The 66,359-nt window shown below is 28.7% G+C and overlaps 5 protein-coding genes across 6 annotated transcripts in view; 4 read left to right on the top strand and 1 right to left on the bottom strand.

The window, feature by feature from the left end:
- Nucleotides 1–2,360, top strand: part of LOC139425580 (uncharacterized) — an 8,888-nt gene extending 6,528 nt beyond the window's left edge. The window contains exons 3-4 of the mRNA XM_071180869.2: nt 419–577; nt 2,232–2,360. Coding sequence (XP_071036970.2) covers nt 419–577; nt 2,232–2,269 — 197 coding nt within the window. The 3' untranslated portion in view covers nt 2,270–2,360. The remainder of the gene's footprint in view (nt 1–418; nt 578–2,231) is intronic.
- Nucleotides 2,361–5,866: 3,506 nt separating this feature from the next.
- On the bottom strand, nt 5,867–28,288 carry LOC107456969 (kelch domain-containing protein 2). Its single transcript, XM_016074980.5, has 10 exons — nt 27,953–28,288; nt 26,798–26,874; nt 26,449–26,679; nt 21,939–22,011; nt 19,444–19,512; nt 17,626–17,765; nt 14,876–14,988; nt 11,555–11,715; nt 11,409–11,461; nt 5,867–7,250 (listed from the first exon to the last, which is right to left on the bottom strand). The coding sequence occupies exons 1-10, from the start codon at nt 28,076–28,078 to the stop codon at nt 7,121–7,123; spliced, it is 1,173 nt and encodes a 390-aa protein (XP_015930466.1). The 5' UTR covers nt 28,079–28,288; the 3' UTR covers nt 5,867–7,120.
- Nucleotides 28,289–28,367: 79 nt separating this feature from the next.
- On the top strand, nt 28,368–55,142 carry LOC107456970 (uncharacterized). Of its 2 annotated transcripts, XM_043044828.3 has the most exons (6): nt 28,740–28,875; nt 31,928–32,015; nt 44,298–44,400; nt 47,822–47,964; nt 50,755–52,194; nt 54,335–55,142. In XM_043044828.3, exons 4-6 carry the CDS (start codon nt 47,823–47,825, stop codon nt 54,511–54,513), a joined length of 1,761 nt encoding a protein of 586 aa, XP_042900762.1. In that variant the 5' UTR covers nt 28,740–28,875; nt 31,928–32,015; nt 44,298–44,400; nt 47,822; the 3' UTR covers nt 54,514–55,142. The 2 variants fall into 2 exon arrangements, with proteins under 2 accessions (XP_015930467.1, XP_042900762.1); XM_016074981.4 differs by lacking the exon at nt 31,928–32,015 and having other exon boundaries at nt 28,368–28,875.
- A 9,649-nt stretch (nt 55,143–64,791) lies between these two features.
- LOC107456943 (major facilitator superfamily domain-containing protein 6) overlaps nt 64,792–66,359 on the top strand; it is a 13,025-nt gene continuing 11,457 nt past the window's right edge. Inside the window, exon 1 of the mRNA XM_016074939.4 lies at nt 64,792–65,139. The gene's annotated coding sequence lies outside the window, so the exon portion shown is untranslated. The remainder of the gene's footprint in view (nt 65,140–66,359) is intronic.
- Nucleotides 65,808–66,359, top strand: part of LOC147806488 (uncharacterized) — a 744-nt gene continuing 192 nt past the window's right edge. Inside the window, exon 1 of the mRNA XM_087149649.1 lies at nt 65,808–66,359. This exon is cut by the window's right edge and continues 192 nt beyond it. Coding sequence (XP_087005775.1) covers nt 65,808–66,359 — 552 coding nt within the window.

The following is a 66,359-nucleotide window of genomic DNA, read 5'->3' as shown; positions in this document are numbered from 1 at the left end:
TCTTTCTTTTATAACTATGTTCAATGTTGTTTTCTGTTCCATGAAGTTTTTAATCTATATGAAAATCAAGACAGAGACTAACGTACTTCCTTAGTCTAAGACTCTCCACACTCTAATTGTGAAAGCGTGCGAAGTGCTGCCATAGGTAGAGTTCTGCTCGACGCCACCTGTAGCCCATTTCGATCGCCAATGCTTGACCACGATGGTTTTTTTGTTGTTGTTGAAGTTATATTGTCTAGTGCCATCGTGAATAGCGTTCTCTCTTGAAAATGGAGAGTTCATTGTTTTGTCATAAACTGCTCTAGCATGGCCGCCTTACGTTAAACGAACTTCTTAAAAGAGATTGTCTTAATATTATGATATAATGTTTGGTACCACTTAAGCTGATCTTTTATTAATGTTCACTCTGTTTGTTCAGCGGATGCTTATTCTACTCCTCCTGTGCCGAATTTGTTCGAAGAACCATGGAGGGCCATATATAGTGAACCCCGAAAATGTGAGGGAGCCCACATTCAAGACTATACTTGGAAGAATGACTATAGACCACATGGTCCATTTCCGGGATGGTGTTTGAAAGGTGAGATTTAGTATTTCACTTAGATAAACAAAAAAATACAGAGGCAGAAAGTGCCAATGAAAAGCATATACTGTTTTGACAATTAGTGATCTTTTCATTTTGTGACGTAGCAAAGCGAGCTTACAGCCAAAATGTAAATATTTGTCTCAACTTTGTTCGAAATCCGAGCAAATATTGCTTTTGAAGCAGACACGCTCCTCTACAAACATTTCTCGTTGCGTAGCAAAACTGGTTGAACTTCTTTCCAGGCTGGCTTCGAATAATAACAAAACTTTGAGGCAAATATTTACAGAGAAAACGAAATAGTTAAACTCGCTCAATTCTAGTGGCCCACCCACGATAGTGGAAGAATGTTCTACGGCACATTAAAAAAAATAATTCTCGGAGAAAGAACTTATTTAATGAATTTATTAATAATTTCAATAGCAAATCTCATTATAGAAGAAGATAAAAAATGTGTTTGGCAACAATCAGAGAGAAGAATAACTGTGGGGAGTGAGTAGTTATCGACAATGTCAACCTTCCTCTATGAAAAGGTACCCCTTCATAGAATCGAGTTAACATGTCTTATGTACTTGTGAATTGAAATTATATTTTTGTAGTGGTAGATACAGTACTCTCTCACCAGAATTATAGGTGTAGTAGAATTCGATGAACGGATACCACTAGTTGATTTACTGCTGTTTTTTTGTGAGAAGCCGGGAGAGCTGCATTAAGATTACCGTACTTTTTCTGATCGTGAGATCTGTAATAAGTTCAGGGTCGTGATTGTTCCTGTGTTGCCATTAGCAGTCGAGTGCAGGCCGACGATGTGTGTGATCGAGTCTGGGTAGCAACAGCGCGAGGAGGTGGATAATGTTGCAGACACAAGTAGCAAATCAACTGTTTAATGGGTGGATCATCCATCGAAGTAGGCTTGTTCAAATCATAGTGAGCGTTTCTGCCAAGGTAGGCGTGTTCACATCCCGTTCGGGTCACCAAGTGGGGAGTGAGTACAGAGATGCCAACTGCTCCGGACACGCCAAAATGATTTAAAAAACGGTAAATAACTACAAAGTAAATTGTGCAAATATTTGACTCATTTTACTTGCTTTTTAAAAGGTATAGCATAACATAGGTATACGAAGTGGGGAATTATATAAGCATACGAATTATTTAGAAATAGTGGAGGATGAAAATCTTACTAAATTGAATTTAATAAACCAAGAATCACAATTGATAAACTACCACTTTAAAATATATATTTGCTGTCCGGAGCAAGTTTGCATCTCTGCGAGTAGTTATCGATCATGTCAACCATCATCTATGAAAAGAACCATAAAATTAGAGTTAACATGTCTTATATATTAGTGAATTGGAATTATATTTATGTAGTGGTAGATACACGAAGAGTTTAAAAAAGAAATGAAAGCAAATAATGATCTTCATTTCCAAAAGTTAGCGCATAGACTTTAAAAATTAATTTACTCTAAAACGTCTTTTTACTAAGCTCCTCAATTATGTTCTCAAACAATGAAAAACGTTTTTTGATTAAGTGTCACGTTTTTCTCAATAAATTTATTTTTCGAATTGTAATAAAAATGCTTTATCAAGTATTTCAAGTCAGTTTTTAAAAACAGAATACGAAATCATTTATTAAATATTTCTTTTGTAGGGGAACCACCAGACTTCGCAAATTGTGACAGAGGCTAAAGAATATTATAATTTCAAGCTGAAATAGAGTTGAAAAATAAATGTTTACTCAAATAACTACTAATTCTGGTACTTGAGTTTTTTCTTTTCTTTTTAATTTTTTTTTCTGTATAAGGTCATTAAGCTACTTTGCAAAACGTTTTTACTAAATACAAAAGAGAAGGCGTTTTTGAATTTGGCTAAGAATTCGTCAGCATCATTTTTAAAGCTTATCAGAAAAAAAGGAAATAAAGTTATTACTCTGATAAATTTTGAACGGTTTGTCGGATTTTCATTCTGTAAAGTGTTAAGGTAAAACTTCTTACCTTATGTTTAATAGTTAACTGTGATCACGGGGAAATGTGGCTATTTTATAAAAAAAAACCACAAACATACAATATTATATTTTATTTTACTTAAAGCTTTAATGGAAGATGAAACGACTGTGCTAGAAGTGAAAGTTAAATTTTGAAACAGATGCTTAGTAAGATTTTAAGAAAAATTCAAATTTATTTACTGAATTTTTCCTTAATCATTTTTTTGAAAAAGAAAAATACGAACTTACTTCTTCGTAATCTGCATTAACAATGATCAAGACTTCTTGAATGAATAAATTTCCCAAGACTAAGTTAAACCTAGAACGACATTATGACGAGTAACCCTACTTTATGCATTAGGGCAGGTCACATAATTTCCGGTGTAGTTTGAAAGAAATAATTTTACAAGCGAGAACAAGGGCAGCAATATTGACTGAATCATTCTGAAATGCAGAGACAAAAAATGTGAATAAAGAAAAGACAATTAGCATCAACAATGTTTATTTACAAAGATTACATGACAACAGACATAAAATGTTAAATCTGAAACAAAACACACATAAAATATGAAAGAAATGTCAATAAATAAAAATGAGATGACAACAAACTCTGAAAAAACAAAAAACAAACCTACTTAAGGCATTCATTACGAGAAAAAGTGATTTTATAACATAGCTTATAAAAAAAAAGAATCACACTAACATAAAAATGTTAATAAGAGTTAAGAGCTGTATAAACTAATAGGGAAATCAAGAAAAATAAACATTCTAAAAAAAAAAAGTTCAAAATCTTTAAACATAAGAAATATATTATAATGCATTCACAAAAGTATATTTAGATAAGTATTCTTTGAAAATAAAAATGAATTAAAAGAAAAAATATAACAAGTTGTGTTTGATAACTTTATAACATTAATTTTATATATTATATTTTCCTATACCTTATAAACTTGTTCTAAAAGAACTGTACAGTGAGCAGAAGAAAAAAAAAAGAGTATCACTCTCATTAACCTCTGATCTAATGATTGGATTTTCACTTTACTATAATAAAATCTTAATGGTTCAAACATTAACCTTACATTTTAAACATGATTGTTAGTATGAATTTCATTACAAAAACAGACACAAAATGCAATTTCTCTGCTTTTCCATACACTTTTTCCTAAATGGATTTGAATCTTCGATCTTTAAACTAATGGGGCCCCTTAATGTCATTGTTACTTTTTGCTGTTCTGTTTGTCATATTTCTATAACTCGTAACACAAATAAAAAAAAAATTATGTAACCATTTATATAAAAACTTTATTCCAAAATAATTTCAAGGAAAAAACAAACATCTTTTAATTTAGAAATGACTGGAAAAAAAAATTGGAATCGGATAGTAAACAAATTTTAAAATAACTCTGAATAACAAAATATGAAATTTGCACGAAATTCAATTAAATAAGTAGGTATAAGAAAAATAAAAATGGAAAAAGTCGCATGTTTGATTTTGTATTTCTGAGGAACTATCAAAGTATGTAATCTGTCATTAGAAGCTAAATTACTTATTAAAATGTAAAAATTTTAATATCTCACAATTCTAAAAGTTTTCAATCATTACTAAGCTAAATAATAAATAGATAACTGAAAATAATTTTGAAATCACTTTTTGGGCAGATGAGTTTTATAAATGGATTTAAATTTTTTTTGATTTTCATAATTAGTTGAGATATGATAACAAAAAAAAAAGAGAAAAAAACAGTTAGTTGAGATATGAGTAAAAACAATATTAAAGAGACTAAACAAAATTTTAAAAGGATGTAAATAACTGGTCAATTTAATTTATTGAAGTATAATAATAGTATGGGCAGCATTTAGCTCAATAAATAAAAAATGTATACATTAAAAGGTAAAATAAAGTAATAAAGTGCAATAAAGTACAGTGAAACTTCCAGGAAAGACCACCTCTGATGAAGTGACCATTTTTGGGAGGTATTGAATTTTTTCCATGGACTTTGTATTAAAGAAAACCTTCAGGAAAGACCATTAAAACCTGTCCCAGCGACCAGGCAAACATCTGCACCAAATGCGGAAAAGGTCAAATAAGGAAACACAAAAAATACAAAAACAAAAAATTTAACAAAACAAATGAGTAGATTAAAATCTATTCAGAATATTTGTGTGAGACTCAAATTTAGAGAGCTCCTTTTGCCGATACAACCTCATGTTGCAATCAGAGTGCACTAAAGACGATGCTTTACTTTTAGAGTTAAAAGTCAAATAAGAAAAAAAGTTATTTTAGAAAAAACAAGCATCTCAAACAAACTTCTTCTCATCTCTTAAAGCAAACTAATTTTCATGATATAAAATTAAATGCAAACTTAAACAAAAAAAAAAAAAAAATTGTTTATTTATATAAAATACCTTTCTCATTAATTATTGGACATTAATATTTTTACCCATAATTATATTAGTTGATATCATTTTGATAGACGCTAAATTTCATTCATAGATTCGTCTTTTCATGATGACAACAGAAGTGGCATTTCCGCATCACTAAAATGATACTGAGTAGAAATAAAATCGTATGTGAAAAGTCATGAATCTTTGATAACAATTTTGAAGTCAATAGAGGCAAGCTCTAAGAATGACCAATATCCATCATAGACCATTTTACTGTGGAATGGAGAGTGGTCGCTCTCCAGAGGTTTCACTTTATCTCTCATGCACTTATTAGTTAAAAAAAACAAACAATTATTTTGATATAAATGCAACAAAATTTTTATCTTGTTGTAATATAAATTTATATAGCTCAATTTCAATACACTTATTATAATATATAAACTTTCTTTGTCGAAGGTAAATAAATTAAAGAAACATAATAACAGTAATATATTTACAATAGATATTTGGTATATTGCAAAAACAAACATTATTGCAAACTAAATTGAAAAACAAACATTGATTTTTCTCAGAATTAAATATTCGAAAATTTAGAGGAAAAAAAAGGGTATAAATGTATGATTTTCTGCTTAGGAAACTAGATATTTTATTTCAATGAGTTCTGAGTTTTTAGATTTGTTACTTAGTTTGTTAACAGATAAAGCTGCCAATAAAGAAAAGCTGTAAAAAAACAATTACAAATAACCACCATTACATTAGCACCAACTGAGTGCCATTATCTGAGAACAAAAGAAACACATGGCAGTTCAAGTTATTTTATGATGCAAAAAGCACTGTTTTATAGATTTTCCAGGCAGCAATGCCATCTTTTGTAAAGAATCATTAATTTTAAGATCTGAAAAAAGGAATTTTCTGGGTTTTATTTGATTTTGTAACTTGCACATTGCTATATCCTTTAATTTTTCTTTTATATTGACCATTTAAGGTATACGCCAGAATTTTTTTTTTTTACCTGACTTTTGAAGTTCGTGGCATGAATTTTATCATGAATTGTTATTAATTATGTCTTATTCATGCACTTAAATACATCATAAAACACCTTATTAACTACTAAAGGTGAAAATAAACTTCTGTGGGAAGCATTTGTTATGAGAGTCCCTCCCCAATTACTTATGAAATACTGAAAAAAAAAAGTTTTTATTTTAGTAGTATACTATTTTCTAATAAAATCTTAAGCAAACTTTAAAGCAAAAAAATAATTAAGATTAACAGATAAGATTTTTATATAAATGCAGTAACAAGGCACATCAGTAGATATCTATTTATCAATATAAATTTAACCAAAATTGAGCAATAGAAAGTATATTGCAGAATTCATACAAATTTTTTTTGGAAGGAAAAAACTTGTAGGTGCCACAAAATAATTGCTTTTTTGGAGATTTTTGGGTGTTTTAATTAAATTCTCTAATTCTTTCCTGTTCTGTTGTTACACTGTTTTTTAAATTAGTCACTTTTAGGCAAACCAATGTTAAACTAAATAATGAGAAATGCAGTAATAAAGTAACATAATTTGCTGAGCCACAGCATTTGGCTGCCATATATAAAAATCTATTTTAAAATTAAATCAAGAATAACTTAAACAATGAATACTATTATCACAGCTTTTACAGTTATAACTTTTGGCTTTTTGACACAATAAAATATTTTATTTTGAATTTAAATTTTGACTTTAATAACTGGCATAATGAAAAATAAAGAAATTATCACAGCAAGTACCACTTTGGCGTTTCGTTTTTCTAGTAAAACAACTTATTTTAAAAGCAAATTTAGACTAAATATGCCTGAAAACTACTTTACCAATCAATTTCGTTCTTGTAATTAGGCAAACTTAAATAATTAAATTTAAATTAAGTTTTTTTAGAAAAAAACTTAATTTAAATTAAATTTAGACTGAAATTTTTTCTTAAAAAAAATAATACTAAATTTTCTTTTTTATAATTACGTAATATTTTCAGGACTGAAGAGTACTTTTAACACTTCAAGTATTGCTTATTATTACCCCCAAGTACTTATTTCTTTCACAACAATTAATAAACTTGATAACAAAACTGTTATTTTCCATTTCAGTTATCAGAGAAAGAAAGCACTACACTTCCAAAAGATGAAAAGTTTCAGGAACCAATCATGTTTCCTGATGGCCTACTGCCTTGCTTCAAATTTAAAAGTAGTTGTATTTTATGAGGCAGAATAGTCCACAATGAATAACTTCTAGGTGTTGCTAAAATAGTATCTACACACAACCTGAGGGAAAATAAGAGAATTAGAAAACTGTCATCGTAATAAAAAGGTAATCATGTGGCAGGCAATCTATCAATCTAGTTTAGTTCTTAGATACCACCATTGTCAAACAATATTGAAACATTAAAACACAAAATACTCCATTTCTTAATATAATAATAAAAACAAAATTGAGTTTTTTTTTTTTTAATAAAGTCAATAGGACTTAACCCCCACCACACTAGAAATATGGAATTGATTTACATAAATTTTTAAAAGCAAAAAATCGGAGCAAGAAATCTTGTTACCTTATAAATAATATAATTGCAGTAAAATGTTATATCCCAGTATTAGGATTATATACTAACATGAAATTTTTTTCACTTGAAATTTTCTTTCTAAAATTTTAAATTGAATAAATTTTTCATTCCATTATTATTATTTTTCGGACATGTCAAAACAATGTTTTACAGTGGTGCCATCTAAGTACTAACTAATACTACATTAATAACAAGTAAAAACTATGGCCTAACTAGTAAATTTTTGTTGGGAAAGCTATGGTTCATCAGTCTGTCCCATATATATATATATATATATATATATATATATATATATATATATATATATAGAGAGAGAGAGAGAGAGAGAGAGTGTGTGTTCAGTAATGACTGCCGTTAACATATTCATCTTTAAAACCCCAATCAAAAATAAAAAAGTACTTTTTGTTTCGTGCTATATGTACCTGAGGAAAACATAAAATCAGGGTGTGTATCCAGATTTTTCATAAAAAAATAAGCACCTTTCAAGTACTTTTTAAGCACTCAAAAAATATTTTTAATCACTTTCCAAAAAAAAAAAAAAAAAAAAAAGTCATAACTAGGATCTGTGCAGTAACAAAAATAATTTTTTTTTCTATCCTTTTAAAGTTCTTATAATTTATAAACATAAAATCAATAAAATTTAAAAACATTTTCAAAAACTTTACATAATCATGATAAAATAACTAGTTCCTGATAAATATTGCAGAGAAAATTACAGAAATCATGAATTTTTTGTAATTTAGAATGACAACTGATAAATATAAAAAATTAAGCATTTTTTACGAACACCAAATAAAAAGAGCATCTTTAAGGGCTTTTAAATAACGTAACTCAAAAATAGGCACCTTTCAGCACTTTTTAAAAACGCTATGCACCCTGAAAATGCTACAGTTAGAAACCACAACTGAGGAAGGCAAAGGGCAAAATTTGTCTGATTACCTAAGAACATATAGCATAGTTTAAAGGCTACTATTAAAAACACATTTAAGGTTTCTTAAGGAGCCAAACTGTTTTTCTCAGTAAAGATTTGTAAGGTTTTAATAGCATTTAAGTTGATTCTGTACTTAAATATTAATTTGCAACTTATAATGTTCATGCTTTTTTATTTCATTAATGGTAAGGAATAGAAGATATACTTAGGGGGTTATTACAAAACACTCTGTAGATATATATAGGGAGATTTTTTCAATTATTCAAAAGAGAAACTGATGAAATAAATTGATACTAGGATTGTCAATAAAATTTTTAAGAGGAGTCAAACCCTTTTTATATCACGCATTTGAATTTGCCACTTAAAAGAGAAATATATATACAGTCAAACCCCGCTATAGTGAACCTTCAAGGGACCAAAATTTTGGTTCACTATAACCGGGAGTTCACTATATCCGTTCCAATTTTAATCAACAATTTTAATTAATTATAATTAATTATTAATTAATTTTAATTAACAATTTTAATTAATGGTTCCGAACTCCTTTTAATTATACATTACTTAAATAAATGAGCAATAAAATGAAATAAAAAAAATGACTGAAAAATAATACGTAATAACAAAATGTGTTAACTTGCTTTTATTTTTTTATTACTCATCATCTTGTGCACAAAAAAAAATTAGTTATCTTTAGCTGATGCAGGAAAGAATTGTCCATACATCTATAGTTCATAGGTATTTGATTAGGGATGGAAAAGTGTGATAAAAGAAGTAAACAAGAGAAAATGCTTATCGCTACATTTCACTCTATAGATGGTTTTAAAAATTAGTATAAGTATCTGTTTTGAAGTAGACATTTCAAAATTATATAAAAAAAAATCAGTCGAAGACAGAAAAAAGTTCATAATATCCAACTTCCTCACTTTTTCAGTTCACAATATCCACAAAAAATAACATTATACGTGGATAGCAAAGCACGGGACCGAACATTTCGTTCACTATAAACCGTGTATATATTCTTCAACAAAAATAACCATTTCTACAATTTCCAGAAAACTATAAAAATTGTGCATTTTGACATAGCACTCTCTTTTAAAAATAAATTTAACCTTGTTTACTGCAAGGCCTGATTTGACAAGTTCTCAGGTGTAAAACAAAATATTAAAAAAATTGTTGGCTTTTATGTTAAAAAAACTTAAAATCTATTAATACAAGCGTAGTTTGAATTTAACAATTTTTCTAATTCCATTTTCGAAAATTATCTTATTGAAAGTGAAAGAAAAAAGTATTTGACTGTTCATGGAAATTTCCTTCCTTTTGAAAGAATTAAAATTCTCCATCAATTCCAAATTCTATCTCCGTAAGCAACGCAACCAAGAGTAACAATGTGAGTTCCCTCATACATTGCGTTGATACATTGCATACAATTGTTGAGTCAAGGGGTTATGGATGCACAACCTGGTGCATAAGAAGTCATGGTCATTGCAATGACTAACAGGTGAGTAAACCACTAAATAAATTCTTTTTGTTGTGAATATACCAGCCGATAAATACTTGTTAAATTTTTTTTATTTGAAGTTCTATCATTCCTAGAGTTTTATTCATTTAATATTAACACATCTTTGATAATGAAAATTTTCCTTTTTGAACAATTACCTCAGAAAGCGAAAAAGTTAAACCACAAGCACAACTCAGTCTTATTCATTATCTGAGTACAATTACAAAAAAAGTAAAGGTAAGCAACTTCTAAAATTGTTTTTAGCTTTAATAAAATAACAGAAGATATTTAGCATGATAATAAATATAGTGGAAAGTCCCATATCTGGAATCGCCGCGACTTCGACAAGAAAATAGATTTTTCTGGATAATAGGTCTTAAAAAAGGTAAACTAACATCAAAAAATCCTTATTCAATAAAAAATAACTAACAATAATTAACGTCAATTTCAATGAATAACGAAAAGATCCATTCGGTTTGCGCTATTTTTGCAGTTTTTGTTACAGATTTCCACATGGTCTTTAAAATGCCAATGTTTAAATACCATATTATTTCGTCCAACAAACTTCAAATTGCACTAAATTGTTGATTAACCACCCAGAATTCCATGTAGATTTACGATTGCATTTTTGTCAGCTGTTGCACCTGACTTTCACAGTTTTTTAATACTATATTATACACGGAAAATTCCCAGTTGCGCATTTGTAGAATTACTTTCTGATGCACCCGATTTGCAACAACTTTATCGTTCACATTGTTTTGTCAATCACATTTTCAAAAATTTGGGATTTCCACATAGTCTTTAAAATTTCAATTTCATTTTTAATATAATATTATTACGATCCACGAATTTGGAATCACACTTTTGAATGATCACTTTAGTCGTGATAATTTCATCTCATATCTTCAATTTCTACACAATATGAAATTTTTATGCAGTGCACTTTGAAATTAAGTGAGATTCTCAGTAGTAATAATCCTTTTATGAGGAAAAAATGTGATTTTTTCAGCGCTGTTGTGAAATGCCAGATTTCGTCTAGGCGACAATAAATTTTTTCTCCTACTGTAGCGGAAATCGGATTAAATTCGAATAAAAATCCTAAGTCTGGTAAAAATCACGAAGAAGGGTAAAATTCTCATGTCAGCATACTTTTTCAGGTTGCAAAAGTGAAAAAAAAAATTTAAAAGGGAAAAAGTATTATTTATTTTGATTGCTAAAAAATGACCTGAAAAAAAGGCACTTTCGTTAAACGGACGTCTGAATATGGGTACTGTAATAATCAAACAGCAATAAATCCAAAAATAAACAATAACAAATTTGTACCACTGTTTAAAATTCTAACAATAACCAAGAGTAACAAGTTAGTATGTAAAACACACATAAAATTTAAAAATGGAATAAAAAAAAATTAAAAACTTTAAACGAACACTCACCTAAAGAGAGATTTTGGAATTATACTGATGACAATTAGGTCTTTTGCTTGTTCCTGCAAAAATAAAGAAATTAATTAAAACTTGCAATCTTAATTTATAGAAAAAAAATAATTATAATTAATGACTAGTTGAAAAAAAAATCTTACAGGTGTTCTGTCTACATCTAAAATATTTGATGAACACCCTCCATAAATTAATACTTCATTATATACACTGAGTACAGCACAATGCCATAAACGAGGCTTTTTAAATGGTAGATCTATTGGCTGCCAGATTTGTGCATGTGTGTCAAACATCCAGCAATCACCTAAATAAAAAATGAATAGGAAAAATAAAAGAGAACTAATTAAAAACAAACAAGAGTAAATTAAGGTACACAAAGAGGATGCTAGAATAATAAAAAAATTCTTTCTACAATTATTATCTAAATGAAACAGATGTTAAAAAAATGTTTCTTAATATAACATCGAAAATTTTAAAACTATTTATAATTCTTATTCAAGCTCAAAAACTTTTATCAATTAAATAAATCCGTTGCTAGAATTTAAAAATGAAAATTCATTATTTTTAATTAAATTAGGTAATGCAACAAATTTTTTTAAAATATGAATAACATTTGAAAATTGTTATTATTTAAGAATTATTTTTTTTTTATGTTTGAAACGTAAACTTTTTTCATTTAAATTATTATTTTTAAATTAATGCAAAAATTTGATGTGGAATTTTTTGATAACTTTTAGTATTACATGTAGGCTCTAAAGAAAGCCACAGCATTTTCATTCATTTTACATGCTTGAATATGCATACAAATGCAACAAAAAAAAATTATAATAATATTTATGTTCTTAAAAAACAATTTTGAAGCGTGCAACAAATTAATTACTTATTAATATAGCAAGTTTTATAGACTTTTAACCAGAATATATATTTATATATCACTAGCAGATCAGATAATATAACTTTCTGAAATATTTTTTAAAAAAATTATCTAGTTGCAATTGAATATTTGCAACAATATAACAATACAATATTAGTAATAACTAGTTAAAATTGAGATTATAACACAATTGACATATAAAACTATTAATCTAAATATGAAAGACGTTTACGTTTATTAAAATTAATAAGTGAATGATCCTCTGATCAGTTATATTGTAAAATCCAAATTGACAACACAAGGCTTTGTAGTGGGCCAATGAAATTAAAAAAAAAAAAAAACTCAGGATGAAAACAGGACATTTTTTAAAACAGCGTACATATAGCCTAGTTTAAAAAAAAGCTAACTAAAGAAAGTATAATTTCCTTATAATAATTAATAAAGCAAATTTTATAGCAAAAGTACAAAAAAGTATATTATTTTTAATTTTAAAATTATTAAAACAGAAAGTATTAAATAATTTTATCAATACTACCTTATAATAGTTTCAAATCAGTAAATGGGAAATTTTTATAGCACTGTAACATTATTAACCAGTATCAATTAGTTCATAATACTTCATACAAATATGTAATAAAATTTTACACAAATATGAAAAAGAATTGTAGAGCACACTAACAAAATTGCATGTATGAATGCAACAATGCTTACCACTAAACCCAGCTCAGTGTACAAGTTAACCCATTAGTAATTCATCTAACACCTAAAATTTTTGGCACTTTTAAACATACGATGCAGTTAAAGTTGTACTGAAATGAATTATGGTTGAAGGAATTGTGAAAACGTTGATCGGAATATTGTAAAAACTACGTTTTTTGTGTAATTCATGGTAACAATAGACATGATAAAGAAAAAAGCTCATTTTGGAAAAGAGAAATTGAAGTTTTTTTTGCAAACACACAATGAAAAAAGCATCTTTGAGGGTTTTTAAAAAATGAAAATAAAGCCTTTAAGAACTTTTTAAAAGCTCTGTGCACCCTGTTAAATCTTTCTCTTTTTTATCTATGCACTTGAGTGTAAAGAGTCATACTTTCCAGGACTCAGGCTTTATTTTTAATAAATTACATAACTGTGCTTTATTTAACAACCCTTATCTACAATTACAAATTTAATATGTAAAAGTATTATATTTATGCATATACACACAAATATTTAGATACATAAATTCAATAAATAAAATGAAAAAGGAAAAGAGACCAAAAGAAATTAAATAAAAAAGGAAAAGTGACAAAAGAAATTGTATATGAATTGTACTAACAACATATAAGTAAAAGAAAAAGTACAAAATTAAGTGTACAATTCAAACACAAAATAAAAATTTGGTATTTATTTATTAAACTTTTGTATTTGAATATTCCTTATTTTTTACTTACACAGAGAATAACAGAAAAGGAAAGTAATTAAAAAGTGGAAAATTGCAGACCAGAGGGTAAATAATTTGTTCACATATTATTATGTAGGCAGCAGTACTTAAATGTTGGTGTTAGAGGAATTTCATATTATGAGAACTTAAATTTGTTCTTAAAAAACTATAACTCAGTGGAATTCTTCCCAAAGTAAAATTTAGCTGACTAATTTGGACGAATGTGCATACCTGCCAACTTGTACAGTCACTTAAAAAGATTTTACAAAGTGGTGGAAAAACAACAATTAAAGTTAGAAATATTTTCTAAAAATTAAACTACTTAAACATTTAAAAGCTAAATAAGCTAACAAATAGATCATATCTACATATTTTTTAATTGCTGATTTGTCCCGGTAGGTTGAAATTATTTTTTTGAAACTTTTAAGTGAGGATTTAATACATCAAAACGCTATAATGTCGCGATCACTGAGGTTCTACTGTAATTTACATACGTGAGCTGCTTCCTTACAGTTAATCAACGTAATATGAAATAATTATGAAACTAGTTCATTAAAAAGATAAGAGTAACATATTATCTGTTACATATTTGTTACAATGAGTGAAGGCCCATTAAAAAGTCGTTAGCGAAGGGGACTGGTTACATCTTTCTTAAAGTATTGGAGGTCAAGGATCTATGATTTTCAGACCAACAGCATGGTTATGGGAATATGTAAAAAAATTGTGACTAGCCGTGTTTACTTCTTAGACAAGATCTAAATCCGGCTCTAGTTCAAGTTGTACCCAGGGGTTGTCCAAATATTACGCAAGCATAATTTTGGTGATTTTGGACTTTTACCCACAAATAAAATAACAAACTTTCTTATTGAATGCCATGTAAGATAATTCTAAACTAAATGTATTTTTTTGCAGCAATTTAATTACTTTTGCAATTTAATAGATATTTTTCCCCCTGAATAATTGACATTCAGTGTTTCATTTAATCATTGCTCGGATATTCCCTTCCTAGTGTGAGGAAACAACAATTCACCTCTCAGTTACATGTTAATGTAACATTTGAACAGCCTCTGATGGAATTTTTTTCTTCGAACAGAGATACATATAGTTTAACAAACTTAAGAAATTCATAATAAATAAAGTTGAAGCATTATTTAGATTGATACTTACTTAAAGCTACATTATTTTGACTAAAACCTCCATATAATATTAAATACCCATGAGCTAATGCAGTTAAACTGTGCCAAGACCTGCCTTGGGGAACAGGGCCTTTAATTGATAATCTAAAATGTTAATAAAATGTGTGAACGATAAACTATATATTTCCTAACATTCAAAATATATACATATATGTATAAGTAAATAAATTAAAAAAACAAGTTAAAAAAAAATTATTATTTTCTTTAAAATTCAAATTTTACATTAAATATGATTTATTTTAAACTTCATTTGTTAATAAACTTTTTCTCCATTTAAGATAAAATAAGAAAACAGAAACTATATCAAATAATGGCGTAGGTAGATTTTTTTAAAAGGAAATATTAGCGAAACAGTTTAAAATTTAGGTTAATATCATTTTCTTTTTACTAAAGAAACACAGCAAATTGTCTTAGTAATTAGGGATATAATGAATATTTGGACACTATTCAGTATTTGATCCCTTTGCTGAATATTTGGCCAAATATTCAGCAAGGAAAATTATTTTTCGACTTTTTTTTTTCCGGGGAAATTTTAATAGATTTAATAAAGATATGAATGATAAACTATATATTTATTAACATTCAAAATATACACATATATGTATAAATAAATAAAAAACAAACAAACAAGTTAAACAAAACATTATTTTCTTTTAAATTTAAATTTTACATTAAATAAGATTTGTTTTAAATTTCAATCCAATTTTCGTTGAATAAACTTTTTTCCATTTAGGATAAAATGAAAAAAATAGAAACTATATCAAATAATGGAGTAGGCAGATTTTCTTAAAAGAAAATATTAGCAAAATGGTTTAAAAATTAAGTTAATAACATTTTCTTTTTAGTGACGATACTGAAGATACACAGCAAGATGTCTTAAAAATTAGGGATATAACAAATATTGAGCACCTATTCAGTATTTTTCCCTTTAGCCAAATATTTATAAATATATTCGGCAAAGTATTATCTGGAAAATTATTTTTCAACTAAGTTTTTTTTTATATTAGAGTTAATTTCAATAGAAAGAATAATCTCAAATTGTATTTTTTACTATACACTATTAGAAATAGTTTTGACACATTTGTTATAAAAAAACTCTTAATTTATGTTCTGAAAGACGCATGAACAATAGAAATTTGAAGAATTTAAACTATATACAGAACTACAAGTTTTGTAATGCTGATTTTTTCGTCCTTTTCAATTATTTTAAAGCAAGACAATTTCATTGTTCTTTCACTATTTTAAGTTTAACTAAAGTGAAGCATGATAACAGAGATTTTTAATAGACTTCTTTTCCTTTTATTGTCACTTTTTTCTTGTAGGGTAGATAATTAAGTGAGATAATTAATACAAATAATAATAACATAGAAAACTGCGTTTCTCAATGTTTAAGTTATATTTCAGAACTAAGAACTATTCTTTTTCTGTTTCTCTTTATAAAATTGATCTCTTTTATTAACTTTTCTTTTTATTAGCGATTTTATCATTATGTTATCAAAGAGTGTTTCTAATGAACATTATTTTGTTATGGTCACTTTTTCTAAAAATACGACAAGGTGAAAAAGTTAAATGTTTCATTTAAAAATTTAAGATTTTTATACTGGTTTCTATCTAGCTTTTTCTTTTTCAAAAACTTATTTTCAATAGACAATTTCATTAGACTGTAATCTTAACTTTTTCTTGAAGATACAGCAATTGGAAAACTGAAATGTTTAGCTTAAAAATTTTCTTTCAAAAATTGGGATTGATTTTTATTTTTTCTGCTTTGCTTTTGTATACAATGTTTTTTTTTATCGGCATTCTAATGATAGTGCAGAATTTTAAAGAGTGTCTTTTTTTTCGAAAATATTATTTTAGCATAAAAGTTTTGTTTTTAGAATTAAGGGGATATTTTTTTTTCAACTTAAGTTTTTTTTTTAATAGCTGTTAGTAAGTTTTTTTTATTGTAAATTTTTCTATAATTATCTTAATTATAAACTATTATCTTAAATATTTATACAGTAGGGAACCGATTATCCGGAACAATCAGGACCATCGATATCCCGGATAACTGATTTTTCCGGTTTTCTGAATCGCTACAAAAAGCCGCTTTTTTTATTGTTAAACCCAACTAAAAAAAAAGAGGAAATAATCTTAAAAAGAAGAAAAAAAGAAGAAGTAATACACTAATGATTATTTCCAAAATGATGGTAAAGTAAACATCTTTCAAAAAAGAACAAAAAATCCTAAAATCTTATGAGGAAAAAATATTTTAAAAAAAAAAAAAAAAAAAAAAAAAAAAAAAATGGCGGGAAAATTCATCGAATTTTGTTTCGTTTTTTTTTTTTTTTTGGTTTTCTGATTTCCGTTTCTGTATTACAGTTTTTTCCCCTTTACCCCACATCATTAATATAGCTAAATTTTGAATATTTTTCAATAATGACTAAACTTATTTTCATATAAGCAATAATATTTATAAATGATTTTTTTATTTTTAAAAAATGTTGCCACTTAGTCGCCGAATGTTCGACGGATTTTTTTTAACCTGAATATCTGTTATTCAGCTATTCAGCAAATCGTTACTTGTTACATCCCTTTAAAAAATCAGGGTAATACATAATTATTTTCAGAGGAAACTAATAAAAAAAAGCCTTACATATGAAGTTAATAGAAACATTTACAGATTTTAGGAGCATGAGTTTTGAATTTTCACACTGTATAAAATTATATTTGAAGACTTACTCTCCACTCCAGCGCATTGTTGTCATATCTAAACAATGTAAGTCATTCAATCTATGTGCATCATGTCTACCACCAAACACATACACTTTATCTTTCATAACTGTAGCAGCATGAGCAGCACGTGCACATGGAAGTTCACCCTAATAATGCAGAAATTGTTTTAATTATGAAAGGAAAATATAGAATTTCATGTCAATAATAATAGTAAATTTCATAGCTTATTGTATATAATTAAATATCGGAATAAAAAAATGTTTATTATTTAGATGGTTAAAATTTTATGATTTTCAACATCTTAAATTTTTTAGTGCCTCCTTAATATTTAAACTGTCTGCATTTGCATATACATCAAGGTTGTTTTTGACAGGATAAGTGAGATTTACAATCTATAAACACCTTAAATGGACCAAATTCTGTAACCCTGAAATTAATTAAAATAATTTTATTTCCAAATGTAATCACAGGACTTATTGCAATTAAACTATATTGAAATAGAAGTATATTTTTTTATTGATACTTAATTTTAAATAGAAGTTTAAAATCAATCCTCTAATTCATTGCAATTTTAATACTATTACATTAATAAATCACAAAATATATAGTTATCTAGAAGATATAGTGTAGTTACTCTTCTAGTAACCATAAAACTTTGTATAGTAAGTTTGAATGGTTTCAAATGATTGAAATAAACATATCTAAATTTTTTTCTTAAAATATATTTTAAAATAAAAACTACATTTAAATTAGAAACTTTATTTTGTTAACTTTTAGTGTAGTTCACTTAAAATGAAACTACAAAATTTAATTTCAGAAAATTTAAGCAAATGAAACTGAATTATTTTTCACGAAATAAATTTTATGATGTATTAAATACCAATATTTAATAATATTTCTCAACAGCCTTTTGCTTTATTATTTATCAGATAGGTCACAATCACCCGAAAAAAAAATTCCTCAACTTTTTCACATTGATTTTATCAAATTTACCTGATATTTTCAGTGAATGGCATGAATTTTTTAAATTACTTTATCAGTTGGTTGCGTTTCATTTTCATACTTAAGATACATTTTAAAAACACTTATAATACTTTTTATTAGAGTTAGAAAAAAATAATTAAAAAATAAAATTATGATAAACCAATGTTATGTTTAAAAAATTACTGGATTTATAGTTATTTTTAACTCAAATTAATTCCCATAGCTTATGGCTATTTTATTTAAATTCCCTGATTTTTTCTGCAATCCTTCCTGGTAAAAGAAACTTTCCAGCATGGCAGCCTGTGCTGAAGATTAATTTAGCCCCTTGTAATAAATATTTTTTTATCTCAATATTATATGCAAGTTTATCCTTAATATAAATATTTCTTCACTATGATTTCTTTATTAGGCATAATATACACAGATGTATCTTCTCTTGATCAGAGATATTTATTCTCTAACAATACAAAATATAATTAGAGAAAAATAAAATAACAATACACACATTTTTTATATCAATAAAATTATGTCTACAATAATTGTAATTATATCTATATATCTGCATTTATTAAACTGCTTTTTTACAATAATAATTTCTGACTGCTTTGGAGTAACAGATAAATTTGTTTTTATGCTGTAGATCGAGACTGTTAATTCTGCTACCAGGAAGATCTATTTGTAGCCAATACTTAAATCATGGAGTATTAATTTAGTTTAAGGGAAACTTTAATACTTACATGGTTTTTAACATCGTATTTAAAACTTTACAAAACGTGCTTTCTGACTTTTAATAAAGATAAACTATTGTGTATGAATAATAGATTTTATTTAAATACTTACAGTACATTTTGGACTGGTCCATCTATTTGTTTTTGGATCATATTCAAAAAACTGGTTAGTCCATCCTCTCTATAAAAACAAATTTACAAATTAAAATAATATAACAAAAAATAATTAAGATTTAAGCTTTGCAAAAAAAAATATATTAAATACAAAGTTTAAAAGAAAAACATTACACATATACGTAAAATTGTGATGTATGTGAAAATATAACAGTGTAAAATATAATGTATCAAGAGAAACTGAATTTTAAGATCCTTTTAAATTATAGGATAGAATTCATATTCATTAATTAAAATAAAAATTTCTCATTCCTTGTTTGTTGATCTTAAATGAATACTAAAAACTGCTTACAATCATAACTTAAATATTTATACTAATTAGCATACTTTTACTTAGAGCTATGAATTTGGAACATTATGTTTGTGCTTTCTACTTGTGTTTGAAAAGGCTTACTTTTACAATAGCATAACCAAAAAGTTTGCCTGTTTTGAAGGAAAGAAAAAAATTGAATAAATATAATAGTAAAAAAATGTACAATTTTAATAAACATGTTTTGCTGTTTATTTTTATCATTTACAAAGTAACTTATTCCTTTTTGTAATCACAGTGTGTTAATCATCATGAATTGTTTAAACAAAATTTGATAGCTGACAATTATAGTTTATCAAACACAAGTAAAAATCACTGATCTCTATATGTAACTGGATTGCTGATTCAATGCTACATGTGTGTAGCCGCCATTGGCGAAGAATGGAGTAGAGTGGGAGCACAGGATACCCGTAATTTAAACACTATTGCTTTTTTCTTGGTCTCATGTTTCAGTACAGCAAAATTTTTGATTTAATACTAACTGTTTTTCATGTTTATGGTCAGGTATATCATTTTTCTTCACTTAAAATATGTGGCTTAATAATCAGTCCCTTTCAGTCTTCAAAAAAGAGAAACTTTTATTACGAAAAAAAGTTGAACATAATTTTGTACATAAAGTTTTAAAACTTATAATTAGAATTCAGTTTTCTTTTAAATCATTTAATGCAGTCAAATCTTAAGAAAATCTTATAAATTTAGAAAAAAATTTAATTCAACAACTAAAATATTAATTACTCCAAATTTTTTGCTTGTGAGCTGATAAATTTCAATCAATTATGCATAAAATATAAATATTGAGCTCTGCAGTGAATTAAATTATTTAATTACCTCGATAATTATATTTTTCAAAAGTTATTTGGTTTAATTAAATTATATTCTTCAAAAGAAATAAAAAAAAGAGAAGGTAATTTGTTTAAGGTTAAGAAGGTTTGCAAAACTGTGTTAATAATATCTTTTTTTACTAAATATAAATACGTATGTCATATCTAAGAAATTCAATATCTATATATATATTTTTGTCATTCAACTACACTATTTTAAAACAAAGCAGAAAATTTGTAACAGAATTTAACCACACAGCCTGAATATAAAATTAGTTTTCTTCTGTTCAATAACCTATAAAAGAGGGAGAAAGTCGATTGAAGTCAAACCCTTGAATGCACTTGGCGCGATAACGCCAGAAGAAAATAAGCCAAATTGTATTTCTTTTATTAAATAAAAACAAGCACATAAATATTTCCTTTAATAGTGTAAATATTTGGAAACCTAATAAAGAAATTAACTTAAAACCTTCTCTTTTTACATTTAGAGTAGTTTGGTTATTTTAAAATAATTTTTACAAGAATACAGTCAACACCATAGACTTTAATGCTAAAAGCATAAACTAAGCCTAAATGCGAGTTAACTGAGCAATGTTGCTGAGATTTACTTCACTCGTTCAGATTGCTCCCTACACACAATCCAGTTAGTATAGAGATTAGTGGCAAAAATAGAATTATAATTTGTTACACAATATTAATTTAAGAAGTTTTTTTTTAAGGCAAATACTTAAAATTTGGAAAAAAATAAAAATGGTTCAATAGTACTTGAAAAAGAACAATTTTTAAAAATTTAAGAACTGTATTTGAGGTTCTAGAGGATATTCGAGGCAGGAGAAATTACAGAATTTTTAATAAGTATGGTCAGGGCACATTATTTGTCCATGGAGATAAACATTCAAAAATTATATAGATACTTTGATTCTAACTATTTGTAGATCAGAATAAAAAGAGAAATGCTACTATTAAAATACTAAAAAAAGAAATCTCCAAGAAGATAATTAGTTTTAACTGCACAAAATATAGTGATAAAAAATTTATTTAACTTAATTATTAGGGTCAATAGAAGAACAAAATTAGAAGAAGAATAACAACATAATTAAAATATTACATACTTATAATAAATGAGGTTTAATTATTACATTAATAACAGATTATGTTCAGTAGATTTCTTAATATTCATAGATTTAAAAAACAGTATAAAATTAGAACAAAATGTGAATAACATAACATACATAAAATGTTCTGTGCATGTCTGAAAAAAAAAATAAATTCATTAGGTTATTTTTATTACACAATACTTACATATAATAAATGATAGAACACAAATTGGAATTCGTGTGATGCTGGATCCCCGAAACCTCCAAATATATAAAATCTGCAAAGCAAACAGGCCTATTACTATTATTCACAAGATAAGTTTTAAATGATAAACTTATCTATATTACTATCTCTGCACATCAAATTTATGTATTAAATACTAATAAGTTATTTTGTATTTGTATATAAGTTACTCAGTATATATATTTTTTATTCTGTATATATTTTGTATTTCCATAGATCTTCTACATGTTATTCTGTATATAAATTTATGTATTGCCTTGTATATGCTAGTAAATAAATTATAGCTGGTAGGAAATACCAGGGATCATACTCAGAAAGAAGAAATATTTTCCTGACTTCTCCAGGTCAATTTATATAATATTCCAGCTTAGAATAAATCACATTTTAAAGAAATAAATATTTTATAAATTGGATTAGTTTAAAAGGTTATAGACAATTTATTTAAAAAATAAATTCAACAATTTAAATAATTTCATTTTCTTAAATAATAAACTTAAAATCCATTAACAATAATGTCAAAAATATATTCTTTCTAAATAATAATAAAAAAATCTTAAACTTTCTTAAACTTACTAATATAATATTTTTTTTAAAGCACAGGAAATGTAGAGGCGAACATTTCAGACTCTGAAAAATCTCAGGTTTCTATATTACTTTACCACGCTTTAATAAATATAAAATTATCAGAATCAACACCTTTAAAATATTGCAGTAATAACGTAAGAAAAAACAATAATAGTTTACACTTAACCTTTTTTTAAAGATAAATAAATAAAAAACTGAAATTGCAATGAATAAAAAAAGTGTGGGACAATAATAATAGAATTTTCTTTTAATTAACTCTTAAATACTATCAGCTTCAAAATTTTTACCACAAAAGTCCATATCACTTAACTTTCCATATCACTTAACTTTTACTTACGATAAAGATTTGTTATGAATCAAGGAGGAAAGAAACACATTCCATACGTAAAAATGGACCCATGTTAAACTTACATTAAATATGGAATTTTTAATTCAATGAAAACATATATACTTAAATATGTCCTTCCCAATTTAAAAATCCAATAACTTATATAAGTTAGCATACAAGTGAGTTCAGTATTACCTTAATCAAATGAAAATTACAGTGTGGCACCTTATATACAAATATATATATACACACGTATGTATGGGGTTTATACATATGTGTATGTATAACACATGTGAATGTATAATTGTTGTCAAAAGTTCTACAAATGTCACTAAAATCATGGGCATGAAGAACAAACTTGTCGCCTTGAAATACATTTGGAATTTACAAAATTGTAAAGAAAAAGAGTTTTTTTTTGCAAAGAATTCTGCGCATTAAAAAATTTGCACTAGTTTTACGATTCTATGTGTAATTAATTCAAATGCGTGGTATTCAAACACACAAACAGAAAGTGCCTGATGTAAGAATTTTTAAATTTAAATGCTGAAATTTCAAATTTCCATGTTTTGTTTTACATTTATGTACTGACAGTTCATCAATAAAATAATATGTTTTGCTCATTTAGATTAGACTTTATTAAAAATGTTATAATTTTTAGATAATTAATTTTAAATATACTATAATAGAGAAAAAATTTTCAGGTTTTCTGGATCGACTGAAAAATTTCGTTTATCTATGTTTTATTAAATCCAAATTATAATGAAAAAGAGTAACACATTTTAAAGTAAGAAAAAAAAAGCTCTTAAATTTGTAAGAAAAATATATATTGTTACTTTTTATTTTTTCTGTATTCCTCATTTATTTATTCATTTGGTTTCAGTATTTAAATCTTAATGTTGAATTTATCTGCAAATATTATTTTAAATTTTTTACTTAATTTTAATAAATATAGTCGAACCTGCTTATCTTGAATCTCACAGGAAAGGCGAAAAATTTGAGAAAAAGAGGTTTCGAGTTATACAGGTATTTTAAATACATTAAATTTAATTAAGAAAATTTATTAAAAGTGCTTCAATTGTTTTTAGTAGCCTATGCCTATAGAAATGCCTACATTTTTATATATGCATTTCTGTAAATTAATTATACCACATACATCTATTTACATAGTATTTTTTTTAACATACATTTAACACTGAAAATAAATTTTCAAATATTTTTTATGTCTAACCTTCTTTGTTTCTTTAATTACCTTCTTTGTTACTTTAAGGTTAGAAAGAGCTGAAAATTCCTTTATAGCCAACATTTTCCTGAGATTCAAGAATAGTTTATAAGAGTTTTACAGCTTATTCTACTTCTTTTGCATCTACTTTTGATTCATCAATATGATAGTCAGCTTCTTCATCTGATATTCCTTTGATATTATCTATGATTTCCGCCGCATCTATCAATATTCCGCATATTGCCAGGCAGTTGCCCATTTGAAAAAGTCTAAAATTAATGTCAACATTAAATCCAGACTTTATTGCATTCCCAGGGGTGATTGTGAGCCCAAGTCAAAATTCCGGAAAATTTCGCCAGTTAAAAAAAAAAAAAAAAACTGTTTAAATTGAAAAATTTTAAACAATTTTTTTTTTCTTTTCTTTTTCTTAATATTTCTTTGTTTACTTAAAATATATTTAAAATTTTACACATACCTATGATGACCTGGAGAAGTAATTAAAATTTACAAATATGTCTTTCTTTCTTGAGTTTATGATCATAACAACTATTTACAGATTAAAAAAAATGAATATTAATCATGAATACAAGCTTATAAAGTATCTCTCTGGCTCTCCCTTACAAACAAATAAAATAAACTGTGTTTTTAAGTTCCACCTTTGAAAATTTGATTTCCGGAAACTTCTGTGATCAATGATTTTTTGAAACGTCTGTATCTTCTATCTCCGGAAACTTCCGGATCACTATTAGTGAAAAATCCGGATTTTTTCCGGAGCACAATCTGGCACTGCACTTCCAGCGTCACCAGTTTCTTCCTCTTTACTGATGCCATCAATCTCTTGTTTATGATCTTCACAGCTATTTAGCCTTTTTTAAACCATTTTGGATAGCTTTTAGAGACAGATTTCTCCAGGTAAAAAACAGTAATTCTGATAGCATCTAACATCTTTATTTTTGAAAGGGAACTTTTTTCATTGATGGCATCTACAAGTTTGCATACCAACTGTTTTCTATAGTTCACTTTAAAACCCCTAATTATCCTTTGATCGATTGGTTGCAATTTTGAGGTGAAAATGAATTTCTATTCCTAGCTCTCTTATTTATGCTGAAAAGCTAACCCCTGGTGGTCTCCCTTACAAACAAATAAAATAAACTGTGTTTTTAAGTTCCACCTTTGAAAATTTGATTTCCGGAAACTTCTGTGATCAATGATTTTTTGAAACGTCTGTATCTTCTATCTCCGGAAACTTCCGGATCACTATTAGTGAAAAATCCGGATTTTTTCCGGAGCACAATCTGGCACTGCACTTCCAGCGTCACCAGTTTCTTCCTCTTTACTGATGCCATCAATCTCTTGTTTATGATCTTCACAGCTATTTAGCCTTTTTTAAACCATTTTGGATAGCTTTTAGAGACAGATTTCTCCAGGTAAAAAACAGTAATTCTGATAGCATCTAACATCTTTATTTTTGAAAGGGAACTTTTTTCATTGATGGCATCTACAAGTTTGCATACCAACTGTTTTCTATAGTTCACTTTAAAACCCCTAATTATCCTTTGATCGATTGGTTGCAATTTTGAGGTGAAAATGAATTTCTATTCCTAGCTCTCTTATTTATGCTGAAAAGCTAACCCCTGGTGGTCACTTCGTCCTATTTATCAACCACTCACTTACTACCAGAATCATTGTATTCATTTCTAGTTAAGAAATTCCAGGGATAGCGATTGAAATTCCAAGAAACACCCCCAACCTTTTCATTTCTTCTTCCTGTGGGTTTAGGAAATTCATCTCTGTCTGCAAGTTCTACTGATAAAAAAAGTTTCGGCAGTTGTGCTCTATTATTAGAAATTCAAGAAACGGAGTTTTAGAAGAAAAAATTTCGACATAAACATGGAAAATACATTGATTTTAGACAGTAAATGTAGGGAGTTTTCGAAATTTTCAGATATAGAGGCTTTCAGGATAAAGAGGTTCGAGATAAACAGGTTCAACTGTACTAATCTTCAATCATTATAGGGTAATGAATCTCATTAGTTAAAGGGTTTTATATATGGCAATTAATAATTTTGATGTCTACTATAACATGAATTAGGTAATTCTGAACTTCAATTTTTTTCTTGATATTAAGTCTTTGGACAACTTAATTTTAATTGCTGGTGTGAACCTTACATATATATATGCCACGTAAAAGTACTGGGGTAATAAGTTTTTTAAGGTCCCATAGAAAGACAATCGTATAGATTTTAATACACATGCTTAAACATCAACTTCCGTTCTGTCTAATGAGTTATACATTTAGCTCAGAACTTTATACACAATATAGTTATTTACATGCTTACTTCCTATTATATTCCCAACCAGCCATTTTGTCAACAGGGGTAGGTAATGACCCCTCCGGCTTCAACTGCTCCCAAAAGAACGTTTCTAAATCTAGCCTATATAATTTATTTGTACATCCTTCTCCATCATAACCATAGCCTCCAAATATGTAAAGGCAATCATCAATAACAACAGCGGCAGAGCCAGACATGCCAGGTGGGTACTGGTATGAGAGACAAGGTTTTAGGTACCTGCAATTGCATGATTAAATTTATACATAAAAAATTAAACAAAGATTTAAGAGATTTAAAGAACAAGATTTAAAGAATAGAGATTTAAGAAACAAAAGAGATTTAAGATATAAAGTACCATTTTTCTGAAACACAACTGTATATCCATATCTCTGCACCACTAAAATAAGTATTTGTTAAAAGCTCTGGATTCTCCTAAAAAAAAAGAAAAAAAGTTTATTATGTTTTAGAAGAGAATGAAGGCAGGTCTCAGCATATCCCAATTGGGGCCCAGGGCAAATAATTCTTTGGGGGCCCCTCTCTGCTTCACTTATTTGAGTAATGAAGAGCTGAACTTAATGGAGGAATCTAAATTTTTCACCTCATTATGTATAACAAGAATATTGATAACCTATAATTACAAATTAGCTATAAAGTCCTTCACCAGCTCTAATGGTCAAACTAAATATCTTTCTGTCCATTTTATTGATTTTCTGATAATTCTACGTCTGTCATGCCGAATGCAGTTTTCTGATTGTTAACTTTCTCATCTACCGGCGAAAAATTCAGATCCTTGCTGATTATAGAGCGGAATTCAGCTAAATTTTCGTAATTACAATGCTTTAAGTAAACCAATTAGAAGCCCATATTTTTGTAAACATATCACATTTTGCCATACCTAAAAATACAGGCTTTTGATTGGCCAAATTTGTTCATTGTAATTGTGAAATTTAAGTTGAATTCAGCCCTTGAAAGCCATGGATTAACGAAATATGGATTAATGAAGAGGCTAACATAAAACTGACGGATTTTACATTGTACTGATACTTTGCTTAGAAAAAAAAAGAATCCCCCCCCCTCTGATGTAAGATCCTGAGGCAACAGCCCAGTATGCCCCTGCCTTAGTCAGGCTCTGAAAGAAGATAATAAAAAGAAAGAACAAAGATTATGTTTATATTTTAACGTGATATTAACGTCCAAGAAACAAAATAATAAATAAATAAGAACATGATCAGTCAGCGAGAAGAAGTATAAAAAGGACCCAAGAATCTTACAGTACTATTAAAGCACATTTAAAGCAGTTTTTTGAATTTAAAACATTTAAAGTACTCATGTGAAACTTGTGAATAAAGTGGGCCATTCTTATCTGCGATGTAAATGAGCCAATAAAACTTTTTAAATACAAAATTCTCTTTCCGCAATCTTTATTACAAGAATAAAAATAAATTTACTGCTTTGTGTACATTTTAAAAATGAACCGCAATGAAACATTAAAAAAAAAAAAAAAACTTACTGTATAACCTCCCCAAACTAACATGTATTTTTCAAATGATACAGCGACATGTCCAGTTCGAGCAGGAGGGACAGAAGGTTGAATTTGAAAAGGATACGGTTCATCATCAAACTGGTCGTCATCCATTGATTTTAATAACTCGTTTGATCTTTAATTTCACAAATCTATTGTCCTCAAGAGTCATACGCAATTCATTTTACAAGCTGTGCGAGTTGTTTACGTTTTGAGTGAGTCGCTCATGAACGAACATTTTACATCATAGTATGAACGAACAATGTCTATTTATACTAATTTATTTACTATGCTTTAGCTGCTGCTTTCATTTTGCCTATGAGCTTTTACAGCCAATCAAATTTCAGCATTTTTTGAGAAATTTAAAGATTACAAGTGAAAGTAAAAATCCTCCTTTTAATCTATTATTGCAAAATGAAAACTTTCTAATTCTGCTCACAGCGTTCTTTCAGTTTTACATTCATTAATATGAAAAATTTGCTGCGATACTACATTCCTTGAAAATTCTATGAGTCTATTAAATTTTATCCATTCAAAAGCTATGACAGCGAATACTTTTTTTGTTCAGTTTCGTTTTCGTGTTCCGAAAATGAATTTTTTTCTGATACTTATTTAGTTTTAGTAACTTAAACACGCTATCTTATTTGTAAAAATTTAATAGCTAGTTACTAAGTATTTCATACTATACATATAGTATTTTATACTATTTTTCCTGTTTGTAATCTCAAAAGAGATTTATCAAATGACGAAAGCTTATCAAGAGTATTTAAACGAAACTTATTTTAATGTGAACAGAATGGGAAAGTTGTGCTTTAATGACTTTTCTGTTATATTTTATGTTTGGCAGTTAATGAAGATCTTGAAATTCTATTGATATAGATATCCTCTACTCCGCTTCATGATAAATTCAGGTTTTTAGCTTTAGAATAATTATTTTGATAAACATATGTTTTTATTATTGCTTTAATTTTGTTAGTTTTGTTATTACTTTTGCTTAGCAGCTTACAGAATAAATAAATATTCTATTATAAAGAAAAAAAATATTTAGAAATGGACTTAATCTAATTTTTTTCCCTTCTGAATTTTGTAGCATTGTCACACTTATAAAACCTATTTTAATTGCCTGCTTCATGTTCTGTTTCTACCAGCAATTCAATGTATAGTCAATTATATAGTACAACAGATAGAAGATACATTTTTTTATCAGAGAATTGGAAGCTTTTATTCTTGTGGCATTATTTTGCTATTAATTAAAAAATAAATAAATTACATATTGGAAAGAAAACAGTTAAAGGTTATGTAATCATTTACATCAAATAGTAAAAGTTTTTCTAATCTATTTAAATAAGATTTTTTAATTTTACTTGGCATTAAAATATTTATCTAATAAATTAAAAATTTAAATTATTTTACTACTAATTTTTTATTTGTTTTGTTTCATGTTTTATAATTCAAACTCTGAAAAAATGAATAAACAAACTATAAAAACTTAAATAATAATTTTATACTGTTGTCTCAACTTGCCTTTTTTTTCTGTAAGAATCTCCAAAAGGTAGGAAGCAAAAAAAAAAAAAAAAAAAAAAAAAAATAGATTTCAGTAATTAAATAATTTAATAAATTCAAAGAAAGTGATCTACCATTGTCACAAGTATCACAAAACATTCTATAATGATTATGAGTTTTGTGCATCTTAAATATTTATCTGTTATGCCATTTATATGTTATATTTGTGAAACAATATTTTATGAAATAAGTGCTTTAGCTTTTCATATGTGTACCCTTCTAATTTTCAATTATATATATAAATATGGGAGAGTGGGGTGGGACTAGGTACTTCGATTGTGTAGAAATTAGTCTTTTTTTTTTTTTTTTTTTTTTTTTTTGTGTACAAACATCAAATTACATTTTACTAATCCAGAAGAAAATTTAGCATTTTGGTGTGTTGTTACTACTTAATTCATTGCTTCTGTGTTGATAAGTTTGTTTAACTATATCCATTCTCTAATGTTCTTTTGTTTTTAACCCGCTGACGGTTTAACAAATGGGCAAAATTGAGAGAATGTTTTCCCCCTCTACACTCTTTCCCTATTTAACTACATTGAAAAACCACTTTTGTTATGCAAAGACTGCAAGTTAAAATACAACTTTTTATCTGTAGAGTCATCGGTGGGTTAAACTAGCCTCATATATCGATCATTGCAGTCACAGAAATTATTTTTAGTTCAGCTCATTTAGTCTAGTTCATCCTACCTTAACAAGCAATAAGTATTTAGTACAATAATAGCACGGATCTGCTACGTTTTGATGACTTCAGTTCTCCTGTGAAGACCAGTTACTACCCGATTTCTCCCACAACCCCTTGATGTAAGTCTGTATTTGGCCCACAAAAAGCTGTAGTGCAGCAAAGGAAGAAAAAAAAACTACATCCGAGACTGAACACAGATTTTACAGGCCCCAGGACAAAATTTAGTGTTGGCTTTTAAGCACCAAAAGTATTATTTTCTTATTTTGTTTTGAAGACCCCTTATACAAAATTGTAGTTTTTATATAGAATATATTAAGAAATTCTCTGCGATTTAAAAAAAAAAAACTAATTAATAAACACTATATTTTTTGAAAGAAATTTTGGTGGGAGCTCAACAGTCCTGGCCCTTGTACAATTATTCCTCTCATTCCCCCCCTTCTGAGTATAGGCTTGACTACATCACATGTAAATTATATGCATAATTTTCTTAAATCATTACATAAATTTGAGATATCTGCTATTGAATTCGGTGAATATTTTTATCAAAGACATTTATGATAAAATTAATAATGAATGTTCCATTCTTTGTATAGGATTTTCATGATAAATGTCTTAAGTATGTAGTTTTAAAATGGTTGCAAAAATTGAAACTAAAAGAAGTATGGACATTAAGAGTCGTAAATTAATAAAACTGAGAACAGGGTGCATAGCCTTTTTAAAAAATACTTAAAGGTGCTTATTTTCGATTTTTAAAAGCCCTTAAAGGTGCTTTTTTTATTTGGTGTTTTTTAAAAGTGCTTAATTTTTCGAAAATGAGATTTTTTTCTTTACTGTTTCGATTTTCTCCTCGTATTATGCAAAAGCGTGCTTTTTACTGATTCTATTCAACGTTTTCACAATTCATTCAACCACAATCTATTTCGGTGTACCGTCGGTCCATAGCGTATGAAAGCACCAATCATTTTACATGTTTGATGAAATACTTGCAGGTCTGCATGTGCGTCTAGTGAGCTGGGTTCAATGAAACTATTGCACTCTCATGCGCAACTCTGCTGCATTTTGCAAGATATTCTCAATTTCAGGCTTCATTTTCTCCTCTCTGATATCGAACCAAAAAATCTAATTTTATAATGGCTAATAAAACCAAGAAAAGAGTTCTTTGTCAGAATATGTTTATGTAAAGTCTTTGAAAATTAATTGCATTTTGTTAATGTATATAGTGCTTAAAAATATTTTTTAAATGCTTAAAAAGTATTTTTTGTTGAAAGATTTGGTTATGCCCCCTGGGGAAGAAATACTTCTAAATCTAACACAGTCTTCTTTAACTAAATCTTTTTTTCTAACACATCACTGCCAGGTCTGGCATTATTAAAAACAACAAAATCTGTCAGATTGCAAAGTAGAACAAAAAAGAGTCAACAATAATTATTAGAAGAGTGCCCAAATTTCAGCAAGCAATTAAATTTGTTTTGGTGAATTTTACTCTACCTTCCTCGCTAGTGATTATGAGATTTTAATAGTGTTTTTGCTTCTTCATTACTTAGATATTAATTTGCAACCTCCAGTGTGCATGCTTTTTTAATTCTTTTTTCCAACAAGGACTCTAAAAATATATAACAACGATGTTTATTATGGAACACTATATATACTAAATTGCTTACTTATTTTATATTGATTCAATATAAGTTTCTTATTTTGAATTGGAATTTCTTTCCTAGTTATGTATCAAGGCCTATTACTAATAAGGACTTAATTAACAAAAAAGGAAACTTCAGCTGCAATTACACTGAGAAATACTTTATAAAAGTAATTTTTCTAGATTTTATTTGTGATGAATCATGTTTTTATTGGCTCTTTGTCTTCACAGATTTTTTTCTGTGTCTTAATTTTAAATTTCTTTCTCTTATTATTTATAAAAACTTGTTTTATATGTTTAAGATGAATTTTTTTAATTAATCTATATATTATTTTTTTTTAATTATATGCATGCTAACATTTGTAGTTTTCATTTTATTATTATAATAAAAATAAATTTTTTTCTACTTTTTAAATGATTGTGTTTTATTTCCTAGCTGCTGCTATATATACGCTCTGGCCCGAGATCAGCAGTAAACGTTTTAAATAGATTTAAGGATGGCATCTGAAATATGAACATATTCGAATTGATCAAATCTTGCTATGTCATAAAAACAAAATATCACCATTCGATGAAATCTCCATCGAACATTAACTTAAGTCTATCTTAGGCATTATCAAGAGTTGATAAAATCTCGAATGAACACTACCTAGATTCGATGAAACTTAGGGCTGAGTTACAGGCTGTTTCTCTGATCAGGTTTAAAAATAAAAGTCTTGTCAGAATGATTTGCACAGAATTGTTTTTAAAGAACTTTTCGATGTGTTTGCATTAATTGCAATAAAAATACATGCTTTATTTTATTTATTAATGAAATTTTTTAAAATTAATTAAATTTTTTGATTTAAATTTTTTTGATTAATAATTTTTATTTAATTTTTATTAATTTTTGATTAATAATTAATTTTTTTAAAATTAATTTTTGTTGTTGATAATTTTGATTAAATCGATTAATTAGATTAATTAATAGATTTTGATTAATTAAAAAATTGATACGGGCATTAAATAAAAACAATTATCCCATCAATATCAAGTGATGAATCTTTTTCCCCAATAGAGATGAAAATGATGTTGCAGTGTTTCGTTTTCCCTAACCTTGCTAGGTATTTTTTTTAAGTATTTGGCAAAAAAGTATGCCCAATGTAAATTTATATTCTAAAAAAGAAAATATATTAATACTGTCGAAATGTGTGAGGAAGATGACTGAAAACATCTACATTTGTTTTATCGTTTCATCAGCGATGATTACATAGAAGCACCCCAAGTTTCATCAGGAAATTAAACAAGTATTTTTGTTTTCCAGCAACATTTTTTTTATTAGTAATTTGATAAATTTAAAAAAATGAATTTATACAACCTTTTGATTTTTACGCTCAAGTGAATTTATTAAATAATTAAATTACAAATTTTTTGTCAGCCATATTAAATTAAAATTAAAAATTTTATGTTTCCTAAATTACTGATATTACACATGTTACTGCGTTAAAAGTCCACGTTGCATGGTTTATCATACCCATTTGATGAATTCAAGAAATTTAATTCTCAAAATATTTAGGACACTCACTAATTATTTGCTGCTTTTTAAATTATTAAGTACTGATAAATAAAAAACAATATAAGTTGCAAATGATAAAAATTATGTTTAACTACTTAATGCTTCAAATCCTAAATTTGAAATAAATAAGTTGAGGAGTTTCGGTGAAATAATAAGTTGTAAATTTTTTGTAAAAAATATATAAGGAAGAAAAAGCGTTAATTTCTATTCGCTGATATCTATAATAATAAAATGAAAAACAGTCCCGAAATTCGCACAAAAGATGTATGTAGCAATTTTATCCTGATTAAATTTTAGATCCTAAAAATCACCCTAAAAGTTCAATTAGATCATGCGGTAGAAACGTTTGGAAAATAAAATTTTATCAATGGTTCAGAACTAGGAATTGATAAAAGTAGAGATGATTCTGTTTTATCAAATATTCTAAAGAAAACATCAGTGATATTTGATAGCTTATAGTTTTCTTTCTGATTAAAAAAAGGAGTTTTGAATGTTCTTTATTTAATTATTTTTCATTCGTTATGTCAGATCAACTCAATGATCAGCATGAACGTTGTAGCATAGAAGGACTACGTCATCAAATTAGTTTTTTTTCTAAAACTATGTGTTTATTTTGTTGATTGTTTTTAAAACGTATGGATATAAAACCAAAAAATTTAAAACCAATGGTAACTGAAATAGAATTTTTTTTTTACTAAAAAGCAAAATAAATGGAAAAATAGTAATAAGTCTTTCAGGAGGAACGTAATTTTGGTAAAAAGTATTAATTGAGTAAAATTTAGCCTCATTTTATATTTCGTTTTAAACAAGCTAAGAAATATAAGATAAAAATAAATTTAAATAAATTAAAAATTAAAACTGCGTTTTTCAAATGAACTAAAACGGAGAAAGCAATGCTATTCTTGTCACGGCTAAAACGTAAAATGAAGGGCATACCATTTCCGTTAATTCCCTTACCTCGTCTTATGAAAGTGATACGCTTTTTGTTTTTAAGTTCACTTGAAAAACGTAGTTTTTAAAACTATCGACATATTCTATTATCAAATTTTTTTTTATTGAGTTTTTTAAAATTTCAACAGTTTTACATTTTTTAACGTTGATGTTTTCTAAGTAAATAAATGATTACATGGACAGTAAATTACTTTTTTCCCCGACCGTTCGTTTTTTGACCATCGAAGTATGTTGAAGGAGGTATAGCCGTTATCTAGAAAATATTGTCCCTATAGTTTGGTCAAGAGAGGGGCCAAACCTTTAGTTCTCTTAATTTCACACTTTGCTTATTTCGAATATTAACCTTTTAAGTAAATCAAAAAACTTATGTATTTGCAACATACATAAATTTTTTGATTACTTATGTGTTACACAAAGATAAATCCAGGTAAACAGAAATTTTTAATAAGTACTAATTATTAAATTCAATAACAGCCGAATAAGTTTTGAAATGTAAGGCATACATAATTTTACATCATTTTTAACATGCACTTTCAAATCGGTCGAATACTTTCTGAGCTATAAAACTGTATGAATTTCGAATTTTCGTTTTCAAGTCGTTCTTTTAAATCTCCATTTTTCAAAAATTTGTATTTTGTCACTTCAAATTACATAATTCAAAATGGTGAAAAAATTGAAGAACTTCACAACCTTGTAGCTGTAACACCCTGAAAAATATTAATATTTATCTTCAGAACGTGCAGTGACATGTATGTAATCAAATGTCGCTCTTTAAAGGTTCGCAATTTTGTATATGCAAAAATGTTCAATATTACAATTTAAGATAAAATTCTAGATGGCTTCATACTGTTGTCGATAAAATTAGCAACATAACATTGTGTTTCATTGAAATATACAAGTTAAAATTTAGAAGGAAAAAAAAACATACATTTGCAGTAACCGTTTTTGTTCATAGAAGCGAGTTTAGAACAATTCTTTTTATTTATTTTTCGTTTTTATTATTACCCATTGGCAAAATGAGTGTTGTTTTGGGTTTGATGGCGTGCTATTTTTTAGACCTCGTCACACTTTTCGACTGTGTTCAAGAGAAATAGTAAACAGTACGCCCGCGTCGTCATTTCATGCGTTGCTATGGCGACAGCTGCTGTTTGATAATTTTTTTAGAATTCTTTTTTTCACTACTTTAATTTTTTAAACATTGTCTGAAGTTAAAACTTTAAAAGGAACTGAACAACTTCGATCAACTTCAAAACCATAATCTCAAAAAAAGAATTGCCAAAAATAGAATAGTCATAAAAAATCAGGTTAACATAAGCATTAATAAAAATTATTTAAATATTCATTTTGTTATTTACTTATTTATAATTACTATCTTTGCTGTGATTTTATATGATATAAATATAAATACTGAAGGAAAAGAATTTTGTGACGTCTTAATAAATGTAGTAAATGTAGTATATTGACTGAAATTGAAAACAGAGGACAAATCAATTGATGTAGTTTTTGCAACTAATGACAATTTTTGTTTATGAAAGTCTATTAAGGAAGAAGAAGAAACATTTGACCAATCGGTAACCAGTGATTGCAATAATAAAATCACAATTTTCTTCCTTACGTAATTATTTTTTAATTTTGTATTTCGAGCTATGTCTACTTTTAGAAATACACATTTTGAGCTAGTTCTTTCTTTCTTCTTCTTTTTTTTTTTTTTACGAAGATAGTTATTTTTGAATTTTGTTCCAAAATATTTCGGATCCTATAAAGTTGGAAATCTGGCCGAAATTGTGTGCCATTCTCACAAATTTTCAGAATATCTATAAACGTTATTTCGCTTTAATGTAAATTTTGCAAAGATAAAAACGAGCCGCTAATGCATTTTTTCCCTCCAATTTAACTTCAATTTTCTCTTCAAGAATATATACATGGGTTTGAACAATACCTCCTAGATGGAAGAAAGCCGAAGGACGCAAAACGATGACTCAAACAGTTAGGCCCAGATTCGCTGATCACTTCTGACAATGACGGGGTTTTTTTTTTCCTTCTGTTTCTCGACACTTTTTCGTTACTCTTCTACTAATTTTTTACTTTCTACAAATTATTATTATTTTTTTTTGTCTAGATTAAATGTTCTTAAATTGTGTAAAAATGCTTAATATATTTATTTGTTTTCAGAAATGATTAACAATAAATCAATTCTAACAAAAATAACTGTTGTGTGAATGAAAAAAATATATTTTTAAGCATTAAATATCAGTTTTATTTTATAAATTGGAAAATTTTATCTAACTTTTTGTTATAAAATGTATGGATTAAAAACAAAGAAATATATTTTTAAAGGGATTTTACACATTTATTATTATTATAGTTTTGACATAAAATTAAGAAAGGGGTCTAATTTTTATAATATGATACTTACATTTTTAGTAGATGATTATTTTGGATTTTAATGATTATGTTTTGCATGTTATTAGAACTAGAGCATACGAAATAAAATAGAAATTGTTTATAAACAATGACATAAAATGAGCTTAAAAAAATTTAGAAAATCAAATGCAGTCTTCAAACAAGGTTTAGATAGAAAAAAAAACATATCAAAAGCATGATTATAATTTGTATTTTTTTCCTGTGGAAGTGTGATTGTTAGAAGTTATAAACTAAAATTAAAGTAAGCAACCTTAGATAACAAATATTTTATTAAATAGCAAATTCAAAAAACGATAAATAAAATGTAAATACAAATTTTACTGAAATATGTTAAAACTTTCAGTAACATTTAAAAAAGTATAATTTTTACCCATCACACTGATAAACTAAAATAAAGTAAGCAACCTTAGATAACAAATATTTTATTAAATAGCAAATTCAAAAAACGATAAATAAAATGTAAACACAAATTTTACTGAAATATGTTAAAACTTTCAGTAACATTTAAAAAAGTATAATTTTTACCCATCACACTGATAAACTAAAATAAAGTAAGCAACCTTAGATAACAAATATTTTATTAAGTAGCAAATTCACAAAATTATAAAAAAAATGTAAACACAAATTTTACTGAAATATGTTAAACATTCAATAACATTTAAAAAAGTATAATTTTGACCCATCACACTGATAAACTAAAATAAAGTAAGCAACCTTAGATAACAAATATTTTATTAAGTAGCAAATTCAAAAAATGATAAATAAAATGTATTTACTGAAATATGTTAAACTTTCAGTAACATTTAAAAAAGTATAATTTTTACCCGTCACACTGATAAATTAAAATAAAGTAAGCAACCTTAGATAACAAATATTTTATTAAGTAGCAAATTCAAAAAATGATAAATAAAATGTATTTACTGAAATGTCCCCTTGCAGATAGGCTAACCATGGGAGGTTTTTGTGGTTTTCCTTTCCATGCAATCCAAATGCGGGTTAGTTTCATCCACGACTCAAATTTTATTAGATCCAGGACTTCATTTGTATTTGGAATTGGGTTCAAAACTACAAAGCTACGGAGTTGAACATTGGTAGTTGTAAACTCAAAATTGGATCTGCTGTTCAACGAAGGTTATAAAATAAAATATAACGAGCACAAAGGGACCGAAATTATTGCCCGTTACAACAGAGTGCTTGTAAAAAAATAGGTTCGAGAAAAATCTTACAAATTCATATATACTTCTGTTGTTGTTGTTGTTGGACGCCAATAAGGTGAGGGGGGGGGGCGATCTTTGGCCAAGATTTCGACTTCTGCCACACCCGTTCACCATTCATGCATCCATTCATTCATCCACAGATCGTAAGTTTGACCTGAACAATCAATCTCCAATTCAGTATACCCAGAAGTATTGATTTGTTATGGGAACATGGAAGACTTTGTGACCCGACGGATTTAACATGTACCAGTCTCCATTAACTACACGGTGAGTCTTCGGTCGGCTGGATTCGAACTCCCGTTCTCACGAACGAGAGTCCAACTCACTGCCTACCAGACTGTATCGGTCATACACGCTTCTGAATTCGATATATAGTACTTACTTGGGCCGGGATAGTCTGATCCGTAGGGCGCTTGGCCCATATCCGAGAGTTCGTGGGTTCGATCCCCGCCGGCCGAAGACTCCCCGGTAAATGGTGACTGATGCAAGTTAAATCTGTCGAGTCACAAAGTCCTCCATGTTCCCACAACAAATCAATACCTCTGGGGGTACTGATCCAGGAGTTTCCTTGTCTTCTGGATTGGTTTAAAATTACAAGACTACGGAGTTGAACATGAACTCAAAATCGTAAACTCAAAATCGGGTTGGCTGTTCAACGACGGATATAATATAGTACTTACTTGGGTTTTTTTAAATTTCTGTACAGAATAAAATACGTCAGTCAATATGCTTTCAACAGTCTTATTGTCCCTTTTCTATATTTTAGTTTTTCAGTTCAGATTCAGAGCTCTAAAAACACCGTTGTCATCAAAGAGGAAGTCTTCAACCCGAAAAACATTATTAAAGAATTCGTAAACCCGAAAAACATTAAAAAAAAGAAGTTTTTCCGAGAAGGGAGTAAGTCGAAATTATATGAATCACTAAAATACTGCTCGCTGAAACCGCGAGTTATAAGCCATTAGATTTAATACTATACCATCCAGTATTTTCGGTTTTGTTGAATCTTGACTCTATATATATTTTTATTTTAAATTTCAAAACTTTGGATCCAAATATTGAAAACACGTAATATATATATATATATATATATATATATATATATATATATATATATATATATATATATATATATATATATATATATATACATAACACAAACTTCCTATTAAATTTAGAACACTCACTTGTGGGTTTATTACTTAATTGATTAAACCTAACACCATTTTTCTAACTATTTAAATTAAATTATTAACAATATTATTAAAGAAGATTTTTAATGAATTATCACTAATAATCAGCCTATTTTAGAATTTATTAAACAAAATAAAATTAATTTTTGATTTCAATTTTGCAACTTTTTATTTCTAAGATCTCTTCAATAGCAATCCCCTTTTTCAACTAAAAGATGTTCTTTTGAGTTATTAAGATTATAAAAATATCCTTAATTGCGATTTTGAATATTGGGCAATTCTAATTAATATTTGACTTTATAATAATTATATTTACGATAAAGAACATACTTTTGCTCAAATAGGTGGAATACCGCAAGGACCTTATTTTTCATCACTTTTAGCTAACTTATTTTTACATTAGTATGAAAAAAAAATTATACTATCTTAATACTATTAAATTTGTTTTGTCGTCAATAAATCTAATTTAATTATTTATTGTCTGTTGATTTAACTATCTTTTAATTTTCAACATTATACAATTTTATTAAATAATATTTACCACGTGGAATTAATCTTGCTTCGTAATCATGACGACAATATTAATTTCAATAAAAAAATATCTTCATTGTTGGCTTATACGATAAAAGAAATGTTTTTAAATGTAATATAAATAAACAAATTACATGGAATTCTAATGTTTCTAAAAATATTTATTTAAATACCATTTTTAATCAAATGAATAGAATGGAAAGAATTTGTAGTATTGTTTATATATCCAAAAAATAACTAGGCAAACTCATAAAAACTTTGATAAAAAACAATGGATATCCAACTAATGTAATTAAATTCGATATAAAATCATTGATTTAATTGTATGTTATAATTATTATGAAAATGTTTTTAACTAAATTTATATTTTTACCATGCTCAAATTACTGAGCAAAACCGTGGCTATAAATCGTCTAATATTTAATAAGGAATTTTTTTTTAAATTAAAAATGTTTTTCAAAAAATGTTAATACTTTCTCTAAAAATCATCAAAATTATCATTTTATAATTAAAATTTAACTTTATTCATTATAAATGTTGAATTATTTAGTATTTCATGTTTTATAACCGTCCTTGAAGAGCTGACCCAATTTCGAGTTTACGACTGCCAATGATCAATTCCAAAGCCTTGTAATTTTGAACCCTACTCAGAAGACAAGGGAACTCCTGAATTAAGTATAGGGAGAAATTTTGGCTTCGAGTAGGGCTTTTTGATGGAACTAACCCGCATTTGCGTTACATGGAGAGCATGAAAGTCTCCCATGGTTACCCTGACAGCAAGGGGACTCTAATTCATGATTCGTCTACCACTGAGGATGTTTTACGCCAACCCTGTGGTCAGTGCGAGCCGGGTGCGAAATTCATATTAACCAGCCATTGCATTGATTAGAACGAGGGATATCTCATTGGGAAGCGAGTGCTCTATCCACAGTGACTCCAATTATGCAACGTAATATTTATGCACCTTGCGCACATCCAGTATCGTGCCAATCAAAGGTAATTGACAATTCAAATGCGGTTCTGTACCGCAGTAAGAAAGTATCCTAAAATATTTGCCACTATCCTTTATTTGCGCTTTTATTTTCACACTAGTGGACTTAGCCCGCTGATCGCTAACGCTCGCCAACCCCCGAAAATTGCTACGCAATCTTATATGGTTTGCTTCGCAAACCAAGCTCGCTACTAACTTAGGTACATTGCAAATGCACAAAATTCTAAGAATTCAAAACAATCATTCAAATCCATATAACGCTTTAAAAAAAAACATCTTTTTAGTAAATGCAAAGTTATTAAAATAAATTTGAATTCAAATAAATGACATGTAATTTGTTAAACCTATTAGAAATGTGCTATAGTATGAAATCTTAAAGCGTAACAGCACGACTGAAACTTATTTTTCAATGAATAACTAATAATAATAAAACAAATAAATTCGTGATTTAAATCAAAAATCGTCAAATAAATTCGTAAATTCGTGAGCTTAATTCTATTAATATATAAATTCTCTCTAATTCTCTCTCTGGTTATTTCAGTTTTCATTTTTAAAAGAGCTATATGTTGAGCCACCTCAGCTAGATTTGGCATGTTACATTTTTAGCGGCAATCATTGGTCGATTTTCTAGCGTTGCCATTCGGGGAGTTGTAATGAGGTTTTTTTTGTCGCCGTGTTAGAGAAATATATATATAGATTTTGTAATCAGGCTAACTTATTACAAAAATATTTTAAATCATTTTTGAAAGATGCCGTAAGTGGAAGTATATTTGAATTCACTTCTCGCTACATTTTGTATTTTATTCTGTATTTTTTCTTGAATTTTTAATTTCTATTTTTTGTTTAATATGTTTTATTTTGTATTTTTTGCTTAATATGTTCGATTATGGTTTCAATTTTTTTGGGTGCTTTTCACACTATTGTATTGACATATTTTGCTTTGACTTTTTTAATACAATATTAGAAAGCAGTTTTTTGCGGATATAATCGTGTGAACTGACGATGAGATTATGATTTTTCCTTATTTCGTTTTTCGGCTCTTTAATTTTTTTAAAATCTTTAAATATTTTTTTGAAAATATTTTATTTATCAATAATTTTTCTTTTTTTTAAATATATATATATATATATATATATATATATATATATATATTTGTATTTTTGTTTTTGGGAAAACTGAAAAAAATCTTTTTCTTATGCTAGAAAATCAAGCAATAAGCTTGTAACTTGTATCGAATACTTAAGTTGTTATTTTTAATGACTGCATAAAATTTTGTAAACCTAGAATAAATATTTATGAAGATATGGGCATTTGTATATAAATATTCTTTATAAATATACAATGGAATTAGACAAAATTTTTGGAGCAATTTAAAATTAATTATAAAATTACTGATTTAAAGTTTTAAAAATGATCGTTAAAAACTACGTAAGATTTAAGTAAATGTAGTTCTTTTATACTGCTCATGAGCAGAAAAATTTAAAAAAGTTTTTTTTCCTAATTTTATAGTGAATCGTATTTGACAACTAATGAAAAATGTTTGACTTGAATATCTTAAAAATTTAGAAAGTTTCAAGCAATTTTCAAAGTAGTTTTTGTACTTTTTTAAAGAAAGTTCAAAACGATCAGGGGTTTTCCACAAATTTTATTCTGTGTCATAAGACAAAATTTAATAACAAATGATAATATTTTACAATAATCGTCCACAAACCAAAATTTGATGGTAAGAAAAGAAAATCAGAAAAAGAAAACCTATTTTTTTAGATTGCGTTTGCCTCAGCCCCCCCCCCCATATTAACTAAAGAATAAAAATCTGTCAAAAAAGACATGTTTATTTAGAGAGAGTATGTTTAGTAATTAGTACTCGTTAATTAAACAATTTATATAAAAAGTTAGCAAACATAAACAAGCAAAAACGAAATTCTGAAGTTGTATGTAAGCAAAAACAGCACTTCATCAGGGAACACACTGTTTGCTAACGACACTGACTGCTGATAGATACTGTCAGAAACCAAAATCAGGCAAAAACGAAATTCTAAAGGTAGGTATGATAGCAGAAACAGCGCTTCATGATTGTCTGCTAACAGACACTGTCAGAAAGCAAAAACGAAATTCTAAAGGTCGGTATGTTAGCAAAAACAGCACTTCATCAAGGGACACATTGTCTGCTAACAGACACTGTCAGAAACCAAAAACAAGCAAAAAAGAAAATCTAAAGACAGGCATGTTAGCAAAAACAGTACTTCATCAAAGTTTTTTTCTTAACATTTGCTTAAATCAATATCATACTTTGATTGGATACTCATGAATTAGTAACTTGAGATCAAACATTAAAATTAGCGCTTTGTTCATGAAGTCCGATAATTAGATCAAAAGTTATTTTGGCTGGTATTTCTTTTGCTCACTGTACGCTTTTGTTTATTTTTGCTAAATTCTTGTAGGATTATTGACTGATCCCTACTTCAAATCACTTATAGATCTTAGAGAATATGAGAAAGACAATAGATGTTAAAGAGTTGATACAGGAAAAAGGGGCGGACTATCTCCCGACAGGGGCGCCGAAGAAGACCCGGATTTAATGTTCTCTGAATTAGTTATTCCTTCCTTTTTTAAAGTATTATTTGCTTAAAAGATATATTTATAGGTTATTTTTCATAAATTATGTTTTCGTCGGTTACCTTTTTTAATGGTAAAAATTTCTCTAATAAAAGTTTTGCTAAAGATGGAAAGAAGAGTGCGTAGCAGAGAAACCACTCTCTTGACACTTGTTTACGACAGTCGACGACAAAAATTGTTTATTTTCAAAATAATTTTTAACAAAACAATGTATATCGAGAATGAAATCGCAAAAACAACTGATTTTGAAGAGCCTACAAAACTGTTTGCGACTACTGAAGCATGAAAAAAGAGTAGATTTTAATCTTCATGTTTATATATTTGTATGTCATAAAAGATTATGCTCATTAAAAGTGTTACCTAATTCTAAGATATTAATTAATTCTAAAATACTTGAGGTGATGTTCTGATTAATTAAACTAACGGTGTTCTTTTTTACCCTTGAGTGCATTAATTGTAATTTATTTTGTCCACATGTTTCCCGAATTAACAGTTAGGATTGATTTTGATTTTATAATTATCTGATAGAAATATTGCAATTTAAAATAAAAAAAAGCATTTCTCTACAGCGTTATGACTACACCTACGAGACAATTCAAAGATTTTTTTTCCAACACTGAGTAAATGAGTCTAAAATGTTCATTTAACTCTTTGTGTGAAATGACTCACAGAAGCAACTGAAGACAAGATATCCATTTAACCAATTAAAAGTGTTAACTTACACAGAAGCCTATAATTCACCTTAAATAATTGCTCTGAATACTCATAAATCCCTCTTCCTCTGACGCTCATCTCATCCAATTCTACGAAAAATAACAAATAACTGTAAAAGAAAAATGAATTGGACTCGGGGAGTTTTCTAATTCTCCATGTTAAATGCTCGCTACTAATTATAATTCCTTTTTCTTTGTAGCGAACGGAATTAACAGCAATAAAAAACTACACCAATCATTTCATTTATTTGACTTATTTTCTAGCCTTTGAAATGATAAACGCAAGTTTTATATCTGCTACTGAAGTTTCGTAAAAAATGTCCTCCAGCTGTGGATGATTTAAAAAAAAAGCTTTCATTGACGACAGGTATGTAAAATTTTTATGATCAGTTTAGTTCTATTTGTGTGTTTTGCATGATTTATTCTAACAGAATGCTTTATGAAATAACGTCATACTAAGTTTCTTTAGCGTTTTTAGGCCAGCTATCCATATAAATTTCGAATAACTATTAAAAGAGAAAGACGGTGAAACTACTAATTAAATTTCGTATGCAATTCTTTAGTTATTTCGTATTTATTTATTTGTTTGTTTAAATAAATAATTTAGGACTTTAAATGTATATATAAGCCCGCAGAGATTAAAAGTTGAAAAGGATGTTAAATATTGCAGCACATATTATGTCTAATACTACTGTTACTTTACTATTTTCTATAATAAATTTTTATGAAAGAGTAATTTTTAAAAGTTATGAATTTTGGATTTAGCTTATTTTTAAAAATTTTATGTGTGTCAACGCCAAGTTGAAAAAAAGAAAGGGCATTTTATTTGAAAGTAGAAAAGCAATTTTGAATTAGATAAACATTAATGTGTCTAATTTAAATTATTGAACAATAATTGAATCTAAATTCGTCAAGTTTTTTTAAAAATATGAATCGGATTTATAATAATTTAAATGATATTATTTCAGCAACAGTGTCACAACTTAGGGTGCAAATGACCACTAGCAATAATTGAATTTTAAAAGTTCCATATATTGGAAAGAAAAAAAATAGAATTCATTTTACCTAAGTTGTGGAATAACCAGGAATTTTGCATGAAAATGTATGTGATTAGGCTTTACAATAATAATCAAAATTCATCAAAATAAAAATTCACTAATTTTACTTTGTCGTAGCTTATTTTAATCAAAATGTATTTTTACCAATTAAGTGTAAAATTAAGTTGTTTTACCGATTATCTAGCTAAATGACAAATTAACTAGGGTGATTTGTTAAAGGGCCAAATTTTTTATTCATTTATTAAATAACAAAAATAATTAACCAACTAACTACGCTTAAATTAACGTATTGTTATTTATTTATTTTCGTTATCTAAGGCATCAAATTACCAAAATCAAATAACAAGCACATTAGCTGATAGATAAATCACTTTAAAAAATACCTTTAAAAGAAAAACACAGTTTCAACTATTTACAATCAATGAAATTTCCGTTATGTAATTTATTTGTTTTTCTGTGTCTAAAGAATCATTTGATACAATCAATCAACTAATTAGTTAATAGACTGAAAGATACTTTTGAAAGAGACAGAGACTGCTCTTATACGCACGTGAACTACAGTACCTGGCCAAATTATTAAACGTCCTACAAGATTCTAAGTTAAATCTTAATTATCAGGTGATACTATACAGTTTTATTGTTTTTATGCGACTGAAACTGGTTTGCACTTGTTTACGTTTGTGTTTCAATTGGTTAAAATAGACGATATATAATATAAATTCAGTGATTGGATAAATTAGACGATGTACTATATAAATTTAGATTATATATCAGATATTATATTAGTATACTAGTGGGCTGCGCCCCCTGCTCGCTAACGCTCGCCAACCCCCGAAAATTGCTACGCAATCTATATGGTTTGCTTCGCAAACCAAGCTCGCTACTAACTTAGGTACATTGCAAATGCACAAAATTCTAAGAATTCAAAACAATCATTCTAATCCATATAACAACTTTTTTTAAAAAAAAATTACATCTTTTTAGTAAATAAAGTCATTAAAATAAATTTGAATTCAAATAAATGTCATGTAATTCGTTAAACCTATTAGAAATGTGCTATAGTATAATTCGTGATATAAATCAAGAATCGTCAAATAAATTCGTAATATATAAATTCGTGAAAAAAAGCGCTTTCGACAAAATACTAAAATAGAGATCTATCGACAAAGACTACTCACTTCTGCCTAGGTTATGCTCTCTCTGGTTATTTCAGTTTCCGTTCTTAAAAGCGCTATATGTTGAGCCATCTCAGCTAGATTTGGCATGTGACATTTTTAGCGGCAATCATTGGTCGATTTTCTAGCGTTGCCATTCGGGGAGTTGTAATGAGGCTTTTTTTTGTCGCTGTGTAAGAGAAATATATATATAGATTATAATAATTAGACCAAATGATTAGATGCATTGTAGTGTTTTAATAATTTCATGTTTTGCACGAGTTTATATGCAACACTCTTATATTTAAACATACATGTAATGGGTTTTTATAGAGGAGATTTTTTATGTAGTTCCAATTTGTATTTATTTTTAACGTATTGCATTATAATGTTAACCAATTAATACACGAACGTAAACAAGTGTAAACAGGTTTCAGCCTCGTAAAAACAATAAAGCTGTAGAGTATCACTTGATAATTAAGGTTTAACATAAAATCTACAGTGAGCCTAATAATTTGTCCAGGCACTGTAGGTAGAGAGCGGTAAATTCTTGATTCCGCTCAGTAACGGATCACCCTAACTAAATCTGCTGCAATAACATTCATACTATTTTAAGTTAATGAAGTAAAATCATGGTGGTTTCGGCAGTCATGATAGCTAAGTGGAATGACAATGCATTTTGGTATTTAGTTTATATTTGATATTTACTTTGAAATGTATTGAGCTATGCACAAGTATTTTAGGACGTTTTCTCATAGTTGAGAATGAGCCGTAAGCTCTTGATTAAGCACAGTAACGGATCAACCTAATTAATCTGCAGATTAGCTAGGTAATATGCATATTTACGGATTTCGTGTTTTAGCCATAACATTAATACTATTTTAGTCAACGAAATGATGTTAAATCATGGTGATTTCAGAAGTCATGATAACCAAATAGAACTTTAATCCATTTTAAATAGAAAATTTCATATTAGGTATTTAGTTTAAAATGTATTAAGCTTACTACACAAGCATTTTAGGATGTTCTCTCAGATTATTTAAGAATGAGCAGTAAGCTCTTGATTTAGCACAGTAACGGATCTACCTAATTAATCTGCAGATTAACTTTAATATGCATATTAATGGTTTTCGTGTTTCTGCTGTAACATTTATACTATTTTGAGTGACGAAATTCAGTAAAATCATGATGATTTTGGCAGCCATCATAGCAAAATGGAATTTTAATATATTTCATATTTGGTATTTAGTTTACAATGTACTGAGTTTACTACACAAGCATTTTAGGATGCTCTCTCAGTTTATTTAAGAAGGAGCAGTAAGCTCTTGATTTAGCACAGTAACGGATCTATCTAACTAATCTGCAGATTAACTTTAATATGCATATAAATGGCTTTCGAGCTTCAGCGGTAACATTTATACTATTTTGAGCGACGAAATTAAGTAAAATTATGGTGATTTTGGTCGCTATGATAGCAAAATGGAATTTCAATATATTTCATGTTAGGTATTTAGTTTAAAATGTATTGAGTTTACTACATAAGCATTTTAAGATGTTCTTACATTTTTTTGTTAAGAATGGATGAAAAGCAGAATGGATTAGAAATTTCAGTGAACCACGAACCCCATGAAGAAAATAAAAATGAAGCGAGAAGGGATTTTTGTCATATCGATAAACAGATGGTTCGATTCAAAATCCATTTCTTCTTGTTTTTTGGTGGTAAGAATAATTTTTTTTCCTAGTTTATTTCTGTACAGTTTTAATGTCACAAATAACAGCATCGATATAAAATCACACTCTAAGTGGCTTCTTTATTTCGATCACCTTTCCACATCGCTAATGGTTGAGAATCTTCATGATGTATGGCTCTTTCAACATCATCCCACAAATGCTAAACCGGATTTAGATCTGGAGATTGTGGGGGCCAGAGTGAAGCGACATCACGTTCTTCTAATGCATTAATTTGTTGGAGTGGTATGTTTCTCCACTGAGCATATTCAGGTAGGTAGGTACTTTAGTTACGTCACACTAGAGCTGCACAATGGGCTTTTTGGCGACGGTCTAGGAAGCATCCCTGAGGATGATGAAAAGATATGCCATCGCAATTTTGATTCTCCGCAGAGGGGATGACTCCCCTACTTTGGTAGCCCGACGATCTGCGAGCGAAGTCGAGCACTTTACGGTAGAACAGTTTAACGAGGACCGATACGGTTCATCCTCGGTCCTTACGCAGGTTGATCAAAGTGGTCATCCACCCGCTTACTGAACGCAGCCAGTGATACTTGACTTCTGTGTTCTACTGGGAACCGTGTCTTTACAATCAGTCAACTGCGGGACCTGGGCATATTGAAGTAGCGGAATTAAGTTTCGGTCGCTTGATGGCAACAGGTATATTTTATTTTACGGATAACGTGAGTTATGTTATTGTGTGTGCATGTATTTTTTGGCAGAAGTTGTCACTTCACTATGTCGTTGTGTCCGGGTGATGCATAATGTTCTGAATTTAAGTTCTATTACGATTAATTATTTTTCAGTTGTTTGCTGTATCAAGATTGTACTGTATTTAATTAAAAAAAACTGTTTAAATCTTCGTGCTTTATCATATGACTAACCACATTCACTTAACATCCACTTCCCGCTAACGTAATCATTTCGTGTACTTGTAGATTAAATCATAAACGATTTTCGCACTAAAGAAATGCATTAAAAATATCAATTATGTTGAAATAAATAACTTCAATATTATCTTAAAATGTAATAGGTAAAAGAAATGCTTCAGAACATATGAATTAAGTTGAATTTATTGGCATCAATTTTATTCCGAAAATGTGACTACTGGAAGAAATGCATAGGAAATGTGATTTAGCTTGAATTAAGTCACTTGAATTATACCTTAAAGTGTTGCTGCTAAAAGAAACGCATATAAGCATGTCAATTAAATTGAATTAAATAACAAATTGTACTTACATGTGATAAGGACGTCTTTCTCTCAGAAAGAGCATTCATAATATGATTTAAAAGGTCAAATGCGAATTTTATAGATCATAAAAGACACAACGTGAAAAATTAGATCCAAATCTTTCTCCTCCAAATAAGGAAACCGTACAATTAAAGTCAGTAGTTTGTAGCGCACGCATTCATTGATTAGCAAAATGAATTTAGCTTTTGTTTTAGATGAACAAGCTTTTAAAATAATTTCTTATAAACCACGTTTTTCAATTTTAAATCGTTTTAAAATCAAATTTCGACGAAAATAAAACAATCTTCGAAATTATTTTGGATGTTGATCTAGGTAGAGTCCCTGTATCTAATATAGTTAGAGTGTTCGGTCATAAAGATTACAATCTGCGATTTATTAAGTGCTAAAATTTTACGAGGAGAAGGGAAACAAACATTTACAAAGGGAAAAAAAACATTTACAAAGAAGGGAAACAAATATTACAAACACATACAAAATAGCCGGGATAGCCTGGTTGATAGGGTACTGGCCCCATGTCTAAGAGTTCGTGGGTTCGATCCCCACCGGTCGAAGACTCCCCGTGTTGTAAATGGTGACTGATGCACGTTAAATCTGTCGAATCACTAAGTCCTCCATGTTCCCATAACAAATCAATACCTCTGGGGGTACTGATCCATGAGTTTCCTTGTCTTCTGGATTGGTTCAAAATTACAAGGTTACAGAGTTGAACATTATTAGTCGTAAATCTAAAATTGGGTCTTCTGTTCAGCGACGGATAAATATATCTATAAAAAAACACATACAAAATATCTTTCTTAGACGGATTGTCAAAATCATAGATAACTGACCTTTTCCTGCTTTTAAAATTTAACTTTTCAAAATATCTATTTCACGCGAAAGTATAATGATAAATATAATGTAATATTGTCATATTAATGTTATTTTTTTGAAAGAGCTTTTGAAAACTATGATAGATATACTTGGCATTTTTAAAAAACTATTTATACTCTTATATTTTAAATAAACAAATAATATTTTGATAAAATAGTAGTTTTTTTTTACTAAGTATTATTTCTAGTAGAAAATTTTGGAAACGATCTAAGTATAAAATTACATTTTTTTAGCTTTTATATATTTTTTGTATTTTTAGCTACATTTATAAAAAAGCTGGAGTCAACAATTTACGCAATTTTGGAGTAGTTAGGTTAGTAAAAAAAACGAAACTTATATCGAAAGAGTTGACACGCTCTGGTCACGGAGTACGAAAGCGAAGCTTTGCAGAGACTTCATTAAGTGTGGTAATTGACTCCGAGAGCTTTCACTTTCGGATAATTTTGAGGCTGTTTATTGTTAACTCTCTAGCTAAGTTAGATACAGGGACACTAGATCCAGGTTTATATAGTTAAAAATATTTTGTTCGTACCATATACTGGGAAGAGATTATAGAAAGTAATGGAAGTTATTTATGACTTAACATACTATGTATTAGCCTAGTTAAAAAAATGAGGAAAAAAATCAAATGTACTTATTTTTAATTATTTTTTTTACAGCAATGGGAACCATGTTGCCTTATGTGCCCCTTGTTGCAAAGGATAGAATTGGAATCTCGGCAACATCTCTTGCAACAGTCTTAACAGTTCTCCTTTTTAGTACTGTACTGACTAAAACAGTTCTAGGATACATAGCTGATTATTTCAAGCGAATCAAAGTTATGATGAGTGTGCTAATCATTTTACATTGTCTGTTTTTCTTAACTCTTCTTATCATCCCACCAGTCAAAAAATTCGACAGAAATGCACAAAATTTGACTCTTTCGAATTATTTCCAGGCATATGAAAATGAAACCGAATTCACTTTTGTTTCAATGAAAAGAACAGGCTGTGATGCATCAGATAATCTTCCAACAGATTTTAATGCACAATTCGAAGATAAAAGACACCAGGACGTTTTTTGTTTCAAACCAAGTAACGTAACTATAATGTTTATTTGTTTTCAATCAAGTAATGACTCACGTGAGGCAGAGATGGCGCTCCAAACACTGATGAACTTTTGTTGTTCGATATATACTTCAAAGTTAGAACAATTTTACACTGCATTGAAGACTGTAGAAAACAATTTTCATTTCGCATCTCTTGAACTTGGAATGGCAAATACTAATTCCAATATGAGTTCTCATTGCTCAGTGAAGTTTTTTGACAAATTTCCAGAATCTTCCGGGCAAGAGTCTGGAGTAAATGATTTCCAGACATATCAGTTTTGGCTCTATTCTGCTTTTATGATTTTGGCTGGTAATTGTGCTAGCTCTGCATTCACTTTTTCAGATACCATTTGTTGTGAGAGTGTAAAAAAGTACAAAAGAGATTTTGGTCGCCAAAGGATTTATTCTGCCATTAGCTGGGGTCTTCTAGCTCCTGCAGGAGGACTTATATGCGATCTTACTAATGATTTTTATGCAACATGGATATTCATGGCGTCTTTGCAATGTATTACTCTTTGGAATTTATTTAAAATGGACCTTGTGATTCCCCAGTTTTCTCAAAATCTAGCAAAAGATGTTGGAAAAGTTCTAAAATCGCCATCGTTTCTAGCATTCAATATTAGTGTTCTTATAAATGGAATATGGTCTGGTATAATATGGTATTATCTTGTGTGGTTTATTTCTTCATTGGGAGCTAGTACCTTCCTTTGCGGCTTAATCCCTTACGTACAATGCTTTGCCGGTGAATTGCCAATTATGTTCTTTTCTGGCTGGATTATAGAGAAAATTGGACATTTTAATTCTCTCACTTTATCTCTTTTGTCTTATGCTGTTCGATTTTTGTGGTACAGCTACCTGCAAAATCCGTGGCTTGTTCTTCCTATTGAAATCGTCCACGGTTTCACTTATGGATTATTTTATCCCACTGTGGCATCGTTTGGAAAACTTAGCGCCAGGACCGGAACAGAAGCAACAACCCAGTCAATTCTGTTCTCAACACATGAGGGATTAGGTAAGAAACAATTATGAGAGAGTGATGAGTTTTAATAATCTTTAGTGCTATTTTTTAAAACTGTTTCTTAAGCTTAGGGGGAAAAAAGTAACGACCAAAGGAAAGGTAATATTTAAGGTTTTTTCTTTTGGAAAAGAGTAAATCATGCTTATTTGTAAACATGGGGAAGTGAAATGAGCTTACGATTGACAAAATTTAAGCAGAAATTATTTAAAAAATAATGAATCTCAGTTATCTATATTTCTTTAATTAAAACTATTTTAAATTTTTGACACTGTATATCTAAACTGTGAAGTTTTATTCTTCAACACGCTTTCACAAAATTTTATTTTCTATTGAGTTTTCAAACATATTCATAAAAAACAAATAAGTACTTAATAATTGCCACAATTAACCGACCTGGTAACTGGCAGAGAAAATAGAATGCTTCCACATTTAAATTTTTAAAAAAATAAATAAATAAAAAAGCAATTTTTTTCAACAATAAATTTGAAGGAGTTATGCAATGGAACGTAGAGAAACTAAAGCTCGAAGTTGTTAACATTTTACTTGAAGAAAATTTTAACGAACAAATAAATTATAGGAGAGCAGTTAATCTAATTAAAACAAATAATTTACAAACTAATGGTAAAATTAACGTAGAAGAAAAGTGATTGGTATTTTTCAGAAGAAAAAAAAATCGAGTGTGAAACCATTTAAAAAAAAAAAAAAGAAGAAAAAATTGTGATTGTTTTATTACGATCACTGGTTTTCCATTGGTCGAATGCTTTTTTTTTTCTGGTTCTACTTCGATGAACGCCACAACATTTCAAATCATGGGTTGCAAAAACTATCTCAATTGATGTTTGTCTTCGGATTGGTTTTCAAATCCTGCCTATATACGTGTTTCAAGACGTCACAAAATACTTTTCCTTTTTCAGTATTCATATTTATATTAAAATCACCGTCAAGATAGTAATTTTAAGTTAAGAATAAAAAGATATAAAAATCTAATATATATAATTCTCTTACGTGGCTCCCAAATTTTGGCTGTATTTCTTTTCCGCTGGTGGCAACGTTTGCTTTGTTTTGTTCACGCTACTATTTCTCTTACACGGCGACAAAAAAAGCCTCATTACAACTCCCCGAATGGCAACGCTAGAAAATCGACCAATGATTGATGCTAAAAATGTCACATGCCAAATCTAGCTGAGGTGGCTCAACATATAGCGCTTTCAAAAACGAAAACTGAAATAACCAGAGAGCATCAGCTGCGACAATCTCATACTATTAAGCTAGGCAGAAGTGAGTAGTCTTTGTCGATAGATCTCTATTTTAGTATTTTGTCGAAAGCTCTTTTTTTCACGAATTTATATATTACGAATTTATTTGACGATTTTTGATTTATATCACGAATTATACTATAGCACATTTCTATTAGGTTTAACGAATTACATGTCATTTATTTGAAATCAAATTTATTTGAATGACTTAGTATTTACTGAAAAGTTTTTATATGGATTTGAATGATTGTTTTGAATTCTTAGAATTTTGTGCATTTGCAATGTACCTAAGTTAGTAGCGAGCGAAGCGAGCTTGGCTTGCGAAGCAAACCATATAAGATCGCGTAGCAATTTTCGGGGGTTGGCGAGCGTTAGCGAGCCGGGGGTCGCAGCCCACTAGTACTTTAAATTATTATGTAAAAACATTAAAAATGACTGCTGGTGAGAATAAAAAAAGAATTATAAAAAAAGTTATCAAACAGCAGCGATCGCCATAGCAACCCACGCAGGCGCACTGTTTACTATTACTCTTGAACATAGTTGAAAAGTGTGATGACGTCCAAATAAATTGCGCACGCTGTAAAACCCAAAACAAGACCCATTTTGCCAATTGGTAGTAATAAAAAAAAACTTCTCTGGTTACCTACCCAATCTGGTTACCTACCCAATATAAATTAAACGGTTTCACTCTCAAGAAATTTGTTTAAGTCTTCCTCTGTAAGTTTTTCTCGTGGCGGTAGTTCGAGAAAATAACATATTTTGAAAAAAAAAAAATCATTTATTCTATCCGACTTTCTAAACAGTCAGTCGTATAATTACTAAATATATCAGAGACTTTTTGTTTAACTCCAACTAAAAGGTAAAAATTTCTTTTGCAGGGGCTGGCATTGGATGTATCTTGGCTGGTATTGGCTTTGATACTTTTGGTGGACACTGGACTTTTTTCTACTTCAGTATACTTGCTTTTGGTGCTGCTTTACTCAATATTTGCAGTACTGTATTAGTTGCCAAAGGTTATCTTGTAATTCATCATGAATATTCACCGCCAAAAGGTTGATCCTTTGTCAATCCATTCTAGATAGAGCTCATTTTTTGTCCCTGATGATCCTTAATGTCCTCCACAGATCTGCTAAACTTTATGGGTTGTTGAGTATTAAATGATGTCTGTTATATATTAACAAAGATTTTGCGTGTAAAAATTTACTGACTTAAATTCCTATACATCGTGAAAGATTAACAGGCGCTTTATTTTTTCAAGACCATTTTGAACATATTTAACTGCTGGCAGTGCTATGGCCTGAGAAAATATTGCGCAGAAACATTTATTCACAGCCGAGCATTTAAATATGAGACATTATTCATTTTTCTTTTACTTAAGAAGGTTGATATATAATGGAATGTTAAGCAACATGCATAGTTAAATTATTATCGGTGTTTTAATTTGGGAAAAGCCAAAAACAGTAAGTGTTATTCCGTAACTGTATAAGAGATTTTTATTTTTCTAAATAAGTATTGTAACGCTATTGAGAGGAATTCGAACATGAGGGGCCATCAGAACATTATGTAAGCACTTAAAATGGGGATGGGGTTTGTGATTTATTTTTGCTGACAATGATATGAGGGGTATGAGCAATGGTCACGTAAAAGATATTAAAATCCCATTATTACCAAAAAAAAAAAAAAAAATAGCTGAAAAAAATTACACAATTATTTCTGGGAAAGAAAAAATTCGAATTCTTTTTTTTTTGCGGAGTTTAAGAGATCAACAGTTTTGAGTACGAAAGGAAAGCACAAAAGATTTTTAAAGAATATTCTACTCAAAATTTTGTAAAATGAATTAAAGCGTAAACTTTGTTTAATGCGAAGTTTTATCTTTTTAATTTATTTAAACCCCAAACGTGATTACTGCTGTCAAAGTTAAAGTAAAAACCAGTGAGTCATTGATTTGCTTATTTTTGTTCAGTAGGGCGCTGTCTAATCCTCTTCGAAAATGAGATTTTTTTTTTCTTCACCGTGTCAATTTTCGCACTTTATTATGCAAAAGCTTACTTTTCACAATTCATTCAAACACAATCTATTTCAGCGTTCCGTCGGTCCATAGCGCATAAAAGCGCCAATCATTTTACAGGTTTGATGAAATACTTGCGTGTTCGCATGTGAGCTGGGTTCGGTGAGATTATTGCTTTCTCATGAGCAACTCTGCTGCATTTTGCAAGATATTCTCAATTTCAAGCTTCATTTTCCACTATCTGAAATCGAACCGAAAAGTCTCTTGATCATATTTTAATGGCTAATATAATCAAGAAAAGAGTTCCTTTTCAAAAACTAGTTATTTTATCATGATCATTAAAAGTCTGAAAATTATTTTGCATTTTGTTAATGTATATGGTGCTTAGAAATATTTGAGTGCTTAAAAAGTACTTAAAAGGTGCTCATTTTTTATTGAAAGATTTGGCTACGCACCCTGTTTAACTATGAGTTTAACTAATCATAAATTTATGTTTTTATGAATAAAAATTCGTAAAATAAAGTATAGTGTGACTGTTTTCTTAAACGTTAGGTAGATTGGTTGGATGCAGTAGGGGCTTCATTGTTGGGCCTTCACCATTATTTTGTTGTTATTGACCACAGGCGCTACCTATTGACTTGGTATGCATTAAAAACTTAGTGATTTGCCATCTTTACCATGAATTAATTCACGCTTAATTTTCCTTAAATTCCTGTGCGAAAAACATACTAAATTTATGCTTCTAAGTTGGCAAATCATGGATATCAGTGAATTGTGTTTTAGTTGTTACTGACAGTATTTAAAACTTTGTTAAATTAGTAATATTTGGTCATAATAACAATGATTGTAAACATTGTTAAAACGGACTGGCGGTCATGGTCGACTGCGAGTCGCTCTCAATGAGCCAGTCAGAGTTGCTATGAATTGGCTGGTGGCTCCACCATGCAAATCGTATCGATGCTTGTATTTTTCAAAATTTTCGAGTTGAATAGTTAAAGGATGTTGTATCTGAATTATTGAAAATATACGGGGTAATAAAATCTTTAATTGGATAACGATCTGATTTGTTCCTTCTAGATAGACACCGAAAGCATATTTTTTGTAGTCTGTACTGGCTTTTAACCAGTATTTTGTACTTAAGAATCTTGTTAATGATTTAAGGTGGTACTGTATAACGAAAAATATCTACCGACATATGAAGGCAACTTTTCTTCAATGAAGGCAACGTTTCTTCAGCCAAAAGTACTTCTTTTTATTTTTTCCAACATTAACTTCACTCACTCTAGATTCTAGTTTATGTACTCTGCATTTGACATTTCATAAAGGCAACATCTGTGTTTTAATGTGCTTAGCATTGAAAACAATATTTAAATAACCAGTACAAAGTTGCCTAATTTGATTGTATTAAGAATCACTTTGTGTAAGTGCCAACGTTTTTCATGGTAAGATTTACAATACTGTTTAAATTGTATCGAAGCATCAGTGAAGAAAAAAAAAATACAGAACAGATTTCATTTGTTTTTGTTACACAAAAGTTGAATTGTCATATCATAACTAGAGTTTTGTTATTGTAATTCATTTATGTATTACTGTCACTTGTACAGTGTTAATAGTATTTTTCTGTTTAGTACTATAACAATAAATTTATTAAAAAAGAGTTTTGATTGAATTGAAATTCAATCGTAATTCATGAGTTATTATTTAATTTATCATAGATGTATTTTAAAAATTTTTATTCGTAATAAAAAGTATTTATGTAAATAATTATGTGACTCTTTGACTTAAAAAGAACATGTTTTTAAGGCAATTTGTTTATGTGAAGGTGCATCTTTGTCACAATATCGACAAAATTTGCATCAACCTTTAAGAAATTAACCATTTGGCGTAGGATTTTCATTGAACATATTTTTCATACGTTTTTCATTGTTTTGTATTAATTTAGATCAAAATAAGTGAAAATATTATCATTTTAGTAATTTATGGTTATGAAATACAGCATACGACACAGGTGTCTCTTTTTGCTTAGAAGGTAAAATCTTCCAAACATTAATTTTTCCAATTTGTACCTATTTGCAGTTATTTAGATTGAGGAAAAAATTAAATCATCATTGAAATTTCTTCAATTCACAAAATCAGTTTTTGATAAATTTTGAATATGAAAGAAAATTTTTTTCTTCAAAATACTTGTTTTATATTTTAGTACAAATATAATTCCAAAAATCTGACAAATTTTTTTAATTACTATTAGATTGTTTTTTATGGTTGAAAATAAGGGTAAATCTGTCGTACAAACGATTACACGATGTATCCTCCTCATATTCAGCGTCGAATATCGGTTAACAATTATCGATTATAAACAATTATATATATAACAATTATATCTATATCTATATATATAATTTATTATAGCTAATTATAGCTATTATAGCTAATTATATCTATAACAATTATATCGATTATAACAATTATAATATATATCGGTTAACAATTGATAAATTTTATCACTTTAAAAACAATTTTTCTGTTTGTATACGTTTACAAAGCTATTGACTATATAAAAATATAATTGACCTTTCCCTCGTTAGTCTGAGTTCTTAATTATAATTCAAAATTACAAGAAGGGTAAGAAATTCCGTTCAAGTAATTTTTTGGCCAGTTTAATGGCACATAAATATCTTATAATTTGAGACAAATGGATTTTGTTTCATTACCGAAATGTGGAGAAGTACACAATAAAAATATCCTACAATATGCAAAAATGCTAAAAAGTAGTTAAAAAAAATTAAAAATTTAAGACCAGTTAATAGGTTTTTATTTTTTTAATCGTATTTATGAGTTTGATTTGTTCTAAGCTACATATTGTACTGCGCACAAGGATTTGTTTCGATTGGAGTTGACTAAAACAGTCCTTAAGACTCCAAAAAATTTAGTAGCAAAATATTTCAGAAAATACAGCTATTTCTAGCACTCAATTGCAGCTCAAATAATAATCTAGTACACAACAAATCACAGGCTTTGAAACCTCAGACACTTCAATGAACTTGCTCGCAAATCAGAACACTATTGCAGTCTCAAGCAGATTAATACTCTCTACTCTGCGAGGCACACTCTATATAGGCTTGGCGACAAATCCGTGGAACTTTCGTTAAGATTATAGACGATTCTCATAAAGCTCCGTAAATATTGGTCTTTTCCAGAACTATCCTTTTGTTGCCAAAATGCCATTTTTTGCCAAGTCGGCAAAAATTTCGCCAGACCAAGTCTTCCATAAGAAATACATTAGGCATTATTCTCTCGCTAAATTATGTTAGAATAACGCGGCTTTTATACAAATTTTAATCTCATGAATTAAAATCTCACGAATCATCGATAACTCTCATCTGATATCCATTTCATCATGAGATTATAGACAATCAAATTCCCTACAATGTAGCATAAGGTTTATTATACGTCCCTACTACTAAATTTCATTATAATTTTCAAAATTTTGCTTTTTTACTCAAAATAAAGAATATTAACCTTTCAATTTTTTTATTTCCAATGGCAAGTGTTACAGAAAGACCTGCGTACCACAAAAGAGGAGGAACAAATTAGAACATAAAAAGAAATATATAACAGGCTTGGCGCGAAAAGTCTATGAACTCAAGCTTTTTCTAACCAAATCTTCATTGTAGAGACTTCAATTATTTAATATCTCATAAATCAACGATACCTCTCATATTATGTGCATTTTAATGAGATTATAGACAATTAAATTCTCAACAATGTAGCGCAAGATTTGTTTTACATACCTAATAGAGAATTTTATTATAATTTTCAAAGTAACGCAAAATGAAATATTCAAACTTAAAAGGAAGAAAGAAAAAACTCAAAATGAGAAACAGAGCAAAAAACCCAGTCTTTATTGTAGAGAACTCATTTATTCACAGATAAATCATCGATAATAATCATATGACATTCATTTTATTCAGAGATTGCAGACGATCAAATTCTCTACAATGTAGCATAAGGCTTAGTTTACATGTCTGATTGTGAATTTTATTCGAAATTTCGCTTCGACTTTCGAAATATCGCTTTCTTAACGCGAAACAAAAAAAGAAAAAGACAACGTATTAAACATACTCATTTGTTTTACTTACCTAATAAGAAAAAAACTAGTCATTACTGAAGATAATTCAATTCGATAATCTTATAGAAGGAAAATGATAGTTGCATGAATAACTTCTGGGGTATTATTTATGAGGCGAGGTGGAAAAATATGTTTTCTCTAAAAAAGAAGATTAAAGTTTATAGATTTGTAACTGCAGCTTGTTATATTTTCAGAAAAATCGGTTTAAAACTTAATATCAGAACCTTGAAACATTATACTGGGCAAATTTCTGGTTTTAAAAACTTAAACAAGGAATTAGATAAAACAATGTTTCTCTTCACGTTTAACTATAGCATAGTGTTACTAGTTTTAAGAAGTATATAAACATGGTTCAACTAAAAATAATATTAAGGTCATAAAAATCATATTATGTCTGTTAATTTGAGGAACTGCTAAAAGAAATCCTGTCAACTTCTTTTTTAATTGAAAAAAATGGAATAATTATTCAAATGTTAGAAACTTATTCAAACTATCGAAATCCTAAATTATGTAATGATCCTGGGGAAAAGAAATTCTTACTACTGTATTTGCTATATTAGCTGAATACAACTAAATTAATTTATCAATAATTAAATAAACGAAATTTTTCTTATCTTGAATTTATGGAAAATTACTTTAGAGTGAGATTTAAAATTGAAAAAAAAAACAACTTAAATTACTATTCATTCTACCTTCCCCAATGGAGAGACATCCCACTGCGAGCCTTGGCCTTCCTCAGAATTCTATTTATGCTATATCTTTAGCCTTGCTTTACCATTTAGTTACTTTGAGGATGGTCAAGCCTTTTTCCAGACTGTCTGCTCATCTGAGTCTTGGATGACCTCTTTTTAGAGTGACCGTTGGTATGGCTGAGAAAACTTTTTTCGTTGCGCTGGCATCAGGCATTCTGATTATGTGACCAGCCCATTTCAATTTGTAGATGTTGAAATTTCTAACTATCGATTATCTTCTTTATACTAAACTAAACTTAATTGCATAATAGCCTATGAAGGTTCGGCCGTCTGTGCCGATCCCTGATTTTTTTACCTTGGGTTCTGGGGTGCAGGAGCAGATTACCAGGATGGGTTGTCAACCAAACACAGTACTCCCGTCCTCAGTGTTTAGTCTCCATTTCTCTTGATGCTCATTTTATTGACCCACTGAAGGGTTGAAAGACTGAGTCAACCGTACCTGGTCCGAGGACTCTCTAACTTTAATATCTATTCATTTTATCGATTTTTTTACAGAATCTATTATTTTACAATATCTATTCCATTATTAAGTCTGTTCTATTCTGTACATAATATTTATATGAGCTGAAAATAAAAGAATATTCGCTTGCAGCAAAATAACTTGGGCCCTTATTGGACCAATATTCACGAATCTTGGCTCAATAAGGGTTCAAAGTGCCATTATTTTACCAATATTAGCCCTAGATAGAATTGTCCGATTTACCCAATATTTTACCACCACTCTACAACCAATATCGGCCCTATATCGAATTATCAGATTCACACGATATTTTATATTCGTTAATCAGCTGGCCCCATGATGGCCAATATTGTCTCTATATAGGACCAATATTAAAAAATCTTGACATCCCAATATTGGTTCCTCTGTACATGTTCTTATAGGACACGTATTGAGCATATTTTGAGCCCAACTAGGGCCTAATTAAAATTGTTGCTATGCTTATTTTGTCTATTTTTCTACAATGGAAATTACAAATAATTTTATGTCAAGTTAGTTTGAAATAAAATTAGTGAGAGTTTTTAATGAATTTTCTAAATCATAAGCAAAAAAGGACACTAAAGAGGTAGTCTACAGAGCACGTGCAGATTTATAGCTATTAAACTGAAATGAAAACAGTTTTTTTTATTAATTTATTTTCTTCTGATGCTCATCTACCGCGGAAGACAAATGCTGCACAAAAAACGAAAAACATACTAAGAGAGGGTGTTAGGATTTTTTTTTATGTAAACATGTAATTTTCTTATTTTGCTGAGAAGGAGGGAGAGGTTCAAAATGTCTAAGAAAAACATGTCTACGAAACATTTGAACTTCCTCCTTTTAAATTTCACTTTAGTTTGAAAATGAAATCTTTTTCAGTTTTAGAACTAAATATTTTTACTTAAACTGTTATCATGTCGTGGTAGTCAAAATTTTTCTTTTCATATCCAAGAATTGGCAAAATTATCATCATAATGTTTGCCAGATCAAAAAATATTTAACATATTCCGTTTTTCATTTTGTTTAAATACATTTTAGTTTGAAATTTTTACTGTGCTCATATACTTAAAAGCACCAGTTTTAGCGATGAAACGCCCATCCGTTTCTTGTAATTTGTAAGTAACAATCACCAAATCACAATGCTCTCCTTCCTTAGATGTTTTGTAATATTTGAATGGCTTATAACATGCAACGGCTTATGTCATATAACAGCCTAAATTGGAAACAGTTTTTATCTCTCGTGATCATTTTAAAAATTTTGATACAAACGTTAAGATTTATATCTGGCAATAAATATTTAACTCTCTTATTTTTGAAGTTATACTTCTTATGCGACTTCCAACAAGGTTGCGTTAAACGTTTAACGATACATTTTTATTGGCCGGAAAATCACTTGGTAGCAGTGGCGTACGCAGAATTTTTTCAAGGGGGTGTCCTTAATTTTCTGAGACTACTAAAAGAAATTCGAGTCTGTAATAAAGCACCATTATTTCCCTAATTTAGACAGCTAAACAATTTCGACTTTTTATTTAGACAACATTGTTTAGTTAAATTTTGATTTGATTTTTTAAGTTTAGGAACATAATGTAATATCTTCTGAAAAAAGTCCAATGTCATATGGGTGGGAAGTAACACTTTGAGGACCACTTTCACATTCATCAGATTTTGTTATGCTAGAAACGTTTTCTTCAACGGAAGTATCACATTTCTGTACAACAGAAAAACTTACATTGGTACTAGATGCGCTATGCTCGGATCTCAAAGTTTCGAGCTGGAATGAATAACTTCAACGAGCACAGTATCTCCAATGGTATTGTTGCTGATTTTTTCACTAGTCGAAATAGTGGCGACGACGGGTTCGGCGATTGAATGAACTTTTTGTTAAGACAAAACAAAACAGATTTAGCGACAAGCTCCGAAAGACAAGCGGCAGAGATAACTGTTAGTCTGATTAACTAACTCCACTGTACTCCGTTCCCCCTTTTATATAATTTTTCACCGCATCTCCAAAATTCTTGAATTGTCTCTAAGACGACAGAACGTCTAGGATTCCAGAATCATCGCGTAAAGACCTCGCGAGTGACAGTTGGTCTTGAAAACTATACTGGCAGGACAGAAAGGAACCAGTCCGTAACAGTATCACGTGAATTTGGTTTCAAAAGTACAACTCTATTATAGTAAATGTTTTTTCAGTATTCTGAGAAATACCGTGAGAAAAAAAAGTAGGCATATGGCAAATAAAAATATATAGTTTTAAAAAATAATAGCACGCATAATTTCTACTAAAATGTTTATTTTTGCCATTTTATCTGAGCTCAAGGGGGGTGTTTAAACCCCTAAACCCCTCCCTTCCGCACGCCACTGCGTGGTAGGATCCAGTTTTCCCTCATTCATTTCCACATTGTTTTGGTTCTCACTAGCATAAAAATAATAAAAGTCATAAAAGTATTGTTTTTCTATAAATATTTTTTTAGTTTGATTTGATATACATATAATTTAATAGGATAGTATTTTTTATTTTCAAATTTAGTGGATAACAATTTTAAAAAGGAGTGAAAACAATCCCACGGACAATGCGACGGATTTAAGGTTATGTCAAGGTACGTCTCTTGTGAATATCAATTGATTGTTAGATTTTCTCTTTTGAAATTACATTATGACGCATTCACATACATTATTAATACAAATACATTTTCCAACCACAAGCACTTCCACTGGTTCAAGAGGTCCACGACGGAAAAATGCACAATATTACCGTTATTACAGAGCACGTAAGAGTTGTTGAATAGAACTAGTGATCCTTCTACGACTGCTGATTCTTCTACAATTAACGTCGCAGATTACGAAGTTTAACTTCTTCCGCGCGGAGGGACTCCACACACTATTTTTTTAAAATTATATTTGTTCCTTTTTTTTAAAATTAACCGCATGCTTATTAAATGATGATCTCGAAAGAGAAAAACTATTCTGCACCATATTCATGAAAACAATTGTTATCAATATTCATTATTTAAAGCAAAAAATGCTATGCGGTTAAACCTGCAATAATTTTGATACAAATTGGAATTTCGAAAAAAAAATCGCGCTGAATTCAGAAATGAAAATGGCGTTTCCAGTGCGCTAAATTTTAACTCCTTAGCTGCATTTCTGTGGACTGCAGAGTGGTTCACGTGATATATTTTACTACAAGTTTAACAGTTAATAATCCTGGAATCAAATGTTGAATTTTCTTCTTCTTTCCATCATACTTCTTGTAGACCTTTTAACACACCTTCGTAGTTTTAAGTTCCTAAATTGAATAGCTTTGGTGCAATAAAACAATGTGTAACTTAAAGCGAAAGAAAAGTGGGTGAAATCCCAGAAAAAAGCACTTAACTATTAAATTATCTGTTCCATTCTTTCAATTCAATAATAACTTATTATTTTAATGTCTAACAATTTTTTTCAACTGTTTTACAACCATTTCATAGCATATGAACAATTTTAATAACTATTTCTTAAACAGTCTTCCTGTATTCTTAAAAAAATAGAATATTTCACTCCTTTTTTTACAATTACATTCGTAATTTAAAAATTCTTTATGTATTCTTAAGAGTGGAATACTTTAAAAAACAAACTATTTTACGTAAAACGATTTTTTGCGAATTTTAAAAAAACGTTTTCAAAATCGTTTAAATGAATAAATTTGTCAAGGACATTAGATTTATTGCTATAAATTATTGTTTTGCTAAGTTGAGATAACAGCTTCTTATTTAATTTTTTCTAATCCTCGTCGAATTTCACAAAAAAATAAAAATAAAAAATACATTCTAAAAGAGAGAGAGAGAGATAAAGAAGAACATTGAGAAATAAAATGGTGCCTGGAATAGTTTTTTTTCAAGCTGTTGTAACTTGATATTGAAAAGAATAAACTCCAGCAATGATAAATTACTTAGAGGTTGATTCATTTATCTAGCCATTTTTGCTCTTGTAATTATCACATTACTTATATAACATTATCTACGGTCTTGCATGTTGTCAAACATTATTTCATTTGCACTTTTAAGATAATTATAAAATATTCAAAACATTTAATTCAATAGAACACAAGGCTTATACTTATATCTTAAAACGACATTTACAGGATATATCATAGAAAAAATAGGTTGCGTTGTAAAATCATACCAAATATCATCACTTCAAAGGAATGATAATGTTTGTGTGGGAAGGGAAAATGATCACGTGATAGGATTGGACAGAAAATAATTGTGGTCTTCATACAACGTTGCAGTTTTCTAATTAGAGTGGTGGCTTCAAAAAGTAGCTTTGATGGAGAGGTATGTCAATTTTTAATGAAACATTTTATTAGATATATTATAAACTTTCAAATTTGTAATCGATAATATGGAATGAACACCGTAATTGAGGAGCAAGGAATTATTTACCACAAGAGACTTTTTAATTTTCATATTATTAGAAATTTAAAGATAAAAATTATTCTTTATAGTGCATTACATATATATATATATATATATATATATATATATATATATATATATATATATATATATATATATATATATATATATATATATATATATATATATATATATATATATATATATATATATATATATGTGGCAACCCTAAGCCCATGGTAATATTATAAAACCTGCCACTAGACGGCAGCAATTAACCTTCGCTGTAAGCAGCAAGCACAGCGTGTCTTTTGAACGACCAATAATTTCCCTTGTCGGGAGTCAATAGAAAGCGCCAGGTATGGTCGAGATATGCAGTGTTCGTGTATAACCCAAGCATGCAGGTGTTGCTTGTTGTTGAATAAATATCTATTTCCTTAATCCCAATACATCTTTAATTTCTCAATACTCATCTCATCCCAACAATGGTGACCTTCTGGACAATAGATATACGCATCTAAATTATGGCTTACTAATTTCGATTTCGACTCCAACTTTCAACTTGTAACCGGACTTTGCAATCAAAGATGGTCGACGCGGTAAAAATACCTTCTTACAATTTCGCTGACCCAGCTCTGTGGTTTACGATTTGTGAGAGTACTTTTCAACTAGGATGCCCGAAAGCTGTTACAGAGAGTAAAACAAAATTCAACTACATCATAGCACACCTGCCGCCCGAAGCAACCGCAATCATCAGGGATGTAATTTTAAATCCTGACGCTACGGATCCCTACTCACATGTAAAGACTGAGCTCATAAAACGAACTGGGGAATCATCTCAGCAAGAAATAAGAAAATTGCTTGTTGGGGAAGAGCTAGGAGATCGCCGACCCAGTGAATTGCTAAGGATCATGAAGCGGCGTGCGGAATCGCATAGCGTTTCAAATGAATTGATGTTGGAACTTTTCCTGTCTCATTTACCTGCTTCAGTACAATCCATCCTTGCTGCTATTACCCCTCTGACCCTGGAGAAAGCCGCTGAGGTGGCAGATCGTATCCTGGAAGTAACACCAGCACCAGTAAGTACCTGTTCAGTTTCTTCTACATCCAGTGAAGATAGGATTTTGGATGAAATTCGA

Source organism: Parasteatoda tepidariorum, chromosome 8 (genome assembly GCF_982258835.1).
Source record: "Parasteatoda tepidariorum strain Cologne lab strain chromosome 8, Ptep-v5.0, whole genome shotgun sequence".
NCBI lineage: Eukaryota > Metazoa > Arthropoda > Arachnida > Araneae > Theridiidae > Parasteatoda > Parasteatoda tepidariorum.
Note: the sequence above shows the minus strand (reverse complement) of the source record. Positions and strands in the feature narration are given on the sequence as shown.

Bases quoted from the DNA above. Each gene is read 5' to 3' on its own strand.
- LOC107456969 (XM_016074980.5), bottom strand. From the start codon at position 28,078: ATGGATGACGACCAGTTTGATGATGAACCGTATCCTTTTCAAATTCAA. The intron at 26,680-26,797 runs GTACTTTATATC...ATGCAATTGCAG, and splicing joins AGTTGTGTTTCAGAAAAATG to GTACCTAAAACCTTGTCTCT. The intron at 14,989-17,625 runs GTAAGTCTTCAA...TTAACATTTTAG, and splicing joins ACAATGCGCTGGAGTGGAGA to ATTATCAATTAAAGGCCCTG.
- LOC107456970 (XM_016074981.4), top strand. From the start codon at position 47,823: ATGGATGAAAAGCAGAATGGATTAGAAATTTCAGTGAACCACGAACCC. The intron at 47,965-50,754 runs GTAAGAATAATT...TTTTTTTTACAG, and splicing joins TTTCTTCTTGTTTTTTGGTG to CAATGGGAACCATGTTGCCT. The intron at 52,195-54,334 runs GTAAGAAACAAT...TTTCTTTTGCAG, and splicing joins CTCAACACATGAGGGATTAG to GGGCTGGCATTGGATGTATC.